Here is a 69,143-nt window from a genome sequence, read left to right as displayed (position 1 = left end):
GGTGATAGTTTATGTAAGAACACTTCTTAGTCCATCTTCATTCATGCCAGAACACCTATACATTGTGCCTGAAAAGCTGCTTCTATTTGCATCCTCTCTGCATAGCTACTCCAGTCACAGCTATTCTCAGTACAGGCCAACAAGGTACTGTCATGTATTTGTTTCATGAAATTCATTTAAACTAACACCAGCACTTGCTATCTTTTAGCTTTCCTTTAGCCTGGCTTATGTTGTCTCACCGTCATGACATTGAGATGGAACAATGTGTGCTTGGTGAAGTATGTTGGCTGATATTTGATTATAGTGATATTGGATTGCACCAGATATTGCATCACAAACTACATAACACTCATTTTGACCTCTGCAATTCTTATGGAAAGCAAGACAATCCATGGATATCAAATCACTAGGATATGGAATCACATTACCTTACAGTATGTAGGGTTAAATGTGTTGATAAAAATGTCTTTATATATTTTACAAATTATTGCATTTTATATTCCATATATTTTGGCTGTCTTCCATTGCCTTTATAGAAGATTACATATTTTGAAAATAGCTTTGTCCCAGGTGAGAGACATTTGTTTACATTTGAAAATGTAACTAAGTGTGTTATGCAGGAGCACACTACATTTTGTTATGGCACAATTTAACGGAGGAGACCCAGCCATCCTTTGAGACGACATTAAAGTCAAGAGCCGTATCTGAAACCTGTAGCATCAAGTTCACCTGTGAGGTGTCAGGTAAACTCTCCCCTGGTGTGTGAGTGGGCGCAATACGTTGTTTGTAATAGCCTACATACTTTGTTGTTGTACTTGCTAACCACTATTATCTATCTGAAGATTTTACAGTAAGTGTGAAATGTAGTCTCTATAACTGTTTCTCTGTTTCAATTTGACTCCAGGTCACCCCGCTCCTGAAGTGACATGGTATAAAGATAATTTGCAATTGGACAGATACTGTGGACTACCTAAATACAACATTTCCCACAATGGACAAAACCATTCACTGCACATTTACAAGTATGTATCAAGATCATGATGTTCATTTGTATTGAAGATGTTAAACATTATCATATTGATGTCAGTTTGGTTTGTATTGATGCACACAAATATTATTTTTTTAAATTGTGCAGCAACTGTATAATGCAAGTATCTATGATTTGTTTTCTTTACAGTTGCACTGTGGAGGATGCAGCCATCTACCAGGCGTCAGCCAGGAACAACAAAGGCATTGTGTCCTGCTCTGGAGTCCTTGAGGTGGGGACGATGAGCGAATACAAGATCCACCAGCAGTACTTCGCCAAGATCAAACTGAAGGCCGAAAACACACGCAGAGAGCTGGAAGAGCCCAAGCCGTGGGACAAGGAGAACCACGGGTCTCCTGGTAGTCGGCAGGAAACACTGAGGACCATCAGTCCAGACCGGTCCCAGAGGAAGCGACGGTCCCCTATGGACCCCAGCCTCAGTGCCCCCAGCTTTATGGAGGATGAAGTGGTTGAGGAGAGCACTCAGGCTCATGCTGGGGAGGCAGAGGCCAGGCTACAGGACACACCTGTGGTGGGAGAAGAAAAACGGGAATCTAACAGGGCTGGGTCTTCCAATGTCAATGGACAGGCAGCCATTACAGAAAATAGCAGCAACAAAGGCCGGACGTATGTTTACGATTCAGTGCAGAAGTCTTTTGCTCCACACACACCAAAAGCATCACTGGCCAAGAAGACGATAAAGATCTCCAATGGAGAGAATAGTGGGATGACGGCTGATAGCCAAGCAGGGAAGAAGCCTGAGGAGAGAGGGATGAGTGAAGAAGGAGAGGTCAGTGGGACACCCTGTCTGGTTGAGTCCTCACCCTCACTGGGGTCATCAGAAGAGGCCCTGGAAGTGGAGAGGGCTGTTGAAACTTCAGCCTCAAAGACAGAGAATGTAAAATACATGAATCAGTCTGAGAGAGCCCCACTGAACAACACTGTGTCAATAATGGAAGAAGTGAAGGTCCAAGTGAAGGAGAAAGTACCTGTACAAACCCCACCACACAATGGAGAGCCTAGCATCCTGTCTCCCTCTACTGGGCTCCTCTCTACAGGGGAAACCATCTCAGGGAATAAGAGTCAGAATGCTGCAGTGGCTCAGGTAACCCAAAATGTTGTAAATAACAATATTATGGGGAGTACAGTTTCTCCTGTCACCTCATCACAACTAAGTCCTTCAGCTAAACTAAAACCACAACCAAGTCCTTCAGCTAAACTAAAACTACAACCAAATCCTTCAGCTAAATTAAAACCACAACCAAGTCCTTCAGCTAAACTAAAACCACAACCAAGTCCTCCTTCAGCGAAATTACAATCACAACCACGTCAACCAAGTCCTCCTTCTGTGACGTCACAACCACAACCAAGTCCTTCAGCAAAACCACAGCCACAACCAAATCCTCCTTCTGCGAAACTACAACCACACCCATGTCAATCAAGCCCTTCCGTAAAATCACAACTAGGCCCCTCATTACCACCACAACCAGATCCTCCTTCTGGGAAACTACAACCACAACCACGTCATTCAAGTCCTTCAGTAAAACTACAACCAGGTCCCTCAGTAACACCACAACCACAACCAGATCCTCCTTCTGCGAAACTACAACTACAACCACAACCACAAATACGTCAACCAAGTCCTTCAGAGAAACTCCAAGCAAGTCCTTATGCGAAACCACAATCACAACAGAGTCCTTCTGCAAAACTACAACCACAACCACGTCAACCAAGTCCTTCAATGAAATTACAACGACAACCACTTCAACCAAGTCCTTCCCCGAATTTACAACCACAACCAAGTTCCTCTGTCACACCACAACCACAAGCAAGTCCTTCAGTAACAACTCCACAGGTTTTGAGCAACACACCAGAGAACATTAAAACCCATCAAAGCAACGTAACAGACATTGAGGTAGACGATAAGCCTTCTGTCCTGGAACACCTAAACAGCACCACTACTCCCCTAAAAGGTCAAACTAAATGCCCGGGGAAGGATTCAGCATCAGTGCTTGAGGTGCTAAACTCAGATACTTATTCCATCCATGGAACTGGAACTGCAGTTGAAGTTGCTGGGGAATCAGTGGAGTCAGTACTAACATCACCCTGTAAGAGCAGCGAGGCTGTCTCTGCCTTGCCTCAGCGTCTGTGTGAACAGTCAGGAGATCAGCTGTCTGTGGAGGAAACAAGCACGTGCCTAAAGAATGTGTCTTTGTCTCGGCTGCCTGCGCAGCTGGGTGGGGAGGTGAGTGTCTCTGCCCTGTCCCTATGAGCTCATGGAGTGCCTAACGTTTCCAAAACACACCAGCCAGATCAGATCAGTAACACAAGCATCCACAGGGCTATTATTAGACTTTACAAGTATGCCCCTCTCTGTGTGACAAGACGTATGTGTAATGATGCATGTGCTGGCACGGACAGCAGGCATATTACCACTGCTACATATCGAATGGCTGAAAACATGAGTATAGAAATCACAGAGTACCTCAAGGCTTCTGTTGTGCGTATGATTTGTGCAATAAGGATTTTGGAAGGTCAACAATCTTAGCTTGTGTGACAGTGTGGGGCTTTAAGGCGACTGTGAATGGTCTTGGTGGTGGAAAACACATAGCATGAGAGTGAAAAGCACAATGGAACAGATGGTACAGCAATGATGCCTTAAAAGGTTTTGGATTTGTCCAGACATAGAGGCATGATGGGTAATATTTTTGCTATCCTTGAGAGTTGAGCTGCACTGTTATCCTCATCTTTTAGTTACACTGTTGGTCACAGCCATGCCAAACAGAGAGGAAGATGATGTCGTTTTTGTCTCTCATCCAAAGAGGTGTAAATCATTTTAGGCATTGATTATTTTTTCTCTCTAAAGAAGACATTTATGATTTCCTACTATTTGGGCTTTTTGAAACACTGCATCTTCTACTGAACCCAAGAAAAGGAAGGTATGGAAACAAAGTACTGTGAAAATAGTGCTGAGACAGACTTCTGTCCACTCTGTTCCATCAAGCACCCCTTTGAATGATCCAAATTACATTGTCTCCCCACTAAACCTAAAAATATTCAATGTTCCATGTCTGTCTGTGCTTAGTCCACTGTCATACTGTGACCACTGTGTGAGAGAGCGAGACAGGTTATAAAGCACTTTCTTGTTTCAATGAAACCAAAGTAGGCCTACAATAGATTTTTGTACAATGTGAGAGCATACTCTCCCTTCTGTACATGTCATTGTAAATGTTCATGTACTCCCCATTTCAATATAATTTGTCAGTTGATTCTTCAAAGGCAATGCATTTTTATTTCACACAAACCATATTTTAGTTCTGTGATATTGAAATCAAAGTAGAAGCAATGTGAATGGTCCTTTCAGTAACTCTGGACTTATCTCATTCACTGATGGAGTGACACATAAGTCACACCGGAGCCAATCCCTCTGGTGCTAATTTCAGCTGACCAATTAGATCTGGTGCTTATTTCAAATGAGTTACTTATCTCTTACTGTTATGTTTATCTAAGACTAAAGGAACATGAGCTCAGACCATGAGTCAATCTCACAACAGATCCACATGCACTCTGCACCTGGTCGAAACATTAGACTACCGTGTCCTGTACTGTGGGACTGCACTGTGTTTGTGAGGGTATTGTTCATCTCCATGGCTCATAAAAGGACATATTAAGTGAAGTAATAATCATCTCATAATCAAATGAGTGCAGCTTAACAACTACACCCCAGTACCACTATTAGACAGTAATCAAATATTTCTATCTGAGGGGTTGAACCTGTGTGAATTATAGTGATTTGACTACAAGCCATAACTGTCAAGTCAAGAACAGTTTGTGAGATAGTAACAGAGTTATAACTGGAAAACAGGATTGCTTCATCCATTGACCAGGTTCCAGTTAGTAAATATGTCTGAGCACTCAGCACTTAACACGAGAGTGAGCTCAAAATTGAAAACAAGATTCATTCATTAGATACATTACATGACCAAAAGTATGTGGACACCTGCTTGTCGAACATCTCATTCCAAAATCATGGGCATTAATATGGAGTTGGTCCACCCTTTGCTGCTATAACAGCCTCCACTCTTCTGGGAAGGCTTTCCACTAGATGTTGGAATATTGCTGCGGAGACTTGCGTCCATTAATCTACAAGAGCATTAGTGTGATCAGGCACCTGTCTTGGGTGATTAGGGCTGGCTCGCTGTCGGCATTCCAATTCATCCCAAATGTGTTCGATTGGGTTGAGGTCAGGGCTGTGTGCAGGCCAGTCATGTTCTTCCACACGCTTTGTGCATGGGGTATTGTCATGCTGAAACAGGAAGGGGCCTTCCCAAAACTGTTGCCACAAAGTTGGAAGCACAGAATCTAGAATGTCAATCTATGCTGTGGCGTTAAGATTTCCATTCACTGGAACTAAGGGGCCTAGCCCAAACCATGAAAAACAGCCCCAGACCATTATTCCTCCACCAAACTTTACAGTTGGCACTAAGCATTCAGACAGGTAGCATTCTCCTGGCATCCGCCACACCTAGATTTGTCTGTCGGACTGACAGATGGTGAAGCATGATTCATGATTTCAGAGAAAGTGTTTCCACTGCTCCAGTGTCCAATGGCAGCGAGCTTTACACCACTCCAGCCAACGCTTGGCATTGCGCATGGTGATCTTAGGCTTGTGTGTGGCTGCTCGGCCATGGAAACCCATTTCAGAAAGTTCCCGACGAACAGTTATTGTGCTGACAATTTTTACGCGCTACATGCTTCAGCACTCGGGGGTCCCGTTCTGTGAGCTTGTGTGGCCTACCACTTCAAGGCTGAGCCGTTGTTGCTTCTAGACGTTTCCACTTCACAGTAACAGCACTTACAGTTGACCTGGGCATCTCTAGCAGGGCACAAATTTGACGAACTGACTTGTTGAAAATGTGGCATCCTATGACAGTTCCATGTTGAAAGTCATTGAGCTCTTCAGTAAGGTCATTCTACTGCCAATGTTTGTCTATAGAGATCACATGGCGGTGTGCTCAATTGTATACACCTGTCAGCAACGGGTGTGGCTAAAATAGTCAAATCCACTAATTTGAAGGGGTGTCCACATATATACACTACCGTTCAAAAGTTTGGGGTCACTCCGGGATGCTGGTCTTCTAGGCAAAGTTGCAAAGAAAAACTCATATCTCAGACTGGCCAATAAAAATAAAAGATTAAGATGGGCAAAAGAACACAGACACTGGACAGAGGAACTCTGCCTAGAAGGCCAGCATCCCGGAGTCGCCTCTTCACTGTTGACGTTGAGTCTGGTGTTTTGCTAGTAGTAAACACATCTGCAGGCGACAGAGCTTTGCACATTGTGGATGTGGAATGTATTTCAGTTTGTCGGAGAAAAGGTCAAGCCTTTGTTGTTATTTCCATAGTCTTTAACACTTACAGCAGTCTCTTTGGTGACTTGTTCATAAGATAACACGTTTAAGTTTTTGATGTGTATATAACAATGATGTGTGTTTATGTGTCATGGATATGACTGTAGCAAAGTATTTACAGAATGTAAATCTGTCTCTGCTTTTATTGTTTATTGTGCCTCAAGGTTACACAGAACCACAGACAGACAGAGAGAGAGTGGAAGGGAACACCTGTCGGGCAAGAACCTGTAATACTAACCATCCGGAGAAAGCTGGACGGACAATCACCTTCGCCACGACAACGTTCTCCATCGTCATCGGACAGAGAAGTCACAGCAAATGCCAATAAACGATCTCCTACTTTGCACATTCCTCCGAGCCAATCGGCCTCTGACAAAATGACGCAGGGCACACAGGATCATTCCAGGGGATCAAATGAGAGCCATACATTACCTTTTACAGAGTCACTAAAGTCACCCCTGGAAAGCCCGGGTGTTGGTGAGAAAACCTTGGGGTGTAGTGTTTCCTCAGTAGGCCAGCAAGGCCAAGTTGAGATAGCTATAAAAACCGTTGGTGAGACAGAAATACAAGTTGACGTTAAAGTACAGGGTAATAATTTGGCTGAGTTATATGCACAGGGAGACAGTTATGAGAGAAGAGTTGACATGGAAACTGTTTATAAAGTTAGCAAAGTTCAGGAAGGTGAAATTGAAAGACTTACTAAAGCACCTGAAAAGAAAACCGTTGAAAGTATAGCAGTGGCTGTATGGGATGAGAAGAGTATACCTGTGTTGAAGATAGCAGAATGCCAAGATCTTTCTCTAAATCCCCGCTTTCAGCCTATTATTCCAGACACATCACAGACGGCTGACACAACAACAAGTGTCCCAAACACAAACATCTCAGAGCAACAAACAAAAGCCCCAACACCTGTAGCCAAAGTCATGTCTATTGCCGAGATTCTAAGGTCACAAATGGAGAAAAGTGCCCCTACAGAAGTAAGTCCAGTGTCACCCATTTCAGATGCACCCATTTCAGTGGCACTTATTTCAGTAGCTACCATTTCAATGCCCCTTATACAAAGTCTAAACACAGACCAACAACCTAAATGTCCCCCATCAACTGACATACAGGATGTGAGAATGCAAAGTCCAGAGTTGAGGATGGATGAGACAGAGTACAGGCAGGAACCTGAGAAAGACACTTGTAAGAAGGAAACCAATATGTCTGTCAGTTCTATTTCAGTTTCAAATGTAGAATATAGATTTAATACCTCTGAACCAGAACGAGTTGAGTCCCCCATAGTTAGTCCTATGACTGAAGCCTCACCTAAAGCTTTTGTTATTCCTCCTATCTCTATTGTAGACATGTATGGCACTTTAGAGAACAGTAATCCTCCTGTATGTATAGTAATGGACATTGAAAGTGTCATGGATACAGAGCGGGAACATCTTTTGGATCATAATGCTGATATTAGTCTGGCTGCGAATAAGGATGGTCAAAAAGAATCTTCTCTTGTTACTCCTGAGCAGAAGCCCTTGGACACTACAGTTCCTCCTCCATCCATCTCATCTGTTACCTTTCCTGCAGAGAAACAACAAACACTAGAAAATACAGTCAAAGGGATGGATTCTTCACCATCACTGCCTCCAGTGTTCAGCAGTCAACATGGCAGAGACCAAAGGTGTGCTTCTCCCCTTTCGGAGCGTTCCACAGAATCTAGCTCACTTCCTAGTGCCACTGAGAACCAACGTTTTTCTACAAAAAATACAGGATTTATAAACAACTTTGCAACCCCAACATTGCAACCTGTCAGTGAAAAACGGAGAGACTCTTCACCAGATACTGGCATGATTTTTGGTTGGAGTGAAGCATGCAAACCTGATGTTCCTCAGCCTGGTCCTCAGACTGTACGAAGGTTTGATACCAACGGGTTCCCCAAGTAGTGAGACACAAGGGTCAGTACCTGTTCCCACCATTCCGTTGGATAGCAAAAACTCTCCATCCAAGGAGGTGAAAGTTGAGGAATATTCAAAGCCAGACTCTTCAACATCTGTCTCAGTCACTGAAAGCAGTACTGGCCTGCTGAAGGGATCAGACAGTGTGTCCCCCATGCCCTCAGCCACCCCAAAGGAGCTGGCCTCCGGCGCTAGACGCAAAATCTTAATCCCGAAACCCAAAGGAGAGGACCCTGGAGCTGTTGCTTCACAGATTGACACCCAGAGCCCCCAGAGAGAGGAGGTCCTCAGGATGAGCTCCAGGCTATCCCAGAGTCCTCCTCTCCCATGTCCCCTGGGCTGTCCCGCAGGTCGCCCCTGCTGCAGCCCCCCAATGGCCAGCGCACCCCTCCAACAGAGAGACGCTCCCCACTGCTCAGTAGGAGGAAGCTGGCTCCAACTCCAGAGACCCTCAAACAGAGCCAGGAACCTGCCCTGGAGACAACCAGCACTACCAAGACTGAGGAGAAACCAGCTGAGAAGGACAAGCATAACCCATTCAAAGGTAAACTCCTTTCAAGATATATCAGCTTAGTGTAAAAAAAAGGGGTGAATGATGTTGGCATACTTTTAGAGAGTAGCTAGTCTTATTCAACTAAATTAACCATTGGAGTCAGTGTAGTTTCTTTGGCTAACCTCCAGTAGGGAGTGCTATCGAGAGCCTTCGTGCTTCCTCTGTTTGCTTTGACACTGTCCGAGATGGATCGTCAGTTATAGATATAGATTTAATAGAACTGGCTTGCAACCTCTAAACCTGGCAATTTGACTGGGGATGCTTGTTCTATTCATTCTATTTCTATGAGGCCAGCTACTTGCCAGGTGGGATTAAATGGAGTCTTAACTGAAATAGTATCCATATTACTTTAAAGTTAGGAAGCTGAAACATAAGAAAGTGTTTATCTTTACCTAGTTGTGCCTGTCTATCGGGAGTCCCTCTCTTACTGGCACTAATCTCTCTTTCTCCCCCCTCTTTCTCCAGCTCCTCAGGTCATCAGGAAGATTAGAGGAGAGCCCTTCTCAGATGCGGCAGGACATCTGAAGCTGTGGTGCCAGTTCTTCAACGTTCTTAGTGACTCCACAATTAAGTGGATCAGGGATGAGGGGGAGATCGCTGAGGTTAAAAGAAGGTGAGTCCTCCATGCAGGCTGCCTTGACGTGAAATGCTGTAGCCAAAATTTGGAAAATAGTGTTTATAAAAGGGATTCAACAATAAAATAATCACGATCAAAAACAGTTTTCCTAGATGGCAACAATGATAAGGTGTTGTAGAGACACCGTGTGACTGACCAATTCTAGTTAGAGCTTTCTGAAACTCTGTTTATTTTGCTGTTCTGTCCATCCCTGACTCCTGTGTGTTTCCCAGTGCAGGAGATGAGACTCAGGTAGCGTTGGCTATTGTCCAGACGTCCAGCAGAGACTGTGGAGTTTATGGCTGCACCATCACTAATGAATACGGGACAGACACAACAGATTACCTACTGAGTGTTGACAGTATGTACACTAGTGTCTCAGTTCAATCTCTGAAGTTTGACTTGTTTCAACACGTTATCTCCTATATCTTTATATCTCTTATCTCTCATTCTGTCGACTAGAATCTATTTTTTTGCAGTACTCTCTGTTGTGTTTTATCTCCTATATCTTTATATCTCTTATCTCTCATTCTGTCGACTAGAATCTATTTTTTGCAGTACTCAGTACTTCAGTACATATTTTATCTCCTATATCTTTCAAAGTTTTATTTGTCACATGCACATGTACAGTGAAATGCTAAACTTGCAAGCCCTTCCCAACAGTGCAGTATTCAATGTCAAATAGTATAACAAAAAAACTGGAGAAATAAGAAATAAGAGAGGAAGCAAAATAAATAGAAGAATGTAAGTTATATACAGGGTCAATGCCAGTACCACATTTACAATGTGCAGGAATACTGGAGTAGTTTGATTGATATGTATGTGTGTGGGTGTTAGTGTGGGTGTGTGAGTGTGCTAGAAAGTCAGTGTAGGTGTGATAGGTGGATATGCATAAACTGGGCTGAAAAGTGACTGGTAGCAGGAATATATAAACACTTAGCATCTCACAAGCTCTTATTCTTTCTACTCTGTCTTTTTTTGCAGTACTCTCTGGCATGTTTCAGCGTGAGGATCAAGAAGGTAAGATTACAGTTTGTCTATTATTTGTTAGGATGTAATTGATGTTCAATACTGTCTGGTCACACCCCATCATTTGCCTTGTGAGGCACCTGATCCCCAAGCTTACATGAATGGTTAGCGCCGTTCAACTAGCCATTCGTGGAAGCTTGCAGGATCAGGTGGCTCACGATGCAGCCTCATAATACCACTTCCAGTGCATTATATTTGATGATGTTACTATCTTTCCTCTCCACAGTGGGAGAGGAGATAGAGATGAGTCCACTACTGTTCACCAAGGGCCTGGCTGACTCTGGCGTCTGGGGAAGTAAGTTCTTTGGGCGTATCATGATGGAGGAGGCCCATATAGGAGAGGGCTGCTCCCACAAGGCCTGCAGAGTGAAGGTCATCTATGGGCTGGAGCCAGTGTTTGAGTCTGGGACCACATGTTACATCAAGGTGAAGAGCCCCATCGCCTACTACGGAGTCAAGGAGGAGAGCAACCTGGTCGAGAGGAACCTGGCAATCACCCAACAGGTGAAGGGTTTTACTTCTTTAACATAAAGTAAATGTTTAATGAGAATCAATGGAAATTGGGCCAATGTAATGATATTATTAATGTTATGAAAGGAATCAAAGCTCTGATCCCGAACCCAATTAAAGTTTTTCTGTCTGATCATGAATGCAATCTTCTTTCCATAAAGGAATGTAGACTTCAGAACATCGCTCGTGAATACTGCAAGATCTTTGCTGCGGAATGTAGGGTGATAGGAACCTTTGGAGAAGTGCTGGAGTGAGTGAGATCATCAAAATGATACAAAACTTGCACATAAAAACAATGTTTTTTCATATTATTTCACTACTTTGTTTAGCCTTCTGTCATACCACAGTGTGTGTATGTTCTTGGTTACACAGAGTGATCCCAGTCCACCATATGTATCGGCCTGCCAACACCATTCCCCATGCCACGGTGGAGTCTGACCTGAAGGGGGTCTATCTGAGGTACTGTCTGATGGACGCTACGGGCCGGCTGGTCATGAGAACTGGCTCAGAGGCGGCACTGAAGTGTTGTACTCTGCAGCACTGGATCCTCCAGTGGACCAATGGAAACCTGCTGCTCACTCGGATGGAAGGTACAGTGTCCATAGTCTCGGATGACTAACTCTAGCAGGACAATGCTTTGGCTGAATAACAGAACAGGTGAAATGAACTGTAATTGTGATTGTGCTGCAGGTGTTGACTTCAAGATCACAAACATTGGAATTTCCATCAAATCGAAAGGGTTGGTAGGCCTATAATTTTTCTGTTGTATTTTCTGAACATTGTGTTCTAGAGATATTCATGACTACATAGACCATTTACAATTACAATTACAAATACTGGAATAACAAAATCTGGCACGAAGCTCTGTCAACAAACTGTTCCTTTACTCATCTGTAACATTGAATCTGTTGTTATTATTCCAGGTACCAAAGTCTCACGATCACAGAGAACCCCAATGTGTTTGAGCAGTTTGTCTCTCAGCACAAGTGTAACTACTACTGCGGCCTCCTCAGGCTGAGATCCCTGAAGACACAGGACTCCCTGCAGACCCCAGCCAAACCCAAGTGCTCCAGGAGCCCCCTGCTCCACCGCAAGATGGGCAGCTCCTCCAGGTATGAACCACTGCCATTGTGCCCTTCAGCAAGGCACTTAAAGGACAACTCCACCCAAAAACTATTGTTTGGTATTTGTTTCATTAGTCTTTTGTTGATATAGTCCCAAAATGTTTTGCATGTCAGCAATCAGGTTTTCAAGATATAGAAATCTGGCCTGAATAATGCATTTAGCATCAGAGGATGCAAACGCAGCATCAGAGGATGCAAACGCAGCATCAGAGGATGCAAAATGCATAATTCAGGCAAGATTTCTGCATTTTGAAAGTTACATATCTTGAAAACTTGATTGCTGACATGAAAACATTTTGGGACTATATCAACAATGGACTAATGAACCAAATACCAAAAGATAGTTTTAGGATGGAGTTTTCCTTTAACCCCCAAATCCGTCTCCATCCAAGGGCGCTGCGCTGTGGCTGACCCTGTAACCTCTCAACGTGTGTGTCTAGGGGTGTTATTAAAAGGGTAGAAGTCGAAGTCTGTGCTAGCCAGACTGATTAATAAAGTACCTATTTTATTCAGTCCCCAGCCCTCCAGGAAGGCCACAGGAAGCCCCGGAGATCAGAAAGCCAGCACAGCCAGAGGACAGCAAAGCCACCGACAAGCACAAGGCCGTTGATGTTCCCAATGTTGTCCGAAGTTAGAAAGCAAGCAACTGCTTTTCTCAATAAAGAGAATAAATGCTGAACCAGATATGGAATTACTGCCAGACTTGTCCTCCCACCTATAGAGCTTTCGGGGAGCTGGGAGACGGTCTGGGATGAAAGGCTGGTGACCCCTCCTCCAAGCCGTGACAGACAGACAGAAAGACAGACAGAGACAGACAGAAAGATGAGATCAGAAGGAGAAAGAGAAGGCCAGGTGAAGGAAGAACTTGAATGTTTCCAGAAATGACAGAGGCTTCATCCACATCTTTTCATGAATTCTGTGTTAAAATAAACAATGAAATGCCACCTCAGTTTTAATGGGCATGTCGCCTCTGTTGCCAGAATCGGAGACAATGAAATGAATGACACACTAGTATGTCCTTCAAATTATTAAATTACACATTAATTTCACTAATGAATACATTCTTAATTTATTGAGTAGATCACATAAAATTTTAGGCTAAAGCTTTCACATTATACAGGGATTCCTATTGCATATAGGTAATAACTGGAAGTAGTAATTCACAGTAGTAATTCACAAGGTTAGCACGCCAGCTCGATTCAGGTCCCAACAGCATGAACATCTAGGGGAAATAAATTTAAAGGGATTGTTATGGAGTTAAAGGTTATCTTCAATGGTGAACAGTGCTCAGGATAATAGTTCTGTTAAGAAAACTATGCCCTAAGAATGTAGCGTATATTGTTTTCCATGACACTGTGAATAAAAACGTGGTGCTTTTTATACTGTAAATGTGCCTACGTTTTCATGTTGCAGTGAATGCTCACGGGATGCAATGGCTGTAAATTAAAATGAAATATATTGAAATGAAGCCTCTTATTGACCAAGGTGTGTTTTTCTCAATGAAACAGAGTGCTACTCTGGAAACCGTTTGACATGTAATGTGTCTCAGTCGTAAATAATGACGTGGGCTAGCCGCTATGTCACTTGCTGTAATCTGACATATAAGTATCTGACATTACAGATGTAGGATCGTAATTTGGTCACCCTGTTGCAGGAGAACTGTACCACTTGGGTAATGATTTACCTTGATGACATATCCATAATATATAAGCATTTCATGAACGTGTTATAACAGATCCCAACCACATTATTAAAGGTTAATTCAATATATCCATAGCCTATCTATAACTTAAGTAATGTCATGCTATACAAGAGCTCATATTTAGGTATCTTAATAGATCCTCATTACAATGACAGTATAGGCCCATGACTTACCTTCTGCTTCTTCTTCTCACTTAGCTCAATGGTACATGAAGATCCCCAAAGGCTTGAATCATAAAGGTACATTTTACGGATCAAATTGTGTAGTTGAGGGTAAAGGTGTACCGGTTCACCAAACCCATGGTTCGATTATATTGGGGTTACGGTTCAGTTTCGGTACAGCGGAAAAAATAGATAGAAACAGTTTTAATTTGTGTTTATTTGGGAAAATACGCTAAATTTAAAGCACCCTATTTGTGGCCAAAGTCCAGTTTCTGTGACGTCATTCACAATGTTTCTGGTATTGTCTGTTGTGACAAGGATTGTTAGGTTGGGCCTCAAGTAGAGGTCTAAAAAGTTGACACGATCCGAAATTAGACTTGGGGCTTTCCCACCCAGTGTAATATGCACAAATAAATGTTTCAATTCAGAGACCCCCTCCGAATGGACCTGAGGACATGGTCGGATCCGAGTGAGGGAAGTAGTAGAAAAATATATTTGAAAGCTACTTTAAACAGAGCTGATTAAGTGCAAAGGAGAGCAGGCGGAGGAGGGGCCTTGCAGTGTGTGTACTCTGAGTGACTGAAACAGGAGCAAGGAGGGAGGGAGAGGCAGAAACCAACCGAGCTGACTTGTGCTAGTAGACTAACTTCTAGCTTGTCATAGCTAGGTTTTTTATCTTCCAATATGATTACGTAGTACCTGTCTTGACTGCATCAATGCGAGAGAAGCTACAAAAATTCATTTATTGCTGCAAACTTCCCGCAAGTTTGTGGCTAATTTGCTGCAAACTAAATAGTGTGCAACAAAATGTTGCCAGAAGTTTGTAAACGTTTGCCACTAGTGGTGAATCTGCAGCAAACATTTGGCAACAATAATATTCACTATCACTAGTGGCAAACAGTTGATGACCAATCAAGGGGATTAGAAACAACTGTTGGAAATTGGAAACCAAGTTAGCTAGCTAGCTACAGTACCTACCAACATTGTCTGGTGAGTGTCTAACTTATTAATTAAACTTTAAAATGGTATTAGCTAAATTATGCCTAGTTAGCAATGTCCTGTTTTATCAGATAGAGTAAACATTTGTTGATACCAGTTTCATTCTGTCTGTGCCACGCCACTGACGTTAGCTATCATATTTGTGCACAATTCATGTGATTGGTAGCTAACTAATGATTTGTTTTTTTTAGGTGTCGTTTAATAACAATATGCATTCGGAAAGTCTTCAGACCCCTTTACTTTTTCCACATTTTGATATGTTACAGCCTTATTCTGATTAAATAAATAAAAATACTAATCACTCGACACACAATACCCCATAATGACAGTGAAAACAGGTTTTTAGAATTTTTTTCAAATGTATTAAAAATAAAAAACAGAAATACCTTATTTACATAAATATTCAGACCCTTTGCTATGAGACTTGAAATTGAGCTCAGGTGCATCCTGTTTCCTTTGATCATCCTTGATATGTTTCTACAACTTGATTGGAGTCCGCCTGTGGTAAATTCAATTGATTGGATGATTTGGAAAGGGACACACCTGTCTATATAATGTCCCACAGTTGACAGTGCAAAAACCAAGCCATGAGGTTGAAGGAATTGTCCGTAGAGCTCAGTGAAGATTGTGTCGAGGCACAGATCTGGGGAGGAGTATAGATAGCTAAGTCCGGCTGGCCAGATAGCTAGGCCTGACTGATATCTCAGAGGGCAAAATTACATTGCGTTCTGTCATCCCCATGCAATAATATACAGCACCAAAGGAGCTATGGATAGTCTACATTAGAGCTGCACGCCACTGATAATAACCTATTTCATTCTTAATCATTCTAATATTTCAGATCAAAAGAGCAAACATATAATTGCTGTAAGACATTCACTTGAAGAAACATCAAATTGAGGGAAATACTGCAATTTCAGTCAAAAGGGAATATAATTCCCTTGTTCATGGATTGGATATGTCTGACAAAGAGTAGTACAATATGTAATGTATGACAGACACTGTACTACTAACTCATTTAGAAACCAATGGGTTTATAGATTCAAATAGTCAGTGCACAGCTGCTGATGTAGCTGTGAATTATACCAGAAACCACATATGTTCTCAGCACCTCAAATTAACAGCACCTCAAGTGTTCGTATTCTGTACACTAGATGTCAGCATAGCACAAACAGAGACAATTTACTAAAGTAAAACTAAAATTGAGTGGTAGTTACTTTTCTTATATTACTAAAGCACTTAAATATTGTTTTGTATAGTTTCTATATATCAGCAGTGTTTGGGGGTGAAATTGCCCAAGTTCATCAATGTTATTATTCATGATTCCCTGTGGTTTTATGAGAGAGAGAGCGAGAGAAAGACAGATGAGCGATGGCTTCACATGCAGGTGTGAAACCCCAATGTCAGACTCTTGTGGCGGAGCTCGGGCTGAGTGTACTACTCCCCCTTAGCGACTTATTGTATACGCACACTTGTGATGTCATAATTCTGTCAGTCAGTGAGAGAAAGGGTCAGGAGCTGTCAGCGTCAACGCAGTCTCAACGTAGTGATGACAGACAAGTCAGTATGATGGTGGTGGATGGCAGCGGAGATTTCAACTGGAGAGAAATCATTACTCACAGCGACCGCCTTTATTTGGGTTTAATCTGTGACAGGATCTAGAGGGGAATTTAGACAGCACAACATAAATAAATGAGGAAGTGTTATTAGAGGTTTGATCAGATAGCCATCAGCAGGAACAAGAGTGTTTGTGTTTCTGAATAGACCGAGGGCTCTATCAAAGTCGACCACCAACATTTGAGATTCTCAAAGCAAATTGATTCCACGGAGGGCCGAGTGTTCGTTTTTTTTTTGCTCCACCCTTGTACTTCACTTATGAATTAAGGTCACTAATTATTAGGAACTCCCTCACCTAGTTGTCTAGGTCTTAACTGACCATCTTACAGATCCTCGAGTATGGCGATGTCATTTACAAAATAGCCTCCAACACCCTACTCAACAAATTGGATGCAGTCTATCACAGTGCCATCCATTTTGTCACCAAAGCCCCATATACTACCCACCACTGCGACCTGTACGCTCTTGTTGGCTGGCCCTCGCTTCAAACTCTTCGCCAAACCCACTGGCTCCAGGTCATCTACAAGACCCTGATAGGTAAAGCCCTGCCTTATCTCTGCTCGCCGGTCACCATAGCTGCACCCACCCGTAGCACGCGTTCCAGCAGGTATATCTCACTTGTCACCCCCAAAGCCAATTCCTCCTTTGGCCGCCTCTCCTTCCAGTTCTCTGCTGCCAATGACTGGAACGAACTACAAAAATCTCTGAATCTGGAAACACTTATCTCCCTCACTAGCTTTAAGCACCAGCTGTCAGAGCAGCTCACAGATCACTGCACCTGTACATAGCCAATCTATAAATAGCCCAAAACAACTACCTCTTCCCCTACTGTATTTATTTATTTATTTTGCTCCTTTGCACCCCAGTATTTCTACTTTGCACACTCATCTACTGTCAAATGTACCATTCCAGTGTTTTAATTGCTATATTGTATTTACTTCGACACCATGGCCTGTTTATTGCCTTTACCTCCCTTATCTCACATTATTTGCTCACATTGTATATAGACTTATTTTTCTACTGTATTATTGACTGTATGTTTGGTTTACTCCATGTGTAACTCTGTGTTGTTATATGTGTCGAACTGCTTTGCTTTATCTTGGCCAGGTAGCAGTTGTAAATGAGAACTTGTTCTCAACTTGCCTACCTGGTTAAATAAAGGTTAAATAAAAAAATAAAAAATAAAAAATTGAAGGGAAAAAACTTAAACCTGCAGACACTCGTACCTCCACGGAATTAGTTTGACACCCCTGCTCGACAGCACTGAAATATACATGTACACTCAGCATTACAGTCAGTTGCAATACAACACACAAGAAACAAACGCTGACATAATGCTCACGATACAATCATGTCCTTATATTGCCTTCTCATAATATAAATCAACCACCACATTTGGGCTCTCATCCCATCAAACAGACAAAGCGTCAATACAGAACTAAGATCGAATCGTACTACACCTTCTCAGACGCTCGTCGGATGTGTCAGGGCTTGCAAACCATTACAGACTAAATCAAATCAAATCAAATCAAATTTATTTATATAGCCCTTCGTACATCAGCTGATATCTCAAAGTGCTGTACAGAAACCCAGCCTAAAACCCCAAACAGCAAGCAATGCAGGTGTAGAAGCACGGTGGCTAGGAAAAACTCCCTAGAAAGGCCAAAACCTAGGAAGAAACCTAGAGAGGAACCAGGCTATGTGGGGTGGCCAGTCCTCTTCTGGCTGTGCCGGGTTGAGATTATAACAGAACATGGCCAAGATGTTCAAATGTTCATAAATGACCAGCATGGTCGAATAATAATAAGGCAGAACAGTTGAAACTGGAGCAGCAGCACAGTCAGGTGGAAGTTGAAACTGGAGCAGCAGCATGGCCAGGTGGACTGGGGACAGCAAGGAGTCATCATGTCAGGTAGTCCTGGGGCATGGTCCTAGGGCTCAGGTCAGTTGAAACTGGAACAGCAGCATGGCCAGGTGGACTGGGGACAGCAAGGAGTCATCATGTCAGGTAGTCCTGGGGCATGGTCCTAGGGCTCAGGTCCTCCGAGAGAGAGAAAAGAAAGAGAGAAGGAGAGAATTAGAGAACGCACACTTAGATTCACACAGGACACCGAATAGGACAGGAGAAGTACTCCAGATATAACAAACTGACCCCAGCCCCCGACACATAAACTACTGCAGCATAAATACTGGAGGCTGAGACAGGAGGGGTCAGGAGACACTGTGGCCCCATCCGAGGACACCCCGGACAGGGCCAAACAGGAAGGATATAACCCCACCCACTTTGCCAAAGCACAGCCCCCACACCACCAGAGGGATATCTTCAACCACCAACTTACCATCCTGAGACAAGGCTGAGTATAGCCCACAAAGATCTCCGCCACGGCACAACCCAAGGGGGGGCGCCAACCCAGACAGGATGACCACAACAGTGAATCAACCCACTCAGGTGACGCACCCCCTCCAGGGACGGCATGAGAGAGACCCAGTAAGCCAGTGACTCAGCCCCTGTAATAGGGTTAGAGGCAGAGAATCCCAGTGGAAAGAGGGGAACCGGCCAGGCAGAGACAGCAAGGGCGGTTCGTTGCTCCAGAGCCTTTCCGTTCACCTTCCCACTCCTGGGCCAGACTACACTCAATCATATGACCCACTGAAGAGATGAGTCTTCCGTAAGGACTTAAAGGTTGAGACCGAGTTTGCGTCTCTGACATGGGTAGGCAGACCGTTCCATAAAAATGGAGCTCTATAGGAGAAAGCCCTGCCTCCAGCTGTTTGCTTAGAAATTCTAGGGACAATTAGGAGGCCTGCGTCTTGTGACTGTAGCGTACTTGTAGGTATGTACGGCAGGACCAAATCAGAGAGATAGGTAGGAGCAAGCCCATGTAATGCTTTGTAGGTTAGCAGTAAACTACAAAGGGAAGCACAGCCAAGAGCTGCCCAGTGACACGAGCCTACCCGATGAGCTAAACCACTTCTATGCTCGCTGCGAGGCAAATAACACTGAATCATGCATGAGAACACCAGCTGTTCTAGAGTCAGGGAGTCAGTGACCGAGTCAGTGAAGACTGGGAAGTGGGAAGTGTCCCTGGGAACTGTCTCCCTGTCCGAGTCTGTAATACTAACATGTTTTAAGCAGACCACCATAGTGCCTGTGCCCAAGAACACTAAGGTAACCTGCCTAAATGACTACCGACCCGTAGCACTCGTCTGTAGCCATGAAGTGCTTTGAAAGGCTGGTCATGGGTCACATTAACACCATCATCCCAGAAACCCTAGACCCCAATTTGCATACCGCCCCAACAGATCCACAAATGATGCAATCTCTATTGCTCTCCACACTGCCCTTTCCCAAAAGGAACACCTATGTGAGAATGCTATTCATTGACTATAGCTCAGCATTCAACACCATAGTGCCCTCAAAGCTTATCAATAAGCTAAGTACCCTGGGACTAAACACCTCCCTCTGCAACTGGATCCTGGACTTTCTGACGGGCCGCTCCCAGGTGGTAAGGGTAGGTAACAACACATCCGCCACGCTGATCCTCAACACAGGGGCCACTCGGGGGTGCATGCTCAGTCCCCTCCTGTACTCCCTGTTCACTCATGACTGCATGGCCAGGCACGACTCGAACACCATCACCAAGTTTGCCGATGACACAACAGTGGTAGGCCTGATCACCGACAACGATGAGACAGTCTATAGGGTTGAGGTTAGAGACCTGGCCGTGTGATGCCAGGACAACAACCTCTCCCTCAACGTGATCAAGACTAAGAAGATGATTGTGGACTACAGGAAAAAGAGGACAGAGCATGCCCCCATTCTCATCAGTGGGGCTGCAATGGAGCAGGTTGAGAGATTCAAGTTCCTTGGTGTCCACATCACCAACAAACGAACATGGTCCAAGCACACCAAGACAGTCGTGAAGAGGGCACAACAAAACCTATTCCCATCAGGAGACTGAAAAGTTTGGGCATGGGTCCTCAGATCCTCAAAAGGTTCTACAGCTGCACCATCAAGAGTATCCTGACTGGTTGCATCACTACCTAGTCCTCTCATAAACCTAACCAGTTGTTCTCAATTTGTGTCATGGCAATGCTGTTTCCCGAGCAATATTGAGAGTTTTAGTAGCTGGTGTTCTGGGCACTTATTCATAAAGTGTCTCAGGGTAGGAGTTCTGATCTAGGACACTTTATGAAAACTGGAGCTGATATTAAACTTATCTATTGGCTGGATATTCCTTTGAAAGTTGCAAGAAAAGGAGGATCAACTTCAAACAGGTTCCCCTTCGCTAAACAGAAGACCCGGCTCAGGTGAATACATGACAAAGCCACAAAAAAGTCACACCACTCTATGTATTAATGAGCCATAATGTCATAAGACTCCTCCTCAATACGTTTTTCCTACTGTATTGTCATTCTATAGGCTGATCTGCTCTGATCTGCTTTTTATTTTGTAAATAGTTCACTTTAAGTTTTTGCATCAAACTGGCAACCTTTATGTCTTCTTTTCAAAAGATTCCTCTCATGATGAGGCTTCCCACAACATAATAGATATATTGATATCTGACTCCATCATGGCTCATTAGTGGCTCATGTCTTTCACAGTCTTGGCTTGGAAGTGTCTGCCTGATACGACAATGACTCAGGTCTGGGACCTATAGAGCCCAGAGGTGGGAGCTGAGGGAGTTGGGGGCCAAGAAGAGGGCCCTTTCAGGAGCCGTTAGAAAGTGTGACAGAGGTGATGACAGCTCAGGGAGATCCAGGGCTAACTGCACTCTCCACACAATGCCATTTAACCCAGGCAAGCAGGAAAATGAGTGCATGGGTAGTATCCCAAATGGCACCATATTCCTTATAGAGCTCTATGGGTCCTGGTCAAAAGTAGTGCACTAAATAGGGAATAGGGTTCCATTTGGGATGCTACCCATGCAGTCATTCTCCTGCCTGCCTGGGTTAAATGGCATAGTGTGGAGAGTGCACTGACAGTAGATGGCAGACGTGTCTTGTTATTCTGCCCACATACTATCGATCGACACCCTGGTTTAATTGACCCAACTCCCTCAGGGTCAACAGAGAGTGAAGAGTATTTGGTTGAATAGGATGCGACTTGTGAAAATTTAGAGAGTTTCCTTGCTTTTCCTCGTCACCTTTTAGGGAGCAGAGTTTCAGGAGTAGAAGTCATGCTGGGTTGAGTGCTGCTATGGTGTTTCCTCACCATCATTTACTGGAAAAGTCTTTAAATCTCAGTGATAGGACAAGGTTGTAACTAGAGCATGTTTTCAAACCCAGACAGTGTGCTGCCTACCCAATCCTACCTAACCTTCATTTCCTTCATCAAACCTATTCCCATAAAGTCCATCAAGTCAAACAATGTGATGGAAAAATCCCTACAAATAGCCTACATAATTATCTGACTTCCAATAACACTACAATATTATGTGGAAGTTAGACTTTACACTCAGTCTATCCGTATTCAGTAATAGTTCAACAGAAAGGACAAGCCTACCTTCACAGTTAAGGGTATTAGGCGTCAAGTGATTTCTATGGTAATTAAAAACCAATCATCTCTCAGGAGGCTCATTCATGCTACAGTTTGCTTAGTGCTCACATACCCTATTACATATCCCCCTCAAACGTACAACCTTGTTAAAAACACTGACGCCAGCCAAATCACATTTCTCTATCAGGGACCCACTCAGAGGAACTCAAAATGAGACATTCCTTAATCCAAGCAGATTCCAACAGGAAATTGTTGAATAAAGACATCATACATTAAAATAGCACTGAGTGTGTCTGATGAGGAGAGCTAACGAGCATTGATTCTAGTCAATTAAACTAATCTTTCGATTGAGATTCAGTGCAAGGCACAGCAACTGTGGATATTGAGAGTCACTAATTATAGAAATGTCACATGTAGTACATATAAATAATTGCCCCCTCAGTTAATAAAACAGAAATTCAAGTTAATATCAGGACTTCACACTGCACAGCGACCCAGGGCTCTGTAGACTGATGGATACTCATTGACACAATCAGAGTTATGGAGAGTAATAGAAAGGACAAATCTGTCAATGACGTTTCATCCATTCAGGCAATTGTTAAATGTGATATGAGAGGCTACGTTAATTGTAGCATGTTAATCATTTATATGGAGCTAATGTTAACCATAAGGGTGAACGGACCGGAAGAGTCATGCACAATAATAAGCTATAATAAGGTCATGTTAGGCCACACAAGGCAAACAGATATTACATTTACATGAATTCCTGTAGCAGTCTCATTCAGAAGGACTACAAAGTAAACAGCTGATTAGAGACACAATGGTGGTCCATTGTCATTGAGATCTCATTTGATCAAATTAAAAAAGAGGATTGAGTGTGATCTCCCAGGACAAATCCTTCATAGATATGCCGCGTTCACGTGCTAGTTGGAACTCTGAAGTTTCCGACTTGCTAACTGGTTGAAAGTGGCAAGTGTATAACTACAACCAGTTAGGGATTAGGACATTTTAGAGGCATAACCTAGGCTACACTATCGGTTATTAAACTCACATTGTTGTGCGTGATGTTCATTTGTAATTGGCTGAGAGACATTGTAATTCCCAACCATTTATTCAGATTTATTTGAAAAGCATCACAGGCTGCTAAATGTCACAGTACAGTGATGGCATTTGGAACAACTTTTATCTCTTATCCACCAAAAGTCGCAGGTGGCCATTTTGTCCCCGCCGCCACTGTTGAGGCTGTCAAGGGCGAGGTAATCTACCAAAACCCAGAATGCCTTGTGCTTAGGAAACGATGACATTCTGATACAGATCTCTCTGCTTCCACGCTGTTCCACTCTCATGAGAGCATAAAAGCTCAATGTGGCTGGAATCACAGAAATATGGACTAATTAGATGATAATGTAGCCCGGGCTACTTTGAACAATTTAACGTTCTTTTGGTCATCATATTCTCCTCAGAAAATAATATCCACCACACTACAATTTGGGGCCATATCTCATAGTCTTCAGCAGTCATATGTTGGTGGTTGGTAACGATGTATTCATGACGTCTTCTGAGGAGCTGTGGAAATTATATGAAACAGAATGACAAAAAGCATTGTCATAATAATCATATATGCATGTTCATGTATATATTGTATTTACTGTATAAAAGACTGGCCTGTGATATAGCCTACAGTGATATAGCTTTAGGGCGGCAGGTAGCCTAGCTGTTAGAGTGTTGGTACAGAAACCAAAAGGTTGCTAGATCAAAACAAGACAAATAAGCACCCCTTATTTGAGTACATGTGAGTTATACAACAGAACATAATGGAGATTGTACTGACATTCCAGCATTCAACAATCTTTCTGTAGTAGATGCACATAACAGTGTTAGGTATTCTGATTCAATCTTTCTATGAGGTAGCAACAACTGGGAGGATTTCAGGTGAGCCAGATCAGCTTGGATTTTTTCAGTGTTATGCTATGGGAAATATCTTCAGATAAAAGAGCTATGTTGGATCTTGTTGCTTGTGGAAATACCCAGAAACAAGATGGTGGAAGGCCTGAAGATGAAGATGGAACAACAATAGAAAACTTGCCACAAAAACGGCACATTCACAAAGAGAGAAGTTTATAGAGCCTCTGGATGTCTTACCAAAAGTAATGTATGGTCTCTAGTTTCACAACAAAGCTCCAAACTTTCAATCATTCAGTTGCTAGTTAATATGTCGGAGGGAAGCATGACAACATTATCCTCTTCAAAAACAAGTTCAACAAAGTTGAATGCCAGTGAGTTTAAAAAAAATTAAAGCTTTATTTAACTAGGCAAGTCAGTTAAGAACAAATTCTTATTTACAATGACAGCCTACCCTGGCCAAACCCTAACCTGGACAATGCTGGGCCATTGTATGCGCGCCCTATGGGACTCCCAATCACGGACAGTTGTGATATAGCCTGGAATTGAACCAGGGTCTGTAGTGACGCCTCTACCACTGATATGCAGTGCCTTAGACCGCTGCGCCACTCAGGAGCCCCTTTGCCAAAAGGGCAAAGCATTTAGAAAAATTACAATAGCAAGTGATTCACAAAATGATATGTGACATTTCAAGTATCCACCATCATTTTTTAACAAATTCCTAATTATTGAAGGACTCATTGATTAATTATGTGTTTTCAGATGTGTAATGTAAAATAGGCCTAAAGTAATGTACATTATTACCATAATGCCTTATTAGTGATAAGTGTTAACAACAATGTTACTGGGCTATTTTGATAAGAGTTGATAATAGAACACGTGTATACATCAGTGGAAGCTGCTGAGGGTATTGGTATTTTTTGGGTATTTTATTAAGATCCCCATTAGCTGTTGCAAAAGCAGCAGCTACTCTTCCTGGGGTCCACACAAAACATGACATAATACAGAACATTAATAGACAACAGCACTACAGGACAGAACTACATTAAAAAATATGTTTTTACAAAAAGCACACGTAGCTGTAAGGGGTGCGTAAAACATGACATAATACAGAACATTAATAGACAACAGCACTACAGGACAGAACTACATTAAAAATATGTTTTTACAAAAAGCACACGTAGCCTACATATCAATACATACACACAAACTATCTAGGGGAGGATGTCTGGAACGGAGAATAGGGATGGCATCAAACCATGTGTTTGATGGATTTGATACCATTCCACTGACTCCGCTCCAGCTATCACCACAAACCTGTCCTCCCCAATTAAGGTACCACCAACCTCCTGTGGCATACATCTATTTCTCAGAGCTGGTGAGACATATTGAATCAGAAAGATTGAGGCTGGTCTACTGAGCATCGGCTGAGCTTCTCTCGCTCTCTCTGAGGAGAACAGAACTTGGTATCCTGTATTCTAAAGATGTTTATCTGCCATTATGAAGGCAGGACTGGTGGTGTGTGTGTGTGTGCGCGTGTGTGTGTGTATGTGTGTGCGTTTCGTCATACCCACTCACAAGCTCACACTGACACCACCACAGTGTGGGCATTTCAAAAGAACACCTTCCCTTATCAGCACGGACCTCTACTATTCTCATCCACAGTGGGAACAAGTGAGTGTTTTGTGAAGATCTTGAGCCACGACTCACTCTCTGCCTGGCGCTCTCTCCCTAGCGCTCTCTGCCTGGCGCTCTCTGCCTGGCGCTCTCTGCCTGGTGCTCTCTCCCTGGCGCTCTCTGCCTGGCGCTCTCTGCCTGGCGCTCTCTGCCTGGCGCTCTCCGCCTGGCGCTCTCTGCCTGGCGCTCTGCCTGGCGCTCTCTCCCTGCCTGGCGCTCTCTGCCTGGCGCTCTCTCCCTGGGCGAGCCAAACACATTGAAGAAACAAAATATGTCAAAGCTAAAACCATCAATGCTTAAACAACCAACTAATGGGGTCAGTTTCACCTTCTAAAGGAATCCTTAACCAGCCCCCCCCCCTGGATACTAGCTTTTTAGTGTGACGTGATTGCTGGGGCGCCACCATGACTCGCAAACCTATATCTGGAATTGTATGAGGGTTTTCATTATGTTGTACAAGACAGTAGATCTGTGCTTGTTGTCATGTAACCTACATTAATGATAGGCTACACAGTTGCAGTATTGGTCAAACATTGACAGAGGCTTAAAATATCCATGAATCATAATAATTGTCAACATGAAAAGAAATCAGGCAGTTCTGACAATTGTATGACTCATCTTTTCATTCAAATGTACTTCCCCTCTGAAATTTGACTGAACACATGACAAAAACTATTTGCTCAGTGACAGTATCAATTAGCCTAATGTGCCTGGGTTTGTTTAGTGATACAATGCATTGTGATGTACAATAAGCCATCTGAAACGTGAGTAACTCAGTTCACTGCAAATAAAGAAGAACAAACCCAATAGTTCATTCTGGGAATTGACACAACACAAGCCACCTGTACAGGCTCTTGTCAAGATGATGAGGATGGATGCTTGATGCTGATGCATGAATAACAGACAGAATCAATATTAGAGCACAGAAACAGCAGCTGTAACCTTACATCTGAAACATGACTTGACCCACATAGCCTAATAAAACTTTCCTGGTCCTAGACGGACAACAAGGAGGTCAGACTCATTTTCAAAATCATGATTAGGCTAGAGTTTAAAAACATTTTTATACTCATACACACAAGACAAACAGGCTCCCTGACCTGCTATGGTTCCTAGCAAGGTAACACTGCCACTACCTCGCTTTCCAAACAAGGTGCATGAATTGAGGAGCAACCTGAACATGAAAAGTGTATCAGCAACTCTCTTGGAGGGCAGTGGAAGTTGATAAAATGCTTCATTATTGGTAAAACCAAGGCTTTTTGCCACATCAGGGCCTTACCAGTCTCCATCATGGCTTACAGATGGCAAATTGAAGGAGGATTTTATCTATTTCAAAAATGTCCTCTAGTTTTCAGAGACCAATCACAATGGGAATACAAAACAAAAGATGAAGATGATTAAGATTAAGATTACTTTATTTGTCAATTGTACTCAAGGTCCAACTGAAACGTGACTTCTGCTTTATCCCAACCCCCCCAAAAGACACACATACCGGTACATATACAGATTGGACCAGAGGGCTGCCACACTAGGAGCCCGTAAAACAGTTGTTATGTGCCTTGCTCAAGGGCACAACAGCAGGCAATGGAATCTAAAATTCCCACCAGATTTTGTCCTATCAGAGCGGGAATTCTAACTGGCAACCCTTCAGTTGCTGGCTTGCTTCTCTAACTGCTAGGCTACCTAACGTGATTGGTGAATTTGTTGCAAAAATCTGACCAATGGCATTTAGATATAACCAGGTTTGATCGCGTCCTGCTGTTGTAATATTGATGGTTTCTCGAAAATGACAGCTTCTACATTTGTGGCTAGATGGAGTACAGATACAGACAGTAGTGTCTTGACGTAAGAGGTTAGTAGAACTAACGCAGCAGGTTAGGAGAACTAACGCAGCAGGTTAGGAGAACTAACGCAGCAGGTTAGGAGAACTAACGCAGCAGGTTAGGAGAACTAATGCAGCAGGTTAGGAGAATTAACGCAGCAGGTTAGGAGAATTAATGCAGCAGGTTAGGAGAACTAACGCAGCAGGTTAGGAGAACTAACACAGTAGGTTGGGAGAATTAACGCAGCAGGTTAGGAGAACTAATGCAGCAGGTTAGGAGAATTAACGCATCAGGTTATTAGAATTAATGCAGCAGGTTAAGAGAATTAGGTTAAGGTTAGGAAAAGGGTTAGGCTTAGCTAAAATGCTACAGTTATCCACAATGCGACAATTAGATGGAGATGTACTTTTGTACGTTTAGAGATGTACGTTTGAAAAGTGTTAAATTATGATCAACTTTCCTGTGTGTTTAAGGCTTCTTTTTACAGTCTATGGCGCAAGAAAACTGTGCAGACAAGGTGATCTGAGCTATCTGATTGCCCAGCAGTTACCTTCAGTTACTTTCTACCTTCAGACACATGGAATGGTTCAAAATGGGAACACTTTGCCTTCCCAGAGCTAGGGCTGCTGAATCAAGTGCACCTACTGCCGACAGTCCGAAACAAATAAAAGACGTTGGAATGCAAGGTTTTATCGTTGGGTTTTTTACAGAAATATTTGGTGATTGACTAGGAATCCCTTGGAGATCAACAAGACGATCACAAATGACTGGCTGGTGACCACTGCGCTAGGCTATTATCCCCCTGTGTTCCGTCTGTAGAGAAGCCGTGTGCCCTGTTCTATTCCCCCATCATTAACCCCCTGTGTGTTCCCTCTGTGTTCCCTCTGTTCCCCATCATTATCCCCCTGTGTGTTCCCTGTTCTGTTCCCTGTTCTATCATTAACCCCCCCTGTGTGTTCCCTCTGTAGAGAAGCTGTGTGCCCTGTTCTGTTCCCCCATCATTATCCCCCTTTGTGTTCCCTCTGTAGAGAAGCTGTGTGCCCTGTTCTATTCCCCCATGGGGTGTGTTCCCTCTGTAGAGAGAGTGATTTCCCCATCTGATGGAACACCCCCTGTGGTTCCCTCTGTAGTCAGACCTGTGTGTCAACTGCAGGATTCCCCGCAGAGAGAGTGATGGATGGAACACCATGTGGACCCTATGAGTCAGACCTGTGTGTCAACTGCAGGTGTCAGGTACACACACACACACACACACACACACGCAAACTCAATGCATGCAGATGCACACTCTCACACACACAAGGCAGACTTGTGTGTCGATGAAGAAAAATAATGTGTTATGCACATTCCACACATGAGAATCCCGGTGCTGGGTTAAAAGAAAACAAAGATTAAGAAATTATAAGACATTCCTGTAGCCATTAAGCACTGGGGACCAGCAATATTCTGTGTCCACATCTCTCATTTCCTTAGAGTTGTGTGTCAATGTCAATGAACTGCTCAAATCAGAAGTGCTGATGGCAATTATACTGAACAAAATATAAATAAATGTAAACGCAACAAGATCCCCAAAATGTTGTGAACAAATTTGTTTACATCCTTTTTAGTGAGAATTTCTCCTCTGTCAAGATAATCCATACACCTAACAGGTGTGGCAAATCAAGAAGCTGATTAAACAGCATGATAATTACACAGATGCACCTTGTGCTGGGGGCCAAAAATGTGCAGTTTTGTCACACAATACAATGCCACAGATGTCTCAATTTTGAGGGAGCGTGCAATGGCATGCTGACTGCAGGAATGTCCACCAGAGCTTTTGCCAGAGAATTTAATGTTAATTTCTCTACCATAAGCTGCCTCCAACATCATTTTAGAGAATTTGGCAAGTACATCCAACCAGCCTCACAACCACAGACAATCATGCCAACCCAGGACCTCCACATCTGGCTTCTTCACCAGCGTGGATCGTCTGAGACCAGCCACGCAGACAGCTGATGAAACTGAGTTTTTTTTCTGTCTGTAATAAAGCCCTAGTATGGGGAAAAGCTCATTCTGATTGGCTGGGCCTGGCTCCTCAGTGGGTGGGTCTATGCCCAGTCATGTGTAATCCATAGATTAAGTCCTAATGAATTGATTTCAATTGACCGATTTCCTTATATCAACTGTAACTCAGTAAAAACGTTGAAATTGGCACATGTTGTGTTTATATTTTTCTTCAGTATAGCTATAAGAGGTGCAATGTTTCTGGCTGTTCCTCCTACCCTTGGCCTTCCTCTACTACCCTGCCTCCCTCCCTCTGTCCTGTGACATAAACCCTGCTCAGTCAGAGAGAGATGATGGGACCTGTCAGTAGGTCACTGGATGAGGGTATTCTCTCTTTAGGTCACAGGTGAAGAATTTTCTCTCTGTGCTGGTGGATTTAATTGTCTCTTGCAATATGGCAGACTGGTGGCTTTAAAGCCTCTCATTGGCCAATACATAGCAATCTTCCTAGTGATTGTCTCTCTGGTGAATGTTATAATAACGTGTGCCAGCCTGTAGAAAGTTATCTGGTTTTGTTATATTTCAGACCTCATAGTTTTTTATGCTTTTAGAGTTTTCATACATTCATTGCAGGCGGCGTCCCACTGTCTGATTCATATCGCATGATTTCTAATGATAGTTGTCGATTAAATCGACTGATTGTAATTGAATCGGGTGTTCACTACGTAAGTGAATGAAAGCTCTTAAAATTTGCATATCATCCGAACCTTCTGTCTGTCAACCCCCGTATCAAGAAGCGACACCTCGACAAAATATTTTGAATGTGGGCGGAACTTCCGGCTGAGTGTACCCGGAAGATTTGGATGCAAGTTTCTCGGACGTTTAGCCATATGTTCGCTTTTTATATATCGATCAATGGTTTTTATTTAATTTCGGTAATTTTATAAACTCAATACCGGGACGATGTTGTCTTTAGATTTCCTTGATGATGTGCGGCGGATGAATAAGCGCCAGGTATGTACGATAATATTGTTTTTGTTGTGTGAATGTGAATGTGACGGATTCTTCCAAGGCTAGTTAGCTAGCTATCTAGTTATGCTAGCAACATTAGTCGGCTGGTTAATAACACGTTGCTTAAAATGTCAAGTCGTCTATGCTAACTAGCTACCCAGCTTTCCGTGTGGTCTTAATCATGTATAAAGAAAATTACCCTGCTAGTTATATACGTTACATCGCCTACTGAACATGCATGATAAACAGGGTTGTCAAAATAACTAGCTAGCAACCTTGCAAAATCAATGTAGCTTTAGCCCGTACAATTTCCTCTCCCTAAATATGGTGTTACTTCAGTCTTCTTCAAACCTGGCGCTGAGGACCTACAAAGTGTGCAGACTTTTATTCCAGCCTAAGTTACTAGTTTCTACTAGATTTTGCTGATCACCAAACCCTTTATTAACTGAAACATATGTATTAGTACTGGGTTGGGACAAAAGCCTGCACACCTTGTTAGTCCCCAGGACCAGCTGTTGGTAGATATTATAGTTATTATGACGTTGTTATAAGCGAACACTAGCTTATCCTCGTCTCAGCCTGACAACCTGTCTTATTTGTTTTCAGCTCTACTACCAGGTGCTGAATTTTGGTATGATAGTGTCCTCAGCCCTGATGATCTGGAAAGGACTGATGGTCGTGACAGGCAGCGAGAGCCCTATTGTTGTCGTCCTCAGGTAAAGCATTGGTGTTGGATTTATGTAGATGGGGTGCTTTTCAATACACTCAAAGCGCTTTACAAGGTAAGGGGAAATGTGCCACTTTCACAACCAAAGTGTAGCACCAACATACCTGCTGTTTGTCTGAAGCGCATCTGCTAATTTTCAGTAACCTGTCTATACTTGACTGTAACATGTCCTTGGTTTCAGTGGCAGTATGGAACCTGCTTTCCATCGAGGAGACCTTCTGTTCCTGACAAACCGGGTTGAAGACCCCATCAGAGTCGGAGAGATTGTGGTTTTCAGGATAGAGGGCAGAGAGATCCCCATAGTACACAGAGTACTAAAGATTCATGAAAAGTTGGTCTATTATGTTTCTGTAGTTATTGAAATGCGCTAGTTCTCTCTCGGGATAGTTCTCTTTGTTTGTTACAAGTTTTAGAAGGCCTACAAACTTTTTGGGGGAAGTATTGCTACATAACACTCAAACTAGGCTCTAAATATTCTGTAATATTTCTTCTCTCGTATTTGTTTTTTTGTATTTGCTGGGTAACTGAATAAATGTCATTGTCAGAGCAACTTCATAAGCCACTCTGGGGCCAGGAAATCGATGTATGACATCCAAACTAAATCTAAATGTTGTTTATCTCCAGGGAAAATGGCGAAATCAAGTTCCTGACCAAAGGTGACAACAACTCTGTAGATGACAGAGGGCTATACAAGCCGGGACAGCACTGGCTAGAGAAAAAGACGTGGTGGGACGAGCCAGAGGGTGAGCATTTATCTCATTCCACCAGAGTGATCCTAGGCTTAGTCTGCTGTATGACTTCAGTCTCATGCTTCACATCTATATGATACCATTTCCCTTGAGATATTATTTAGTGCAAAATTAAACTGAACTTGAGTCTGCGCTCATCTAGCCTGTATTAGTGGAAGGGCTCAAGCATGGTTTAAAGTTCTCCATCACAGTGACGGATTTGATATCAGTGTAGATCCGCATAAAAGTCTCAGGGGGAAAGGTGTGTGGGGGGGGCTGATCTGGAGATCACATATCCTAATATGAAGTAATATTTTCCCAAATAAATGTATTATCAAATATGTTATTTTGTCTGTTACGCTGTGTGAACTGAACTGACATACTGTTGCTGACACTCGAATGTTCAGATGAAAATGGCAGTTTAAAAGTTAATAATATTAATAATAATTCATTTGTAACATCCATACACTCGATGCTTTGACTTAAGTACATTTTAGCAATTACATTTACTTTTTATACTTAAATATTTTTAAAACCAAATACTTTTAGACTTACTCAAGTAGTATTTTACTGGGTGACTTTTACTTGTCATTTTCTAAGGTATCTTTACTTTTACTCAAGTACCACAATTGAGTGCTTTTTCCACCACTGTATTTAACTATTGAAGATGTAATGTTGGGTAATAATTTACTTGAATTGTACATCATAACAGCGACATGACATTGTCATGAACATGTCATCTGATGTTGAATGTCAATTTTGTCTGCAGGTTTGTGCCATACATCGGAATCGTTACCATTCTGATGAATGACTATCCCAAATTCAAGGTAAGATATTTTACATCGTCATCATTAGAAGGAAAATCACCTAAGGTTTTATGAATTCTTTACTAAATTCGGCCTTATTAGGGGCATTATGCAGGTACTCTAAAGGTTAGAGAGCCTGACCAGCAGCCATACACTAAACAGTGGGAGAGCAACTGGCAGACGGAAAGCTGTTGGTTTCAGATCCTCGGAACAGGGATACTAATATTTTGTTGTTCTTCCCCTTCCCAGTACGCTGTTCTCTTCCTGCTGGGTCTGTTTGTCCTGGTCCATCGGGAGTGAGGAAGAGACTACCTAACTATCTACCACGGAGGAAGAATTGGAAATCCCCACCCCACCATGCCTTTCAAGACAGAATTATGTTGAATATGTCAAATTGAGGTGCTTTTTCTCTACCATGTGTTTTGAATTGTGTCTAGAAATGTGGATAGTGTTTACATTATATAAAAACAAGCATTCATTATTTTTGTGAGGGAAATTAGATATAAGTTAAGTAGAATAAAGAGCTGTTTCTCTATTTAATTTTTTTCAGAACATGAATCCAACATTTTAGATGGTTAATTGTGTCATTTGTTTTCACTTTTTAATTGGGTTTTGCTTGAAATATTGAATGACAAGTGATATGTTTGTGACATTAAATATGACATCTGTTACCCTCTATCCTGCATTCTGGTAACTTCTGCATCTAGTGTTTTTTTCTTATATTCAAGCATAACTTCACTAAAACAGATTTGTGCATTTTCAAAATTGCATTATTTTACATGCAGGCTAAATATGACATTTACATTTTAGTAATTTAGCAGACATTTATCCAGAGCGACTTACAGTTAGTGCATTCATCTTAAGATGGCTAGGTGGGACAACCACATCTTATTCATGGAAGGCACTTTTTTTTATATACGCAACAAAAATACAAACGCAACATGTAAAGTGTTGGTCCAATGTTTCATGAGCTAAAATAAAAGATCCCAGAAATGTTTAATATGCACAAAAAGCTTGTTTCTCTCAATATTATTGTCCACAAATTTGTTTACATTGCTGTTAGTGAGCATTTCTCCTTTACCAAGTTAATTCCATCCACCTGATGTGTGTGGCAAATCAAGAAGCTGATTAAACAGCATGGTCATTTCATAGGTGCACCTTGTACTTGTACAGACCTCTAAAATGTGCAGTTTTGTCACCACACAATGCCAGATTTCAGGGAGTGTTTAATTGGCATGCTGACTGCAGGAATGTACACCAGAGCTCTTGCCAGATAATTGAATGTTAATTTCTCTACCATAAGTCACCTCCAACGTTTAAGATAATCTTGCAGTACATCCAACCGGCCTCACAACCACAGACCAAGTGTATGGCGTTATCTGATGTCAACGTTAACAGAGTGCCCCATGGTGGTGATGGGGTTATGGGCAGGCATAAGCTACAGACAAAAACAACTGAATTTTATAGATGACAATTTGAATGCACAGAGATACTGTGACGAGATCCTGAGGCCCATTGTCGTGCAATTAATCCACCACTGACCTCATGTTTCAGCATGATCATGCATGGCCTCATGTAGCAAGGATCCGTACACAATTCTTGGAAGCTGAAAATGTCCCAGTTCTTCCATGGCCTGGATACTCACCAGACATGTCACCCATTGAGCATGTTTAGGATGATCTGGATCGACATGTACGACAGTGTGTTCCAATTCCCGCCAATATCCAGCAACTTTGCACAGCATTGAATAGGAGCGGGACAACATTCCACAGGCCACAATCTACAGTCTGATTAGCTCTATGTGAAGGAGATGTGTCACGCTGCATGAAGCAAATGGTGATCACACCAGATATTGGTTTTCTGATCCACGCCCCTACCTTTTTTTTAAGGTATCTGTGACCAACAGTTGCAGATTTGTATTCCCCGTTGTGAAATCCATAGATTAGGGCCTAATTCATTTATTTCACTTGACTGATTTCTTGATATCATCTGGAACTTTATAATCTTTGAAATTGTTGCATGTTGCATTTATATTTTGGTTCACTATATATGTGCAGTCAAAAGTTTGGACACACCTACTCATTCAAGAGATTTTATTTTCTTGGGTTGAGGTTGGAAATTGTGGAGGCCAAGTCATCTGATGCAGCACTCCATCACTCCTTCTTGGTCAAATAGCCCTTACACAGCCCGGAGGTGTGTTGGGTCATTGTCCTGTTGAAAAACAAATGATAGTCCCACTAAGCGTAAATCAGATGGGATGGCGTATCGCTGCAGAATGCTGTGGTAGCCATGCTAGTTAAGTGTGCCTTGAATTCTAAATAAATCACTGACAGTGTCACCAGCAAACCACCATCACACCTCTTCCATGCTTCACGGTGGTCACCAAACATGCAGAGATCATCCAGTCACCTACTCTGTCACAAACACTCTGATTTGAACTCATCAGACCAAAAGGAATATTTCCACCGGTCTAATGTCCTCTGCTGGTGTTTCTTGGCCCAAGCAAGTCTCTTCTTCTTATTAGTGTCTTTTAGTAGTGGTTTCTTTGCAGCAATTTGACCATGAAGGCCTGATTCACGCAGTCTCCTCTGAACAGTTGATGTTGAGATGTGTCTGTTACTTGAACTCTGAAGCATTTATTTGGGCTGCAATTTCTGATGCTGGTAACTCTAATGAACTTATCATCTGCAGCAGCGGTAACTCTGGGTCTTCCTTTCCTGTGGCGGTCCTCATGAGAGCCAGTTTCATCACAGCGCTTGAGGGTTTTTGTGACTGCACTTGAAGAAAGTGTTCTTGAAATGTTCTGGATTGACTGACTTTCATGTCTTAAAGTAATGATGGACTGTCATTTCTCTTTGCTTATTTGAAATGTTCTTTCCATAATATGGACTTGGTATTTTACCAAATAGGGCTATCTTCTGTGTACCACCCCTACCTTGTCACAACACAACTGATTGGCTCTAACGCATTAAGATGGAAAGAAATTCCACAATTTAACTTTTAACAAGGCACACCTGTTAATTGAAATGCATTCCAGGTGACTACCTCATGAAGCTGGTTGAGATAATGCCAAGAATGTGTAAAGATGTTATCAAGGTAAAGTGTGGCAACTTTGAGAACTTCAAATATAAAATAATTTTGATTTGTTTAACACTTTTTTGGTTACTACATGATTCCATATGTGTTTTTTCATAGTTTTGATGTCTTTACTATTATTTTAAAATGTAGAAAATAGTTCAAATTAAGAAACACCCTTGAATGAGTAGGTGTGTCCAAACTTTTGACTGGTATATACATGTATATATATATACAGAGGGGCAAAAAAGTATTTAGTCTGCCACCAATTGTGCAAGTTCTCCCACTTAAAAAGATGAGAGAGGCCTGTAATTTTCATCATAGGTACACTTCAACTATGACAGACAAAATGAGGGGAACAAATCCAGAAAATCTCATTGTAGGATTTTTAATGAATTTATTTGCAAATTATGGTGTAAAATAAGTATTTGGTCACCTACAAACAAGCAAGATTTCTGGCTCTCACAGACCTGTAACTTCTTCTTTAAGAGGCTACTCTGTCCTCCACTCGTTACCTGTATTAATGGCACCTGTTTGAACTTGTTAAAAGACACCTGTCCACAACCTCAAACAGTCACACTCCAAACTCCACTATGGCCAAGACCAAAGAGCTGTCAAAGGACACCAGAAACAAAATTGTAGACCTGCACCAGGCTGGGAAGACTGAATCTGCAATAGGTAAGCAGCTTGGTTTGAAGAAATCAACTGTGGGAGCAATTATTAGGAAATGAAAGACATACAAAACCACTGATAATCTCCCTCGATCTGGGGCTCCACACAAGATCTCACCCCGTGGGGTCAAAATGATCACAAGAACGGTGAGCAAAAATCCCAGAACCACACGGGGGGACCTAGTGAATGACCTGCAGAGAGCTGGGACCAAAGTAACAAAGCCTACCATCAGTAACACACTACGCCGCCAGGGACTCAAATCCTGCAGTGCCAGACGTGTCCCCCTGCTTAAGCCAGTACATGTCCAGGCCCGTCTGAAGTTTGCTAGAGAGCATTTGGATGATCCAGAAGAAGATTGGGAGAATGTCATATGGTCCGATGAAAACAAAATATAACTTTTTGGTAAAAACTCAACTCGTCGTGTTTGGAGGACAAAGAATGCTGAGTTGCATCCAAAGAACACCATACCTACTTTGAAGCATGGGGGTGGAAACATCATGCTTTGGGGCCAGGACGACTGATCCGTGTAAAGGAAAGAATGAATGGGGCCATGTATCGTGAGATTTTGAGTGAAAACCTCCTTCCATCAGCAAGGGCATTGAAGATGAAACGTGGCTGGGTCTTTCAGCATGACAATGATCCCAAACACACCGCCCGGGCAACGAAGAAGTGGCTTCGTAAGAAGCATTTCAAGGTCCTCGAGTGGCCTAGCCAGTCTCCAGATCTCAACCCCATAGAACATCCCCAAAACATCACTGCTCTAGAGGAGATCTGCATGGAGGAATGGGCCAAAATACCAGCAACAGTGTGTGAAAACCTTGTGAAGACTTACAGAAAATGTTTGATCTCTGTCATTGCCAACAAAGGGTATATAACAAAGTATTGAGATAAACTTTTGTTATTGACCAAATACTTATTTTCCACCATAATTTGCAAATAAATTCATTAAAAATCCTACAATGTGATTTTTTGGATTTTTTTTTCTCATTTTGTCTGTCATAGTTGAAGTGTACCTATGATGAAAATTACAGGCCTCCCTCATCTTTTTAAGTGGGAGAACTTGCACAATTGGTGGCTGACTAAATAATTTTTTGCCCCACTGTATATACACTACTTTTTTTAAATGTATTTTTTTACAATATTCTGAACCGATGTTTGCCCTTTTGACATACAGTGCCTTCCGAAAGTTTTCATACCCCTTGACTTCTTACACATTTTGTTGTATTACAGCCTGAACACACAATAATACCATAATGACAAAGAGAAAACATGTTTAAAAAAATGTTTGCACATTTGTTGAAAAAAAAATACAGAAATGTTTCATTTACATAAGTGTTCACACCCCTGAGTCCATATATGTTAGTCACCTTTGGCAGCGATTACAGCTGTGAGTCTTTCTGGGAAAGTCTCTAAGAGCTTTGCACACTTGGATTGTACAATATTTGCACTTTATTTATTTTTTTAATTCTTCAAGCTCTGTCTAGTTGGTTGTTGATCATAGCTAGACAGACATTTTCAAGTCTTGCCATAGTTGTTCAAGACAATTTAAGTAAAAACTGTAGCTAGGTCTCTCAGGAACATTCAATGGCATCTTGGTAAGCAACTTTAATTTAATGGCCTTGTGTTTTACGTTATTGTCCTGCTGAAAGGTGAATTTGTCTCCCGGTATCTGTTGGAAAGCAGAGTGAACCAGGTTTTCCTCTAGGATGTTGCCTGTGCATAGCTCTATTCCGTTTCTTTTTATCCTAAACAAACTCCCTGTGCAGATTGCATTATTTTCACTCTGTCATTTAGGTTAGTATTGTGGAGTAACTACAATGTTGTTGATTCATCCTCAGTTTTCTCCTTTCACAGCCATTAAACTCTGTAACTGTTTTAAAGTCACCATTGGCCTTATGGTGAAATCGCTGAGTGGTTTCCTCCCTCTCCAGCAACTGAGTTAGGAAGTACGCCTGTATCTTTGTAGTGACTGGGTGTATTGATACACCATCCAAAGTGCAATTAATAACTTGACCATGCTCAAAGGTATTTTCAATGTCTGCTTTTGTTATTTTTACCCATCTACCAATAGGTGCCCTTCTTTGCAAGGCATTGGAAAACCTCCCTTGTCTTTGTGGTTGAATCTGTGTTTAAAATTCACTGCTCGACTGAGGGGCCTTACAGATAATTATATATGAGGGTACAGATATGAGGTAGTCATTAAAAAAACATGTTAAACACTATTATTACGCACAGAGTGAGTCCATGCAACTTATTAGTGTGATTTGTTAAGCAAAGTTTTACTCCTGAATTTATTTAGGCTTGCCGTACATAACAAAAAGATTGAATTATTATTGACTCAAGATATTTCAGAATTACATTTTTATGAATTTGTAAGAATGTCTAAAAGCATAATTCCACTTTGACGTTATGGGGTATGGTGTGTAGGCCAGTGATGCAAAATCTAAATTGTATCCATTTTTAATCATTCAGGCTGTAACACAACAAAGTATGGTCAAAGGGTGTGAATACGGTCTGAAGACACTGTATATGCTCTCATGGTGGGGAGGAAGAACTAAGAATAAACAAAGTTACTATGAAGATGTTATGAAGGATAAATATTTGCCTCTTCATATGAAGTGTTTTAAAGCTTTGGGACGCAACCTGACAAAGGGCCTTATTCAATAAACACTGTACAGCATCCAAATATCCTTGAGACGCGGCCAAAGAGTATTCCTCCCACACCGTTAAAATTGTTACACAATAATACAATAAATACAACCATATTTTATACATTATTTATTAACAGATATCAAGGCATATTTTGCTCACAGTCTTCATTTGATTGACCCTTTACAGTTTCCCTGATGGTGTGAGTTAAAATTCTAATTAACCGTGGGTGGTCACAGTCTTAAAATCATCTTGCATTTCTGGAGGATGTTGCTAATGTGGAGTGATAGAAGGTTTGATGGTGGTAGACTGGGATTTTAAAGCACAGCAGTTACCGCAATTTGTTTTACTTCACATTCAGACAATCTTAAAAGGATATGCAGTCTAGATGTGGTTTGCTTATACCGTTTCTAATTTATCTAATGGTGAATCCTATACGTCTTTATATAGAATACTGGAAATCTCTCCAACCCCACCATCCCTCTAATCCCCATCAAAAGGTTAATCAGGTATGTTTGTGGGACACCAACACTTTCCAGGTCTCTAGGGAATTACCTGCATTGACTCAGTCTGTAGGTACTTCACACATCCTTCAGGCACTTTAAGATGAAATAACCTCTAATCAGGGAGTCCTTCAAATTCATGGCTTCCTTGCCAGTCGAGTCCAGCTCGACCATAGACCTCAATCAACCTTTCAAGTATTGTCCTTGTCAAGGTAATTTAATTTATTAAGAGACAGTTTCCCAGTCACAGATTAAGTATAGTCCTGGACAATGAAGCAATTTGTAATTTTATTCCCTTTGTGTTATTGAAAATGTCTGAAAAGTAAAAATTTTCATGGGTAAGTTTACACCTGTTGTCGCATGTGACTAATACGATTTGATTTCATGGAGATTTTACATTGACCTTGCTTTTATTCCAGAACTAGGCTTAATCTTTGCCCTGAGGATCCGCCCCAAATGTCTGAACGTACTTTGTCTCTCTTGCATCAAACTCCATCAATGCACTTGGTTGTCTTGATAGTCCATTCATAATATCCTCATTTCTGTCACACAAACCCACGGCACCCAAGCTAAATGAAGGAACAGCGTGACTGGAGTCTTGGATGTCAAAGGTTAGATGGGGACAATACCAAGTAGTAGGCCTAGTTCTCTTACTTAACTTCCCAGTTAGTGTCCTTTTTGAAGTGTCAAAAAGGACACTGTCTCAGGCAGATTTAATTCTAGGGTGAGAATCAGCAAGTCCTCTTCTGCATCTCAAAGGGCACCCGGTTCCATAGTGCACTACTTTTGATCAGTGCACTACGGGCCCTGGTCAAAAGGTGGTGCACTACATAGGGAATAGGGTGCCATTTGAGGTCCAAGCCCTCCTTTCCTAAGACCGGAGGCTGAGGTCCGCGGGACTGAGACCCTGGTCCAGTGACCACAACTGCCTGTGTGCCACAACTGACAGCCAAATGTCAGGCTACTCATGTGGAACTAAGGCCTTGGGGGTGTCTTGGCAGGAAATAATGGCTGCATCCCAAATGGCACCCTATTCCCTACATAGCCATAGTGCTCTGGTCAAAAGTAGTGCACCGTGTATAGGGTTCCATTTGTGATGCATCCAATGTGTTGGCCTGAATTTCCTGCCATGCATCCATGGTGTAAGGAAAGCTGAAGGGATCTGTTGTGGGCAGAGCTGATAATGGACCTAATTTACACTTCCAATCATTTCTCCTAAAATATACATTTATCTCAAGGGGCTAATACTGACTTCTCTGTTGATAATACACATTAGTAGAGCTGCTGCATCACCCCCAGAAACATCTGAATAATACAAAAATATTAAAATGATTTTTTTAAAGATTTTTTGTAAAAAAAAAGTCTATACCAGTCCTGTATTAACGGACTGATAAAACCGTCTGTAATATGATCAACCACTTCAATAGTTGCAGAATAAAATAGGCCTATTCATCTATCGATTAGTCTTCTAAACCCTAGCAGAGCCCTTAATTGAGTTTACTATGGACTCATTCATTATGGAATCACTGACATGTTTCCACATAGCTGTTGACACAGGCTATGTTAAAGCCACCTATTGTTCGAGCTAATCGCCCGTAATTTACGCAAAATATAATTTATAGATTAAAGATTACGCACGAATCATTACGTTGTGACCGATTTAAACTGTGAGAATGACTGACAGTTTGGGTTTGGTCAACAACCATGCTTGTGAATTGCTCTGCATAAAATTCCCCTGACTTCGTGTCGGTGTCACGCAAGAGAGCCCACCCAGATCAGCATGGTATAAATGCAGCATCGGATTGGGTTTGAAAGTCTGTCACGAATAACTGCGCTTCTATTGCCATTTGGAAATTTTGCGTCCAGGAGGAGTTCTATAGCCCATTTCTTCCGTAGACATGTCCGGATTTTTTTTGAACGTTTGCCAACTTGGTTTTTTTACCTACCTTGTGCTTTTTTCTTACATTTCTGTAACCACTTCAGTGAGTTTTGATTTAACCGAACTTGGAAATAAAGTTGCGAAAATTAAAGTTAATCAAAGAGGGAATCTTTGGGCAACAGGTAAGGCATGCGAAGGCTATTCTCAATCATCTACAACACAACATACAATTGTAAAAGTAAAATCTGGCAATTATATTTTTATTCCTAATTAAAAGAATGGATTAAGTCTAGCTCTTATCAAATAAAGCTATTTTTACTGTTTCAAAATATAGACTTTCAACATGTTAGGAAATATTTCATTTCACTTGAGAATCAAATGACCAAAATATAACTTTCTCTTACCTCCAAGGTCATTTTATGGGGAAGAAGAGTGTCATGGATAGCCCTCTGCTCCAGTCTCCCGATGGACAGTCTGTGGATGCGTTCGAGGTCGCCTTGAGTCCGGAGCAGAACGGGATGGGAAATCTCTTCAAGATGTGCTGTGGGTCGCGTTGCAAGCCCAACTCAGAGATGACACAGAGAACCGCTCTAAAAACCAGGTGAGCTATCAACACCAACCTGTATATGACCATAGATTTATCTATACAATTTATAATGAGACTATCTTGTGTCAAAATTGCATTGTTTAATGGCATTATCTCAACCAGTCTGACAAGAGATTTAACTGTGCAGTAGAAAATACATGTCTACTGCATTATTTAATGGCATTCTCTTAATATCCCATAGGAGACTGGATTGTTGATGAAGATATTAGAGAGCTACATTCAAAACAACAGAAAGTGATGCAGAAGTCTATCATAATGTTCCTTAAGATGAAGTCATCCAGTCTGTCTATGAAGGTTTTGGTCAATATGGAATCAAATCTCATATGCTTTAACATGATTGTAACATGTCTGTTCAGTTTACAGTTGACCAAAATGCTATTTGCAATGTCACCGGATCTGAAATGAAGGGTGAATCAAATGTACATGTGTATTTATCGTTTTGAGGATGTGCTGCGTTGTATTAAATTATTTATATTCAATAAAAACAAATATTTTCAAATTCTTTGACATTTACCTTACATTAAATTATTTAAAGGTTCCAAAAAGGAAAAGTTAAGGTTTTCATACTTGAGGTATGAACAATTTATCAGGGTTGCAGAGTGTATGTCCTGTATACTGGACGGTTCTGATTTAGAGTATGTGGACAACTACAAATACCTAGGTGTCTGGTTAGACTGTAAACTCTCCTTCCAGACATTAAGCATCTCCAATTCAAAATTAAATTTACCTTCGCCCATGCTGCCAAACACCCTCTTAAAACTGGCCATCCTACCGATCCTCGATTTCAGCTGTCTTTTACGAAATAGCCTCAAACACTCTGCATCCAATTTGTCTATCACAGTGCCATCCATTTAGTCACCAAAGCCCCATATACAACCCACCACTGTGACCTGTACGCTCGTTGGCTGGCCCTCACTTCATACTGTCGCCAAACCCACTGGCTCCAGGCCGTCTACAAGTCTCTGCTAGGTAAAGCCCCGCCTTATCTCAGCTCACTGGTCACCATTGCAGCACCCACCAGTAGCACGCACTCCAGCAGGTATACCTCACTGGTTGTCCCCAAAGCCAATTCTTTTGGACGCCTTTTCTTCCAGTTCTCTGCTACCAATGACTGGAACGAACTACAAAAATCACTGAAGCTGGAGACTCATCTCCCTCACTAGCTTTAAGCACCAGCTGTCAGAGCAGCTCACAGAGCACTGCACATGTACATAGCCCATCTGTAAATAGCCCATCCAACTACCTCATCCCCATCCTGTATTTATCTTGCTCCTTTGCACCCCAGTATCTCTACTTGCACATTCATCTTCTGCACATCTACCATTCCAGTGTTTAATTGCTATATTGTAATTACTTCACCACCATGGCCTTTTGCCTTACCTCCCTTAACCTACCTCATTTGCACATACTGTATAGACTTTTATTGACTGTTTATTCCATGTGTAGCTCTGTGTATGTGTCGAACTTCTTTGCTTTCTTGGCCAGGTTGCAGTTGCAAACTAGCCTACCTGGAATCTTATTTTTACTGACAATGCCTCGTCCCCTCATAGCCTACACATAAACCAAAAACTAAGGGGAACGTAGAATACCATCGTAATCATTCCACAATGTGAAATTCCAGGCATGATATCAACAGGCACTTCAGAAGACCAATAAAGGTATTTAATACAGAGATATGAACAAGACCCATTATTCACTTAATCATGTCATTACTACTGGAAGACTAGTCTACTAATTGACTACATTCTCATGTTTGTCTCCTGAAGCTTTAATTGAAGAAACAGAACTCCAAATTGATCTGACTGAAATAACTTATTTTTAATACAAAGATTCTGTACTTGAATAGAATACATCATATTATCACAATGCTCTGACTAAATGTTTTCTGTCCTTGAGAATTGAAATCCCATTATGTTGTGAAAACAGGGTTTATTAAAAATGTACAAAACAGTACAAGTGGATTGATATGAATTCTGTCAGTTTCTGCCCCCTTTAACACTGATATTGACTGATATTCCATAGGGGCATGATACCAGATTACTTTAGTCAGCAAGGGAAGAGAAGCTTCACTTTTCCTCAGGCTATAGCAGAACTCAGAAATCAACAGATTGTACTCACAGCGTGAGTGAGAGAAAATAACTAGCTTTTTATGCGAGGAAATATAACAAGTGTGTACTAAAAATCAAGTTGAAGCAAGCAACACTTACATAAACACTACATGTGGGCGCCTTACATAAATAATGTATATTCATGATTTACTGTTTAAATCTTGTCTTCAAAAAAATCAATATGGTACTCACATTCACCATTTCTCTCAGTATCGTCCAGTCTCTAAGTATTCAATCTCTTATTATCCAAGTCATTTATGTTTTTTTTGCATGAAGGGATGATCTCTGGCCTTCTCAATCAATAATGGCACTGTAATATATTTCACCTTTATTGCCCTGAGACAATCCATTGTATTATAAACTGAATCAATAACATTAGCCCACTATATTTCAATGACATTTACCAATATGTTCTGCCAGTCATGACAGTTCCTGTAGGCAGGGTATCACATTTTTCCAAACTGTTATTTGTTCTGTTTAGCTTACTTGACTGAAACTCTATACGTCTATAATGAAACATTTACTAGAGTGTGGCCCGTTGACATGTAATACATTCAGCTAACCGATACATCATTCACAAACAAACAGGACTTACACTGTGTATATGAAGGCTGACTCAATGTAAACTCAGCAAAAAAATAAACATCCTCTCACTGTCAACTGCGTTTATTTTCAGCAAACTTAACATATGTAAATATTTGTATGAACATAAGTAAAAGGGGGGTCAAAATCAAAAGTAACAGTCAGTATCTGGTGTGGCCACCAGCTGCATTAAGTACTGCAGTGCATCTCTGACTGCACCAGATTTGCCAGTTCTGCTGTGATATTTGTATGAACATAACAAGATTCAACAACTGAGACATAAACTGAACAAGTTCCACAGACATGTGACTAACAGAAATGGAGTAATGTGTCCCTGAAAAACTGGGGGGGTTTAAGTAGTTTTATGGACATTTACAACAAATCAAATCAAATCAAATTGTAACAGTCAGTATCTGGTGTGGCCACCAGCTGCATTAAGTACTACAGTGCATCTCCTCCTCATGGACTGCACCAGATTTGCCCGTTCTTGCTGTGAGATGTTACCCCACTCTTCCACCAAGGCACCTGCAAGTTCCCGGACATTTCTGGATGAGAATGGCCCTAGCCCTCACCCTCGGATCCAACAGGTCCCAGACGTGCTCAATGGGATTGAGATCTGGGCTCTTTGCTGGCCATGGCAGAACACTGTGTGATGACCCTCCCACTCTGTCTGCCATATTCTTTCCATTTGCTCTTGTTTTCCTTATTAAGATGTCGGCGGACGGAGCTGGGAGGGTCGTCAGCGACATGGGACACACCTGGACACATATGTTGTGGGGGGTGTTCCTCTGCTGTTTCCTGAAGTCCACAATCATCTCCTTAGTTTTGTTTGAGTGTGAGGTTATTTTCCTGACAGCTTTAGGCCGTCTCGTCAATCAACCTACCACTGTTGTGTCGTCCGCAAACTTGATGATTGAGTTGGAGGCGTGCGTGGCCACGCAGTCGTGGGTGAACAGGGAGTACAGGAGAGGGCTGAACGCACCCTTGTGGGGCAGTTTGATGCACGCAACCACTCACCTGGGGCGGCCCGTCAGAAGTCTATTCCTTATCTCCACATTGTCTCCCTTTTTGTTATGGACTTCGAGACGGTTTGTGACAAGTAGGGGCTCTATCCAGGTTCCTGTAAACTGACAGTGTGGGGTTTAAGTAGTTTTATGGACATTTACCGCACACAGCATCTAATACATGTAGATGTTTCCCCATCTCACACTATGGGTGCTTGATCATTCAGTAAGGTCTGCACCCAGGGTCTGCTCACTCCCACCACACATCTGCCACTTCAGTTCAGACCCACTTCAAATTTTCTGTTCACGCTCAAAAACACAGCTGAGAACACACCTGTTTAGGACTCCTTTTAAATAACCCAATGGCGTTCTCTCTGATGTCTTTGTGTCCTCACCTGTCTGACTCCTCCCTCATGTCTGATGTCTGATGTTCTATTGTTTTGCCTCTGTATTCGTCAGTTATCTCTCCACTGCTCTGTAACCAGGGTTGGGGTCAATTCCATTTACATTCCAGTCAATTCAGAAAGTAAATCAAATGGAAATTTCAGCTTATTTCCTGAATTGACTGGAATTGGGAATAGACCCCTACCCTGGTCTGTACTGTCTGATGTTTGAATTTCATTTTTTAAATCATTATGTTAGGTGACCTCCTATGTCACATATAAATGCCATATCCTCAGCACCCACTGTCTGAAAAACATTTCTACAACCCAGTCAAAAGAGGTCTCTGTATAATAGGTTAGGTTAGATGATTGATTAGATTAGGATGTTTTTTAATTAAGTATATTAGGTATTGTCCTTGTGTTCTGTTCACACAGCATGAATGTATTTGTCCCTCTCGGTCTTGATTACTTACAGCTGTGTAGTTCTAATACACTAACACCTTTCTCACATTGTTGTCTCATGTGGTTGATTTATGATTGTTCCTCTTCAAATGTTTTCTGATTAAAGATTCCCAGCTGTAATTACTGTTTATAAACTGGGTGGTTTGAGCCCTGAATGCTGATTGGCTGACACCAGACCATATACTGTATAATGACGACATAACATTTATTTTTACTGCTCTAATTACTTTGGTCATCAGTTTATAATAGCAATAAGGCACCTCAGGGTTTGTGGTGTGGCCAATATACCATGGCTATGGGCTGTATCCAGGCACTCTTTGTTGTGACGTGCATAAGAACAGCCCTTAGCCATAGTATATTGGCCATATACCACACCTTCTCAGGCCTTATTGCTTAAATATATGACACACAAGTATACATTATATATTTTATACATGTAGATTACACATTGATATTACCATATTATACATGGTAACATGTGTTGCATAGTGTTATTATCATTATTATTATTAGCCTTGCATAGCTCCCAGATACACCGTCAGTATGTCAGTATGGAGAAGGAGGAATACATTCTCCTACACAGAATTCATTCTGCGATATTGAATTTGGCTATAATCAGTGGCCCCTCAACCTATGTAAATGCTTGACACCTCTGGGGAAATGCTTTTACATTTAATTAGGCCGTCTCTTCAGAATGATATGCTAAATCTCAAAGGGTCATCATGATGTCATTTGTGGATACAGTAAATAAATAAACAAACAATCAACAGTTTGAATGGTCAGATGAGGTAACACCCACCCATGTATAGGCTACAGTGTAGCACATCATATCATAGTCTTAATTGTATTTCGTAATGTACAGTTGATTAAAAAAGAAATGTAATTGTCTTTCCGTGACTAATAGCTCGCACACATCGCACCGAATGTGGATCTAGGGTTTGTCTGCGGACGCACGCTGTGTTTTGACCACCCACTGTAGACGTCTGACTGCCGACATTTTTCAAGCGGTTCCACAGGTAAAATAAGTAGTAGGTGGCATCCCCAGTTAGAGTATGACGTGCTAGTCCAGCCCGCCGGGCCCCAACACTAGATCTCCACTGACATATGCTCCTCTTCTTGGGGAAGAGAGATTGAATTTATCATCTCAATGGCCTTTCCTTGCTTCCCACTCACTCCAAAACACAAATCCCAGTTTTGCCTTCCTTGCGTGGTAGAAGATACACAGTGATCTGTCTCCTCTGACAGTCACATACACATCTGCTGACATGTCTAGCTGGAGGCTGATAGGATATTAACCAGGTTAATGATGAGGAGGGCAACAGGCAGACAGACAGCCGAGGAAGCAGTCATTTGCTCTCATGAACTCACTAATGTTGATTGGGTGGACAGCTTCTTTATTAAGAAAGTAAACCATGTCCTTATATCACTTGATAGTGACACAGATATCACATTCATATAGATGACTCAAGATATCATGTATGAAGCCAATTTAATTTTCTTTTGGAGTTGTTTTGAGGAAATCATCATTTTGCAAAGTTGGGTTGGAAGATGTTTTGTTTTTCTAAATTTACAGGGAGATATGAAGTGGTTTAAATGTATTTTGGGGCAGTAACTCCCAGCACCACAAACAACCTAAACTTGTTAGTGTGTGTTAACCGTCTTCTGAATGGTTTAAATTACCCCCACAATAAAATGATACTGAAGGAACAGGGCAAGTCATTGCAATGCTGATGGTGAGAGAGAAGGAATCATTACACTTCTGTTTGTGACATCAGTATGATGAGTAGACTGATTCCAATATAACAACAATTGTTCCTGGTTCAAATGTATGTTTGTAAAACAAAGATTATAGCATATGCCTGGAGAATTTGAATGAAATAAATTGATGCAAGTCAAAGCTAACAACTGAGGGGTTATACTGCCACCTTCTGGTATGAATGATCATTTTCCTGTCTGTTTTTCTAATCTTTTATTGCTTACCCACTGCCTATCAGTTTGTAAACCCTCATTTATGGTAGCTATTAGTATAGGCCTTGTATGTGTGTACTATGTACAGTGTGTGTGTCATATTTTGTGTTTGATTGATATATTTTTGATAATTAAAAGCTACTAGGCATGTTGGAGTTAATTGAAACTAATCTGTAATCTATTTTAACAAAACATATACATTGTATCAATTCATAATGATACAGTTTCCAACAGTTTACTGTCTGCAGGTACTGCTGGATATTGGGAGGTCTTTATTTGCAGATGATGGGGCCTTATGGAAGAGGGGAAGATATGTACCATACATAGTCAGGAAGTACAGGAAGAAATTGATGAGGTAGAGCGTTGGGCATTAATGTGGGGATTCAGGTTCTCTGTAGAGAAAGCTCAGACAATGTTCTTTACCAGGAGGAAAGTGTGAGATGAGGTACGCCTGAGGTTGTATGGGAGAGAACTGGAGAGTGTGGGGGTCTTCAGGTTCCTTGGTGTGTACTTTGACATTAGACTGACCTGGGCAGAACACATTGAAAGAGTGGTGGGAAAATGTAAGAAGGTGCTAAATGTGATGCACTGTCTGACAGGGATGGAATGGGAGGCTGTGTATTCCTCACTGAGGACCATGTATGTTGCATTGATTCCATCTGTAATAGACTTTGAGCATATGGTTCGGCAGACCCTACCTCACTGAAAAGATGTCATACAGGCACTAGGACACAGAATATGTAGTGGGGCATTTTGGACCTCCCCAGTGTCAGGTGGAGATGAGGGAGATGCCATTGCAGATTAGGAGACAGCAGCTGGCAATTAACGATTGGCTGAACCTACAGGGACATGGGGTGTCTCATCCTGTGAAAGGGATGCTACAGGCATGCTGGGAACATGAGCTTTTGGGTGGTGGGTAGTTATTCCCTCCGTAAGGCAATCAAACAGGCAAAACGTCAGCACAGAGACAAAGTGGAGTCGCAATTCAATGGCTCAGACACGAGACGTATGTGGCATGGTCTACAGACAATCAAAGATTACAAAGGGAAAACCAGCCACACCGACGTCTTGCTCCCAGACAAGATAAACACCTTCTTCGCCCGCTTTGAGGATAACACAGTGTCACTGACGTGGCTCGCTCCCAAGGACTGTGGGCTCTCGTTCTCTGTGGCCGACATGAGTAAAACGTTTAAGCGAGTTAACCCTTGCAAGACTGCATCCCTATCCGCGCACTCAGAACATGAGTAGACCAGCTGGCTGTTTTCGGATACATTCAATCTCTCCTTTATCCCAGTCTACTGTCCCCACCTGCTTCAAGATGGACACAGCTGATTTGACAAGACAGCATCCAACAGAAAGGTGTGATTTTTGCCAGGAAACAGACAGTGGTGAATGTGCTGATATAGTGTGGGCAGTATGAAAGGGAAGAGAGACAGATCCAGTATGAGGGAGAAGGGGGGTAAACAGGAATTGAGTTTAATGAGCATACTAAGTAGAACATCATCAAATCAAATGTTACTGGTCACATACACATGGTTAGCAGATGTTATTGTGAGTGTTGCAAAATGCTTGTGCTTCCAGTTCCGACAGTGCAGAAATATCTCAACAAGTAATCTAACAATTCAACAACAACTACTAAATACACACAAATCTAAGTAAAGGGATGAAATAAGAATAAATACAGTTGAAGTCGGAAGTTTACACACTTAGGTTGGAGTCATTAAAACTTGTTTTTCAACCACTCCACAAATTTCTTGTTAAACAAACTATAGTTTTGGCAAGTCGGTTAGGACATCTACTTTGTGCATGACACAAGTCATTTTTCCAACAATTGTTTACAGATTATTTCACTTATAATTCACTGAATCACAATTCCAGTGGGTCAGAAGTTTACATACACTAAGTTGACTGTGTCTTTAAACAGATTGGAAAATTCCAGAAAAGGATTTCATGGCTTTAGAAGCTTCTGATAGGCTAATTGACATCATTTGAGTCAGTTGGAGGTGTACCTGTGGATGTATTTCAAGGCCTACCTTCAAACTCAGTGCCTCTTTGCTTGACATCATGGGAAAAGCAAAAGAAATCAGCCAAGACCTCAGAAAAAATATTGTCGACCTCCACAAGCCTGGTTCATCTTTGGGAGCAATTTCCAAACGTTCGAAGGTACCACGTTCATCTGTACAAACAATAGTACGCAAGTAAAACACCATGTGACCACACAGACGTTATCTATATCCACAGTAAAATGAGTCCTATATCGACATAACCTGAAAAGCCGCTCAGCAAGGAAGAAGCCACTGCTCCAAAACCACCATAAAAAAGCCAGACTACAGTTTGCAACTGCACATGGGGACAATGATCGTACTTTTTGGAGAAATGTCCTCTGGTCTGATGAAACAAAAATAGAACTGTTTGGCCATAATGACCATCCATCGTTATGTTTGGAGGAAAAAGGGGGAGGCTTGCAAGCAGAATAACACCATCCCAACCGTGAAGCACAGGGGTGGCAGCATCATGTTGTGGGGGTGCGTTGCTGCAGGAGGGACTGGTGCACTTCACAAAATAGATGGCATCATGAGGCAGGAAAATTATGTGGCTATATTGAAGCAACAACACAAGACATCAGTCAAGAAGTTAAAGCTTGGTCGCAAATGGGTCTTCCAAATGAACAATGACCCCAAGCATCCTTTCAAAGTTGTGGAAAAATGGCTTAAGGACAACAAAGTCAAGGTTTTGGAGTGGCCATCACAAAGCCCTGACCTCAATCCTATAGACAATGTGTGGGCAGAACTGAAAAAGTGTGTGCAAGCAATGAGGCCTAGAATCCTGACTCTGTTACACCAGCTTTGTCAGGAAGAATGGGCCAAAATTCATGCCACATTACAGTGGCATTATTAAAGTGACTAGTGATCCATTTATTAAAGTGGCCAACGATTTCAAATCTGTATGTAGGCAGTAGCCTCTCTGTGTTATTGACTTCTGTTTAACAGTCTGGTGGCCTTGAGAAAGAAGCTGTTTTTCAGTCTCTCGGTCCCAGCTTTGATGCACCTGTACTGACCTCGCCTTCTGGATAATAGCGGGGTGAACAGACAGTGGCTCAGGTGGTTGTTGTTCTTGATTATCTTTTTGGCCTTCCTGTGACATCGGGTGCTGTAGGTGTCCTGGAGGGCAGGTAGTTTCCCCCCGGTGATGCGCACCACCCTCTGGAGAGACTTGCGGTTGTGGGAAGTGCAGTTGCAGTTGCCGTACCAGGCGGTGATGCAGCCCAACAGGATGCTCTCAATTGTGCATCTGTAAAGGTTTGTGAGGGTTTAAGGTGACAAGCCAAATTTCTTCAGCCTCCTGAAGGGCATGTTGCGCCTTGCTCACCACACTGTCTGTGTGGGTTTACCACTTCCGTTTGTCCGTGATGTGTACGCCAAGGAACTTGAAACTTTCAACCTTCTCCACTACTGTTCCGTCGATGAGGATAGGGGAGGGGAAACCCCTCTGCTGTTTCCTGAAGTCCATGATCACCTCTTTTGTTTTGTTGACGTTAAGTGAGAGGTTATTTTGCTAACACCACACTCTGAGTGCCCTCACCTCCCTCCCTGTTGGCTGTCTCATCATTGTTTGTAATCAAGCCTAGTACTGTTGTGTCGTCTGCAAACTTGATGATTGAGTTGGAGGCGTGCATGGCAACGCAGTCATTGGTGAGGAAGGAGTAAGGAGGGGTCTGAGCACACACCCTTGTGGGGCCCCAGTGTTGAGGATCAGCGAAGTGGAGATGTTGTTTCCTACCTTCACCACCTGGGTGCAGCCCGTCAGGAAGTCCAGGACCCAATTGGACAGGGCAGGGTTGAGACCCAGGGCCTCTAGCTTAATGATGAGCTTGGAGGGTACTATGGTGTTGAATGCTGAGCTATGGTCAATGAACAGCTTTCTTACATAGGTATTCCTCATGTCCAAATGGGTTAGGGCAGTGTGCAGTGTTATGGCAATTGCATCATCAGTGGACCTATTGGGGCGGTATGCAAATTGAAGTGGGTTTAGGGTGACAGATAAGGTGGAGGTCATATGATCCTTGACTAGCCTCTCAAAGCACTTCATAATGGCAGAAGTGAGTGCTACGGGCGATAGTAATTTAGTTCAGTTACCTTTGCCTACTTGGGTACAGGAACAATGGTGGGCATCTTGAAGCATGTGGGGACAGCAGACTGGGATAGGGAGATATTGAATATGGCCGTAAACACACCAGCCAGCTGGTCTGCACATGCTCTGAGGACGCGGCTAGTCATGCCATCTGGGGCGGCAGCCTTGTGATGGGGTTAACACGTTTAAATGTCTTACTCACTTTGGCCACGGAGAAGCAGAGCCCACAGTCCTTGGTAGCGGGCCGCATCAGTGGCACTCTATTATCCTCAAAGTGGGCAAAGAAGGTGTTTAGTTTCTGGAAGCAAAACGTCGGTGTCCGTGACATGGCTGGTTTTGTTTTTGTAAGTCACGATTGTCTGTAGACCTTGCCACATACGTCTTGTGTCTGAGCTGAATTGCGACACCACTTTGTCTCTAAACTGACATTTTGCTTGTTTAATACCTTGTGGAGGGAATAACTACACTGTTTGTTTTCGGCTATAATCCCAGTCATGGTTAAATGCGGTGGTTCGTGCTTTCAGTTTTGCGCGAATTCCGCCATCTATCCATGGTTTCTGGTTAGGGTAGGTTTTCAATAGTCACAGTGGGTACAACATCTCATATACACTTCCTTATAAACTCACTCACCGAATCAGCATATACGTTGATATTATTCTGAGGCCACCCGGAACATGTCCCAGTCCGCATGAGCAAAACAATCTTGAAGAGTGGTTTTGATTGGTCAGACCAGCGTTGAATAGTTCTTAACACAGGTACATCCTGTTTGAGTTTTTGCCTAAATGAAGGGAAGGGAGCAGCAAAATGGAGTCGTGGTCAGATTTGCCAAAAGGAAGGCGGGGGAGGGCCTTGTATACATTGTGGAAGTTAGAGTAGCAGTTATCCAGAGTTTTGCCAGCTCGAGTACTACAGTCAATATGCTGCTGGAATTTAGGAAGCCTTGTTCTCAAATTTGCTTTGTTTAAATCCCCAGCTACAATAAATGCAGCCTCAGGATATATGGTTTCCAGTTTGCATAAAGTCCAGTGAAGTTCCTTGAGGGCCGTCGTGGTATTGGCTTGAGGGGAGATATACACTGCTGTGACAATAACCGAGGAGAATTCTCTTGGGAGAAAATACAGTCATGCATTTGATTATGAGGAATTCTAGGTCAGGTGAACAAAAGGACTTGAATTCCTGTATGTTACAATTACACCATGAGCCGTTAATCATGAAACACACCCCGCCCTTCTTCTTCCCGGAGAGATGTTTATTCCCGTCGGCGCGACGTACAAAGAATCTAGGTGGCATTATCAACTCCTACAGCATATCCCAAGAAAGCCATGTTTCTGTGAAACAGAGTATGTTACAATCCCTGATGTCTCTCTGGAAAGCAACCCTTGCCCTAATATAATCTACCTTGTTATCTAGAGACTGGACATTAGCTATTAATATTCTTGGAAGTGGTGGGTGGTGTGCGCGCCTCCGAAATCTGACCAGAGGATTGCTCCGTCTACCTCTTCTCTGGCGGCGTTGTTTTGGTCAGCCTCTGGAATCAGCTCAAATTCCCTGGGTAGTTCGGACAAAGGGTCCGCTTCGGGAAAGTTGTATTCTTGGTCCTAGTGCTGGTAAATTGATGCAGCTCTGATATCTTAGTTCTTCCTGGCTGTATGTAATAACACTTAAGATTTTCTGAGCTAACAAAGTAAGAAATAATACAAAAAAAAACAAAATATTGCAACATTTCCTAAGGACTAGAAGTGAAGGAGCCCTCTCTGTCAGCACCATTTTTTTTTTTAAACATTAAATACAGTATCATTGTTTATATTTTTATTGGAGAAACAGGGCTGGCAGGTAGGATTTATGTAGGATTCCACTCCCTCTAGCTCACACTTCAGTGCAGTAGGTGGCAGTAATGACCATAACAGTGGATGCCATCTGCAGATAAACCCCACAGAAGAAGAAGTTTGCCGTCGGGTTGTTTTGATGATCTCATCTGCACACGTGACATATCCGCTCTTTTGGCGATTTTGTAGAAGAAGGCAGTGGGGCAGAACCTACCACTGCACTGAGGTATAATAAGAACGGACAGGACAGCCATTTTATTATCATAACATCCATGATCCATCTGAAATTCCAGTAACATATTTGGATTCCAGCGCAACCATGGGCCAGTGTGGGATTACTTCATCAAAGACAGTCCTGGTGTTTCTGAATCTAATATTCTGGGTAAAATATCACGAACTTGTTTCAAAACATGTATTTGACGCAAGGTAGTCAAGGTTGGGATTAATTACAGTACGCAACAGAAATTGCTAACGTTAGTTGCAGCAAAGGGAGGCGTCTGCTAACATTAGCTAGCTCACGTTAACTCTCTACAAAATGAATATGTGGAGCTTTCCAACCATCTTGTCTAGTTTGTTTATTAAAATATAAATTATTTCTGAAATGTATGCTCTGCTGTTATTGCAAGCACGGGTAGAACAAGGACAGGTAGCCAGCAGATCTGACCCGTTGGTGGGTAGGACAGCATTCCTGTGTATAAGACACTTTCCGTAAATGGCTGCTGTTGCCACATGCTAACTAACATGAGGAAGAAAACGTCTGAACGACTACTAGTTTTAAATATACAATATGCTCAGTGTAACAGTTGGGTTGGGAAATGGGACAATTCAGAGTACAACGCATTTCTCATCCCTGGATTAAAGTACATTTAACGAGAAATATCTCGCGCCGGTTTCGCGGTGTCAGAGACTAATGCAGCTGTGAGCAAGCGTGTCGGATCTGCTGGTTTGCGCCGGACAGGCATTTGCCATTGTTGTTAGCTCTAGCTTTTAGCTAGCTAACCGTCTGATATTTAATGCTGCAATTTGTTGCATGAAAACCAGCGAGATTGAATGAAATACTGCATAACAGTGGGTAAGACTATATGCACGATTGTAGTTTGTGCCAGTCAGTTTAGCAGAAAACGTATCACCATAGAGAACAATGAAAACATATTTGGTATCACTGAGAAACCTAGCTAACGCCTAGCCGCCATGCGCCGATGTCCCCGACATTTCTTTGCAGTATCAGTGTTTTCACAAGTTAGTATTTCATATTGTTTAGGCCTAACCTCTCACCCAATCTCATCTGATAGTAGCCTGACTACTCACACTAAATTATTACGCTGCTATGTCGTTTGATATACTTTAATTACCGAGAAGAAACAAACGGGCGTAGAGTTTGGCCGGAGCAAGGAGTCCGGATAGCAATCTGATGCATGGTAATACAGTGTGCTGCAATGTTCACTTAGCTTAACTTTACATAACTGAGGATTCCCTTTTATTTGTAAAATTAAAACACTCATTTCCAATTGCAATATAATAGCAAAAAAACATAGGACATCACTACACATGTATTTTTCTCTGAAGAAACATAAAATAGCATTAAAGTAAAATAAACAACAATAATTAAAAATCCCTATACATGAATTGGCAGTGACAACAGTTAAAAGCACCTCAAATAAAAATACAATGGCAGGGGTTGCAATTGTTGTAAGAATACATAGTTGTTGTTTTTTAAAATATTGACTTTGTAGATATTTGATAAACTATTGGATTTCAAGTAAAAAATATATTCCATTTAAGGACAGATTTCAAGTAGTTTTGTTTCTACTTGAATAATAACATATTACATAATCATTCTAAATACATGGGTCATATTAATGAAAAACATTTTTTAAATTACTTAACTCACTCGAAAATAACTTCAGAGTCACACTTTATCACAAAAATGGCATATGTCCTCTTAATAAGTCCATGAATTTAGACAAGTTATTGCGAGGGTATATTTTGTGCAAGTTTTTAAAGTGAAACTGAGGATACCCTTGCTTACACACCAGCAGCTAGCCAGTGACCACATACCAACATAGCTTTATGTGTGTTTGTTAAAACAATGTCTCAGTCTGCACAAAATATTGGGTTTTCTTTCTGATAAGCAAAAAAATGTTGGATGTTACATGCCTGACCCACACTCTTTCTCTTGCTCTGTCTCCCTCTCACTGCCCCCTCTCTAGGCTGCAGCTGGAATTCTGTGTTACATTGGAGCCTATGTGTTCATCACATATGATGACTATGACCACTTCTTTGAGGATGTGTACACCTTGATCCCAGCATCCATTATAATAGCAGTCGGGACTCTGCTGTTTATCATTGGGCTGATTGGATGCTGTGCCACAATAAGGGAAAGCTCCTGCGGACTAACAGCTGTATGTATTGAACAGCACATGGATATAAATGTAATTTGTATAATGCAAGTAAATGTAATTTCTTATCTTTGGACTAGATATTGAATTGATCATATCTCTTCTCTTTGCTCTGCAGTTTGCTGTCATTCTCCTGCTGGTGTTTGTCACAGAAGTTGTTGTGGTTGTTATTGGCTATATCTACAGAGCTAGGGTTAGTATTGGCCTACTGTCTAGTGTCTTATCACACAAAAGCAATAGAAAATGGTGAATGGGAATGCAGTTTGTTGGAATTTAATATGACTGTTACAATTCTTGCACAGATGAAATTGACATTGTTGCTTGTACTCAGGTGGAAGATCAGGTGAACCACTCCATTCAGAAGGTGTATGATGAATACAATGGCACCAACACAGATGCCCCCAGCCGAGCCATCGACTATGTGCAGAGACAGGTGAGAACAACGCCACTGGATTTATTTCTCCTGACATGTTTAAAAAAAAATGACTACAGGTGAGTTTGCAGGTGCCTATAGCAGTCTCTCTCTCTCCCCATCTCTCTCCTACCCTGTCCCCTGTCATAGCTCCACTGCTGTGGCATTCACAACTACTCTGACTGGAGGAATACTCGCTGGTTCAAGGAGTCCAGAAACAACAGTGTTCCAGTCAGCTGCTGTAAACCCAACATCAGCAACTGTACTGGAACCATGAGCCGGCCTGGCGACCTCTACCCAGAGGTAAGAGAGAACACGCACACCCAAGAGTTTCCTTTGCTGGTAAATAGCCCAATGAAAATAAATATGGTCTATAAATGGACCTTTGTAGCTCAGTTGGTAGAGCATGGCGCTTGTAACACCAGGGTAGTGGGTTTGAATCCCAGGACCACACCAACGTAAAATGTATGCACGCATGACTGTAAGTCACTTTGGATAAAAGTGTCAGCTAAATGGCATTTATTACAAATCCCATTGTCTATGAATGGTGATTGGTTCAGGTTGTCTTTCAATCGCATCATCTCTCTACTATGCCTGTCTGTTTTGAGATGGCGCTCTCACTAGCGAACTTACAGCATTGTATCAACTGGTACCGGCCCACAAGGTTTCCTGCACCAGTGAGTCTGAAAAGTGTTCACTGTATTTTAAAGAGAATTTACAGATGTCATACAAGTCCACCAAGGAGGAATATTTAGATTCCTCCTAATCTAATGCCTAGTCAAGTAGCTTAAAAATGCTGGAGGGTGGAGGCACAGAATTTATTTTTAAATTAACACTGAAACAGGATATTGTGCAAGGAGCCAACGTTCACTTCATAGGCCCTCATTTCTCCTTGCATTTTATTGTAGTCACTTGCATGTGGTGTCAATGAATTGTCAGTGGGCACTCCTAGAACACCATGACCTAACACGTGACAGCATTCAAATGGGAATCTATTTGATTTGGTTGGACATTTGACTCGCACATTTCTTTCCTAAAGAAAATACTGACATACAGACACGTTTTTAATAATTGTCTTTTTTCCTCTAGGGCTGTGAAGCTCTTGTTGTGAAAAAGCTGAAAGAAATCATGATGTATGTCATTTGGGCTGCTCTGACCTTCGCTGCAATACAGGTAAACCAATATAGGCAGGTAGCCTAGTGGTTAGAGTGTTGGACTTGTAACCGAAAGGTTGCAAGATTGAATCCCCGAGCTGACAAGGTAAGAATCTGTCGTTCTGCCCCTGAACAAGGCCGTTAACCCACTATTCCTAGGCCCATATTTGAGTCCTCCTGTAATAACATCTGAACCATTTGTACCAGGTGCATGTTAACTAGAGCTGCAGTAATGTCTAGTAGGCCTTGAGCTGCTGCTGAGAAGCTGACCTGATTGTGTCAAATTGCTTTTTCAATGTTTCAACACTACCTTACGGGGACATCACAACATGGGTCCTGCTGACCAGTCACTTCCCTTCTCCTTAGGAGGATAACTTGATGTATTTGTGGAGTCACTGGATGTATAGTAATTATGAAATGGATGTTCAAATGCAGTGTCATGAGTCATAACAATGTAGAACGCTTCAGGTATCCCATACAGCCACAACATATCCACCAAAAAGGAGTAAAGTGGTAGAAAACTCCAGGTTGAAGCACTTTAGTGGGTTTTAATATAGAGAGTTTTTATTCTCTAGGCATGAAGAGCATTTAAAAACCAGCCCTGATGAAGGTGTGCGTCACATTGTGCAGGTGTTAATGCTCAATGTACCCGGTTAATGAAGACTAGAGTGCCTCGACCTGTGTTTTATTTCTACATTTTTTGTAGGTATGATTCTTCTGGTTCTCCTTTTTGTTCTCCTTCATTTGAAGAACTTCACTTCACACACCAAGTTCTCTTCATTTAATCAAATCACGTGATGGCATGGCACAAGGCTGGGACAGAAACCCTGCACTACTGTCGCTCTAGGAGCAGGACTCCTGGAAATTCTAGTCTTTCACAAGACTGAGTAGCTGGCCAGTGCACGTGAAACTTTATTCTGGGTGCAGCGATGATGATTATGCTAACTATGCATACTGTTGTACCCGTAGATGCTGGGGATGCTGTGTGCCTGTGTGGTGCTGTGCAGGAGGGGGCACGACCCGGCCTATGAGCTACTGGTCACCGGAGCAACCTATGCATGAGGAGGACACAGACCCCACCCGCACCAAGGGCTCCACCAATAAGAATAAAGAAAAGAAGCCTCACCTGACATGTCCACAATTTGTAGTTTTCAGTAGTAGTAAGCTCATGCACACCTTGCACAGGATAACTAATGGGTATACACTGGTGATTGGGGGGTGGGGATCTGTGAAAATGGTTATTTATTGAACATGCTTTGTAAATGTATTTATTTTAAATGTGTTTGTTTTTTAGACACTATGGAACGCCTAAGGCCAAAGTTGTTAAATGGCGAATTGATGTTTTTTTCTTTTGCTCAAGAAACACAGCCTTGTCTATTTTCTTTTCCCTTTTGGGGCACAAGGGATGATTAGGGGCTCTTTATAGAAGATAACTAATGCTCAGTGCAATATGTGGAATGTACTCCTGTCTCATGTGTCATTTTGCACTATGACTAGAGCTCTGGAGGTATTTAAGGAACATTTAATCATGTGAATATTAGAAGTACCTTTATGAGGGACCCTGTAGTTTACCACTAAATTGTGAGTCAGTCAACCCATCTCCAGTCTCCATTCATAGGTAGTGTAGAGGTACTTTACCGGTGTTACCTAAGACCCATGTGTAGATAGAGCTTTGTGTTACAACTTGGTACATATGTAGGTGTTTTCCGACACACACATTCTAATACCAAGTATGAAAGGGAAGGGGTGAATCTCAATGGTATTTTCTTGATTCCTTGTCCTCTCTCCTTGCCTCCTTTTTAAAATGTATTGGAGGAGAAGATCCAAGTGGAGAAACTTCAGATCTGTGCATTGAGAAGCTGAGGAGGGAGGACATGAGAAATACAATTGAGATTCAACAACCCTGCCTGGGAATTTGATGTAAACCACCAAAGAATTGGGGCTGTGACTGAGGGAGTCGCGTTTGTTTTGTATTTTTGTGGCATTGTGTATTATTTTTCAAACGGAAGTTAATATTTAGACTTGTAGCATTGCAGAAAAATGTGAAACAAAATCATGTAAATAGATTGGGGAGAGGAAAGAACTTTGATTGAAATAAACCTAAATTTAAACTAAAACATGTTTTATTGTTCACTGATGAACTGAAGCACCACTTTTCAATGTATCCAAACTAAGTAAACATTACATATTTGATCAAATACTAAATAATAAATAAAATACAGTACAGCTGTTGGTCTTGATTCAGACAATCTTCTACTTTCTCTTGTAGATCACTTCTCAGGTTGGTGTAGACACATATTTACAATTGATACAGTTTAACGTGTGACTAGTTTTCTGTATGGTATCTGAGATTCTCTACAGTGATGTGAAAAAGTATTTGCCCCCTTTCTGAGTTTTACTTTTTCATGTTTTTGATACGGAAAGTTTTCAGATATTCAACCAAAACCTAATATTAGGTTAAAGGGCCGGAGATAACAAATTAATATTTTTTTTATTTAATGAAGTTGTACAACACCCAATTTCCCTGTGTGAAAAAGTAATTGCCCCCCAACACTCAATAACCGTTTGTGCCACGCTTCCTGTAGTTGATCAATCTCACATTGCTGTGGAGGAATGTTGGCCCACTCTTGCATTCAGTACTGCTTTAACTCAGTGACATTTGTGGGTTTTCAAGCATGAACTGCTTGTTTCAAGTCCTGCCACAACATCAAAATTGGGATTAGGTCTGGACTTTGACTAGGCCATTCCAAAACAAAAAAAATGTGATCCATATCATCCAAAAAGTTGATTCAAGTTTGCAGAAAAGCACATGCATGATCATCAAGACTCTATTACTGCACTGTCAGAACTAGAAGCACAAGCATTTCGCTACACTCGCATTAACATCTGCTAACCATGTGTATGTGACAAATAAAATTTGATTTGATGTTCTATGGACAGATGAGTCAAAAGTATAACTTTTTGGATGACATGGGTTCCATTATGTATAGTGAAATCTAACACTGCATTCTACAGTAAGGACCTTATACCCACGGTCAAGTGTGGTGGTAGTGTGATGGTTTGGGGATGCTTTGCTGCCTCATGACCTGGACGAGTTGACTAAATAGAAGGAACCATGAGTTCTGGTCTGTATCAGAATTCTACAGGAGAATGTCAGGCCATCTGTCTGTGAGCTGCATCTGGTTTATGCAGCAAGACAACGATCCAAAACACAAGTCGACATGAAAAGAGCTAAAAAGCAACACGTGTTTTGGAACGGCCTAGTCAAAGTCCAGACCTAATCCCAATTGAGATGTTGTGGCAGGTCTTGAAATGAGAAGTTCATGCTTGAAAACCCACACGTCTCTGAGTTAAAGCAGTTCTGCATGGAAGAGTGGACAAAATTCCCCCACAGCAACGTGAGACTGATCAACAACGACAGGAAGCTTTTGGTTGGAGTCATTGCAGCTAAATGTGGCACAACTAGTTATTGAGTGTAAGGGGGCAATTACTTTTTTACACATGGGCATTGGGTATTGCATAACTTTGTTTAATAAATGAAATGGTATACAATTGTTGTTATTTGTTCACTCAGGTTCCCTTTATCTAATATTTGGTTTTGGTTGAAGATCTGATAAAATTCAGTATAAAAAATGTGCAAAAGTAGAGAAAATCTGAAAGGGGGCGAATACTTTTTCACAGCACTGTATGTATGCAGTAGGCCTGTTGGGTGAAAAGACTGACAATCTCTGGTGCAGCATAGCCTAATAGTTGATGGGGAATACACTGTCATGACTCATGTTCCAAGTCAGTTCAGTGAGTCATCTCTACTGCTGGAGAATCTGTTACTCTGAAGTCTTGAACCAAGGATCAGAACATCTGTGTAAAAGCAGAAAGGGGTCCTCATAGTAAGGTTTTGAAGACTACAGTATGTATGGGTGAGTGTGCATGAGTATGTGTGTGTGAATCCCTGTACCTGTGTGCATGAGTGTGTGCGTGTGTCCATGCATGGATGTGTGTGTGACTCTGTCTAGACTTTGGCCAGGTAGGAGCCAGGTACCAGCCCAACCTGTCCGTTTCTCTCCACTGTCCACCAGCCGTCTTCACTCTGTTCTATCACCAACACCACATCCCCTTTAGACACTGACAGCTCATCTGGGTCCTGGGAGCACAGGGGAACACATTGTTAGTAATAGAAGTATGAGGCTTTGAATTACTGTATGGTTCATATACAGTACATACATACAGTATAATACAGAGCAGTGGAATAGTTTATGTAAACATGATCCATCAATATCTCAACTAGTTATATTTCATGTCAGCAACATCACTGATCACTAATGACGTCTGTAACTTGACACCTGTAACTGTGTGTGCAGGTTTCACCTGTAACTTGACACCTGTAACTGTGTGTGCAGGTTTCACCTGTAACTTGACACCTGTAACTGTGTAGTTTCATAGAACACCATCTGAAGGTATCATTTCACCTCATGTAACAGTTTTCCCCTCACACCTGTAACTGCAGGCAGGGTATCATCATCATCATCATCCTCATCAGCAGCTGCAGACTGGAAGCCAGGTATGGATGCATACACTCCATCTGAACTCTCAGGCACTGTTTGACCAACAGGTGGCGCCGCTGGCTCGTTGAACCCTCACTGATCCTCATCTTTGATCTAGAGTTTCGTCAGAAGATTGGAGAATCTGCACAAATATTTTTCATGTCACATTCTCAAATATATATGAATGTGTTGATGATGTATAGCTATGAGAATGTAGTGATACAATGTCCATATTAGAATTCCTATGCATTCAACTGTTATTCCAGTGTTACAAAGTGATAGAGCTTGTTTCACAGAAACACTATGGGGTGGTTTCCTGGACACAATTTAGCCTACTCCTCGATTGTCTTCAGGAAACTGCCCCTACGAGTCCCAAGTTCTGCCAGCTGACCTTTTCCTGACCCCTCCCCCTCCGAAGCGAGCGCTGCTGTTGTTGTCGCCCGGTGATGGCTCCCTCTCATAGTAGTTCTCAAACACAATGGGGTCTAGAGAGAAGAGGATGGAAGTCCACAGAAATTAAGCATAGGTGTATAATAATATTTCAAATGGCAAATGTTATTCAGAGGAACTGTTACACTTGAAAAGCAGAGACACACAGTACAAACCCATTACAATTACTCTAAGAAGTGTTCGCCATTGGTGCCAATGTTGACAGCAACCCTGGCCCTTCACGCTCTGTCCTGTATTCAGTGAGCTTTTACCTGGTGGGCTTGAACCTGTTGTCTTCGTCTCTATGAAACAGTTGTTATCTGCTGTGATGTCACACGTCTCCAGAATATTCCTCACCTCCTCGTAAAACTGCAAAAAAACATTTATCATATTCATGCTCAGTCTTCAAAGAGGCTTAATTGATTTAAAATTGTTCTGGTTGACAAATAGGATCCATTTTGTTTGATCACCAGATACATTGCATGTTAGGCAGTGTAGTACTGGTACTATTAGAGTTTAATGTAGACAGTAGTTCATGGACCCATCCATAATCCATTTGCCTATCGTCTGAAGTGTGGTCATTGTTGAGCTCACCTCGTCGTCTTTGACACATTGCACAGAGAAGTGATTACAGTGGTCCCAGAGGGCACACCTCAGGATAGTGATGCGGTCCACCTCTTGCTGCTGAAACACCTGGAACAGCAGAGACACACATACAGTACAAACCCTTAATCATCTATCCCTATATATACACACTGAACAAAAATCTAAATGTAACGTAAAGAGTTGGTCCCATGTTTCATGAGATCCCAGAAATGTTCCAAACACACAAAAAAACGTATTTCTCTCTAATTTTGAGCAAAAATGTGTTAACATCCCTGTTACTGAGCATTTCTCCTTTGCCAAGATAATCCATCCACCTGACAGGTGTGGCATATCAAGAAGCTGATTAAACAGCATGCTCATTACATAGGTGCACTTTGTGTTGGGGACAATAAAAGGCCACTCTAAAACATGTAGTTTTGTCACACGGTTGGACGCAGTACGTCCAACCGGCCCCACAACTGCAGACAACGTGTATGCTGTCATGAGGGCGAGCGGTTTGCTGATGTCAATGTTGTGAACAGAGTGCCTCATGGTGGCGGTGGAGTTATGGTATGGGCAGGAATAAGCTACGGACAACGAATGAAATTGCAATTTGAATGCACAAAAATACCGTGACGAGATAATGAGGCCCATTTTTAAAAAAAGATATCTGTGACCAACAGATGCATATCTGTATTCGCAGTCATGTGAAATCCATAGATTAGTGCCTAATACATTTATTTAAATTGACTGATTTCCTAATATGAACTGTAACTCCATAAAATAAATGACATTGTTGCATGTTACATTTATATTTTTGTTAAGTATACAATCTGGCTCAAAAGCGACTGCATACATTAAGGAGGCTAACCAGGCGTAACCAGGCTCTAAATAGCTTTACAAGCTACTGTAATAGCTGAATCATCAGGCTTACCTACTCAATCGGCAACATTCAATATTGTGCTTTAAGAGGCATAGACTACACTGTTAGAACAAAAAGGTGCTATCTAGAACCTAAAAGGGTTCTTCGGCTGACCTCATAGGATAACCTTTTTTGGTTCTGTGTAGAACTTTCTGTGTAAAGGGTTCTACATGGAACCCAAAATGGTTCTACCTAGAACCAAAAAGGCATCTTCAAAGGGTTCTCCTACGGGGAAAACCGAAGAACCCTTTTATGTTCTAGATAGTACCTTTTTGTTCTAACAGTGTAGTCTATTCTGGATGTATGTACATGAGCCACAGGGGGGTGTTATACTGAGAAATATAGGCCTACTCAGACATACTGCGGAAGGGGGCGTGGTGTGCTGTGGTGTGAGGTCGTAGTTGGGCTAGTAACAGTTGTGGGTGGGTGCAATGTAACAGAGAGCTCTAACCTCACATGTGCCCTTGTGTGTTCCCTCCCAGTCCTGACGAACGCTCTCCAGCTGCTCTACGTTCAACATGTATTGTTTCTCTGTACAGGTGGAGCACAATAGAGGTTAGGGAATACTTTACATTTATTGCATCCTAAGCACTCTTCTTTACTTGGATTACCATAATAAATACATGTTTTTTAAATAATCAGATCAATGATAATAAATTCATAATGGATTTACAGATTCATTGATTCATTCATCCATTGATATTATCACCAATAAAGAAAAGTAGAGTATATTGTATGGTATGATTCAGACCTGCTTCAGTGACGGCTTGTCTGCATTGCTTGGCCTTGTGTTGTACCTGAGAAAGACAGCAGTAGAGGAACTGGTCAGGCTCTGAATCAAAACATGACTGCTAAACAAAAAAATAAAAGAGACAGTTCTCCTTTAGAAGAAAATATCAGGATGTGACTCTCCTGACTCTCTGTTCCTCTACAGACCTCCATTTTCAGAACGCACACAGAACAAGCATTTCTAGTAAATAGATAACTCAATTCCAGGAATTGCCATCATTTCATTGGACATCCAGTTGCAAATTACTTGCATTATAACCAACTCATAGACTCACAGAATCAGTCTAGTTTACAAAAAAGAAGAAGAAAAATAAGAGATGTGTAAACTCTGCTCGCTGGTCGTGGTGAAAAAAGTAACATTTCCTATTCTTTCAATGCATTTTTCTGCAAAAGGTGGATGAACTGTTGGGCAAAAGAAAAAAGTGGGTAGACTGTGTTTACTTGTGTTTTCCTCCACTACACCACTGTTTTACTTGTAGTAGGAAAACAGTAGCAAAGGGAACTGTTTCATAGCCTTCTCTGATACTGAGAAATTGAGTTGCAGTAGCACAACAATAACTACAGTGCAATCAGAGAGTATTCAGACTTTCCACATTTTGTTACATTACAGCCTTATTCTAAAATGGATTACATTGTTTTTTTGTGTGTCATCAATCTACACACAATACCCATAATGACAAAGCAAAACAGGTTTTTACACTTTTTTGCAAATTTATAAAAAACATTTTCTGCTTAAATATTACATTTACATTACTATTCAGATCCTTTACTCAGGATTTTGTTGCAGCACCTTTGGTAGTGATCAAAGACTCAGAGTCTTCTTGGGTATAACGCTACAAGCTTAGCACACTTGTATTTGGGGAGTTTCTCCCATTCTTCTCTGCAGATCCTTTCAAGCTCTGTCAGGTTGGATGGGGAGCGTCGCTGTACAGCTATTTCCAGGTCTCTCCAGAGATGTTCGATTGGGTTCAAGTCCGGGCTCTGGCTGGGCCACTAAAGGATATTCAGAGACTTGTCCCGAAGCCACTCCTGCATTATCTTGGCTGTGGGTTTAGGGTTATCCCAGTCTGAGGTCCTGAGCACTCTGGAGCATGTTATCATCAAGTATCTCTCCGTACTTTGCTCTGCCACTCTACCATAAATGCCTGCTTGGGGGAGTGCTACGGAGCTGGTTGTCCTTCTGGAAGGTTCTCCCATCTCCACAGAGGAACTCTGGAGCTCTGTCAGCATGACCATCGGGTTCTTGGTCACCTCCTTGACCAAGGCCTTTCTCCCCCGATTGCTCAGTTTGGCTGGGCGGCCAGCTCTAGGAAGAGTCTTGGTGGTTCCAAACTTCTTTCATTTACGAAGGATGGAGGCCACTGTGTTCTTGGGGACCTTCAATGCTGCAGAAATGTTTTGTACCCCTCCCCAGATCTGTGCCTCGACACAATCCTGTCTCAGAGCTCTATGGAAAATTCCTTCGACCTCATGGCTTGGTTATTGCTCTGACATACACTGTCAACTGTGGGACCTTATAAAGACAGGTGTGTGCCTTTCCAAATCATGTCCAATCAATCAATTGAATTTACCACAGGTGAACTCCAATCTAGTTGTAGGAACATCTCAATGGATGATCAACGGAAACATGATGCACTTGAGCTCAATTTTGAGTCTCATAGCAAAGGGTCTGAATACTTATTAAAATAAGGTATTTCTATTGTTATTTTTAATACATTTGCAAATATTTTATGAAAACCTGTTTTCGCTTTGTCATTATGGGTTATTGTGTAGAGACTGATGAGTAATCAATTTTAGAATAAGGCTGTAACGTAACTAAATGTGGAAAAAGTGAAGGGGTTTGAATACTTTCTGAATGCACTGAATAACGAGGCGTATTACATGTGTATACTTGCAGGGTTGGCAGTGGTGTTACCTTCTCAGACTGGTTTGGTGTTGTGGCTGTGTGTTTGTATAGCTCCAGGGTTTGGGGAGGTGGTGTTACCTTCTCAGACTGGTTTGGTGTTGTGGCTGTGTGTTTGTATAGTTCCAGGGTTTGGGGAGGTGGTGTTACCTTCTCAGACTGGTTTGGTGTTGTGGCTGTGTGTTTGTATAGCTCCAGGGTTTGGGGAGGTGGTGTTACCTTCTCAGACTGGTTTGGTGTTGTGGCTGTGTGTTTGTATAGTTCCAGGGTTTGGGGAGGTGGTGTTACCTTCTCAGACTGGTTTGGTGTTGTGGCTGTGTGTTTGTATAGTTCCAGGGTTTGGGGAGGTGGTGTTACCTTCTCAGACTGGTTTGGTGTTGTGGCTGTGTGTTTGTATAGCTCCAGGGTTTGGGGAGGTGGTGTTACCTTCTCAGACTGGTTTGGTGTTGTGACTGTGTGTTTGTATAGCTCCAGGGTTTGGGGAGGTGGTGTTACCTTCTCAGACTGGTTTGGTGTTGTGGCTGTGTGTTTGTATAGTTCCAGGGTTTGGGGAGGTGGTGTTACCTTCTCAGACTGGTTTGGTGTTGTGGCTGTGTGTTTGTAATTCCAGGGTTTGGGGAGGTGGTGTTACCTTCTCAGACTGGTTTGGTGTTGTGGCTGTGTGTTTGTATAGTTCCAGGGTTTGGGGAGGTGGTGTTACTTTCTCAGACTGCTTGGGGGCTGTGTGTTTGTATAGTTCCAGGGTTTGGGGAAGTGGTGTTACTTTCTCAGACTGCTTGGGGGCTGTGTGTTTGTATAGTTCCAGGGTTTGGGGAGGTGGTGTTACCTTCTCAGACTGCTTGGGGGCTGTGTGTTTGTATAGTTCCAGGGTTTGGGGAGGTGGTGTTACCTTCTCAGACTGTTTTGTTGTTGTGGCTGTGGTGCTCCTGTCAGCAAGCTGCTCTGCCTCATCTGCTTCTTTACATTTCTGCTCATAGGACTTCTTAGACTGGAGATGGACAGAAGAGACATTCAGGGAATCATCATTGAAGCAGCCACAGTGGTCTGTGGTGTCATGTTTTATGTAACAATCAATTAAAACAGTAGCAATGTTGGATCTCTGTAAAACTGTATGCAACTGTATGCAATGTCAAAATGGTGAATGGTGCAGTTTAAGTTTAAGCAAACATTTAGGTCAATATGTATTTCTGGCTTCAGATTGGTTGTTTCTTGTACAGGATAATCAGTCTTCACCACTTTAGCTCCATTTATGTCACTCTGCCATTGGCTCTTGTCACTTGTCTCACCACAGAGTAGCCTAACGATGTAGCTAATCTA

At 42.0% G+C, this 69,143-nt stretch overlaps 5 protein-coding genes across 7 annotated transcripts in view; 4 read left to right on the top strand and 1 right to left on the bottom strand.

The window, feature by feature from the left end:
- The window catches only part of LOC112246930 (protein piccolo), a 14,505-nt gene extending 6,141 nt beyond the window's left edge, over positions 1 to 8,364 (top strand). Inside the window, exons 3-7 of one of the 2 annotated variants that reach the window (XM_042321223.1) lie at positions 106 to 144; positions 621 to 743; positions 905 to 1,022; positions 1,178 to 3,272; positions 6,603 to 8,364. In XM_042321223.1, coding sequence (XP_042177157.1) covers positions 106 to 144; positions 621 to 743; positions 905 to 1,022; positions 1,178 to 3,272; positions 6,603 to 8,363 — 4,136 coding nt within the window. In that variant the 3' untranslated portion in view covers position 8,364. The remainder of the gene's footprint in view (positions 1 to 105; positions 145 to 620; positions 744 to 904; positions 1,023 to 1,177; positions 3,273 to 6,602) is intronic. The other variant, XM_042321224.1, reaches the window with a different exon arrangement.
- A 317-nt stretch (positions 8,365 to 8,681) lies between these two features.
- Positions 8,682 to 13,675, top strand: LOC112246931 (alpha-protein kinase 3). Its single transcript, XM_042321225.1, has 10 exons — positions 8,682 to 8,919; positions 9,394 to 9,541; positions 9,778 to 9,905; positions 10,529 to 10,564; positions 10,800 to 11,077; positions 11,245 to 11,333; positions 11,456 to 11,673; positions 11,774 to 11,822; positions 12,007 to 12,195; positions 12,721 to 13,675. Exons 1-10 carry the CDS (start codon positions 8,703 to 8,705, stop codon positions 12,815 to 12,817), a joined length of 1,449 nt encoding a protein of 482 aa, XP_042177159.1. The 5' UTR covers positions 8,682 to 8,702; the 3' UTR covers positions 12,818 to 13,675.
- Positions 13,676 to 30,393: 16,718 nt separating this feature from the next.
- On the top strand, positions 30,394 to 33,521 carry sec11a (SEC11 homolog A, signal peptidase complex subunit). Its single transcript, XM_024415545.2, is given in 7 exon segments — positions 30,394 to 30,585; positions 31,189 to 31,298; positions 31,491 to 31,640; positions 31,934 to 32,022; positions 32,025 to 32,052; positions 32,807 to 32,864; positions 33,093 to 33,521. Coding segments are annotated over 7 exon segments (537 nt in total). The 5' UTR covers positions 30,394 to 30,534; the 3' UTR covers positions 33,144 to 33,521.
- Positions 33,522 to 54,810: 21,289 nt separating this feature from the next.
- Positions 54,811 to 60,774, top strand: LOC112247474 (tetraspanin-3). 2 transcript variants are annotated; one of them, XM_042321222.1, is made up of 7 exons: positions 54,811 to 54,918; positions 56,903 to 57,094; positions 57,210 to 57,284; positions 57,423 to 57,524; positions 57,654 to 57,806; positions 58,593 to 58,676; positions 59,627 to 60,774. In XM_042321222.1, exons 1-7 carry the CDS (start codon positions 54,832 to 54,834, stop codon positions 59,717 to 59,719), a joined length of 786 nt encoding a protein of 261 aa, XP_042177156.1. In that variant the 5' UTR covers positions 54,811 to 54,831; the 3' UTR covers positions 59,720 to 60,774. The 2 variants fall into 2 exon arrangements, with proteins under 2 accessions (XP_042177156.1, XP_024271319.1); XM_024415551.2 differs by having other exon boundaries at positions 54,857 to 55,074.
- Positions 60,775 to 63,194: 2,420 nt separating this feature from the next.
- LOC112246932 (proline-serine-threonine phosphatase-interacting protein 1) overlaps positions 63,195 to 69,143 on the bottom strand; it is a 12,976-nt gene continuing 7,027 nt past the window's right edge. The window contains exons 7-12 of the mRNA XM_042321221.1: positions 68,716 to 68,814; positions 65,886 to 65,931; positions 65,586 to 65,665; positions 64,222 to 64,320; positions 63,900 to 63,996; positions 63,195 to 63,683 (exon numbers count right to left, since the gene is read on the bottom strand). Of these exons, the coding sequence (XP_042177155.1) occupies positions 63,562 to 63,683; positions 63,900 to 63,996; positions 64,222 to 64,320; positions 65,586 to 65,665; positions 65,886 to 65,931; positions 68,716 to 68,814 (543 nt within the window). The 3' untranslated portion in view covers positions 63,195 to 63,561. The remainder of the gene's footprint in view (positions 63,684 to 63,899; positions 63,997 to 64,221; positions 64,321 to 65,585; positions 65,666 to 65,885; positions 65,932 to 68,715; positions 68,815 to 69,143) is intronic.

This window comes from Oncorhynchus tshawytscha, linkage group LG04, assembly GCF_018296145.1.
Source record: "Oncorhynchus tshawytscha isolate Ot180627B linkage group LG04, Otsh_v2.0, whole genome shotgun sequence".
Lineage (NCBI taxonomy): Eukaryota > Metazoa > Chordata > Actinopteri > Salmoniformes > Salmonidae > Oncorhynchus > Oncorhynchus tshawytscha.
The sequence above is the reverse complement of the archived record's forward strand: the minus strand, read 5'-3'. Positions and strand labels throughout refer to the sequence as shown.

What these genes read in the sequence shown, in the direction of transcription:
- LOC112246931 (XM_042321225.1), top strand. Translation starts at nt 8,703, where the DNA reads ATGTCCCCTGGGCTGTCCCGCAGGTCGCCCCTGCTGCAGCCCCCCAAT. An exon ending in ATTTCCATCAAATCGAAAGG is followed by an intron (nt 11,823 to 12,006) that starts GTTGGTAGGCCT and finishes TTATTATTCCAG; the next exon opens with GTACCAAAGTCTCACGATCA. An exon ending in AAGATGGGCAGCTCCTCCAG is followed by an intron (nt 12,196 to 12,720) that starts GTATGAACCACT and finishes TATTTTATTCAG; the next exon opens with TCCCCAGCCCTCCAGGAAGG.
- LOC112247474 (XM_042321222.1), top strand. Translation starts at nt 54,832, where the DNA reads ATGATCTCATCTGCACACGTGACATATCCGCTCTTTTGGCGATTTTGT. An exon ending in GCTATATCTACAGAGCTAGG is followed by an intron (nt 57,285 to 57,422) that starts GTTAGTATTGGC and finishes GCTTGTACTCAG; the next exon opens with GTGGAAGATCAGGTGAACCA. An exon ending in TCGACTATGTGCAGAGACAG is followed by an intron (nt 57,525 to 57,653) that starts GTGAGAACAACG and finishes CCCCTGTCATAG; the next exon opens with CTCCACTGCTGTGGCATTCA.